This window comes from Gossypium hirsutum, chromosome D01, assembly GCF_007990345.1.
Source record: "Gossypium hirsutum isolate 1008001.06 chromosome D01, Gossypium_hirsutum_v2.1, whole genome shotgun sequence".
Taxonomy (NCBI): Eukaryota; Viridiplantae; Streptophyta; class Magnoliopsida; order Malvales; family Malvaceae; genus Gossypium; species Gossypium hirsutum.
Genome location: NC_053437.1, coordinates 20162176 through 20234264, shown reverse-complemented (window position 1 = coordinate 20234264; position 72089 = coordinate 20162176). Strand labels below are relative to the sequence as shown.

General features: G+C 33.7%; 3 protein-coding genes, 1 long non-coding RNA gene and 1 pseudogene across 4 annotated transcripts; 4 read left to right on the top strand and 1 right to left on the bottom strand.

The window, feature by feature from the left end:
- The first annotated feature begins 599 nt into the window (after positions 1-599).
- LOC107917401 (uncharacterized) lies at positions 600-1111 on the top strand. Its single transcript, XR_005909439.1, has 3 exons — positions 600-625; positions 719-778; positions 985-1111. It is a non-coding gene; the product is annotated as an uncharacterized lncRNA (long non-coding RNA).
- Positions 1112-6062: 4951 nt separating this feature from the next.
- Positions 6063-9171, top strand: LOC107921681 (probable LRR receptor-like serine/threonine-protein kinase At3g47570; annotated as a pseudogene).
- Positions 9172-9890: 719 nt separating this feature from the next.
- Positions 9891-10772, bottom strand: LOC107921682 (uncharacterized). Its single transcript, XM_016851506.1, has 3 exons — positions 10635-10772; positions 10276-10462; positions 9891-10186 (listed from the first exon to the last, which is right to left on the bottom strand). The coding sequence occupies exons 1-3, from the start codon at positions 10770-10772 to the stop codon at positions 9891-9893; spliced, it is 621 nt and encodes a 206-aa protein (XP_016706995.1).
- A 3894-nt stretch (positions 10773-14666) lies between these two features.
- Positions 14667-15887, top strand: LOC107921464 (uncharacterized). Its single transcript, XM_016851313.2, has one exon. The coding sequence runs from the start codon at positions 14828-14830 to the stop codon at positions 15779-15781; it is 954 nt and encodes a 317-aa protein (XP_016706802.1). The 5' UTR covers positions 14667-14827; the 3' UTR covers positions 15782-15887.
- A 16032-nt stretch (positions 15888-31919) lies between these two features.
- On the top strand, positions 31920-33490 carry LOC107921683 (uncharacterized). Its single transcript, XM_016851507.1, has 3 exons — positions 31920-32532; positions 32727-32868; positions 33070-33490. Exons 1-3 carry the CDS (start codon positions 31920-31922, stop codon positions 33488-33490), a joined length of 1176 nt encoding a protein of 391 aa, XP_016706996.1.
- Positions 33491-72089: the final 38599 nt, after the last annotated feature.

The following is a 72089-nucleotide window of genomic DNA, read 5'->3' as shown; positions in this document are numbered from 1 at the left end:
TGTCCTCAAGAAGTTTGCTTCTAAATCTTCTTTGACAGTTTCGACATTACAGCATTCTTTATACTCTCAGAAAAAGGGACAGTTAACCATTCAAGAATATCTTGCGAAGGTTCAAAGTCAGTGTGATTCTCTTCTTACTGCTGGTTATGCTATATCTGAGCAAGAACAGGTTACTGTCATTCTTGCTGGTTTGCCAGTAGAATATGAATCCATACGTATAGTTGCATCAGAAATGAATTTTTCCATAGATCGTCTCACTGAAATGTTGACTGATTATGAGACTAGACAGCAAGATCTTGTTTCGAATATGTCTTTGCAGGCTAATGTCGCTCAACATACTGAATCTGGTGGTAATCGTGTTAAGCGCTTTGAGAACAATTCTCGGTCATCATCTAGAGGGGGTAGTTCTAGAGAGTTTCGAGGCCGAGGTCGAGGAAGGAGATTCACACATGCTAAGCCTCAGTGTCAAATTTGTGGCCGGATTGGACATACTGCCCACAAGTGCTACATCGATTTGATGAGTCCTTTGAGGGCGTGTCTCAGCAGTCCATGCAAGCACATTGTCATCAACTCCAGGAATCTTCTGATTTGTCCAGTATAAATTGTCATTGTTGTAATCATAAAGGTGCTACAGTAACTCCAAGTGGCCTGCAAGCTAATATGGTTTCTACGATTAGGAAGTCGGTTTCCAACAACAATGTCTGGTTTCCTGATTCAGGGGCCACAAATCATATAACTAATGATCTGGATGGTCTATGTGAAGTAGCTACATATACAGGTAAACAAAAGTTGTTTATGGGAAATGGTCTGTCTGTACCAGTGGCTAATACTGGTTCCTCATCTTTTATTCGGTCTAACAGAGTGTTTCACTTGAAGAATGTTCTTCATGTCCCTCAAATATGCAAGAATCTAATGTCTATTGCTCAATTTGCTACTGACAACTCTGTGTATTTTGAATTTCATCCTCTTCATTGTTTTGTGAAGGACATCAAGACAGGGGCCATATTACTGGTGGGGCGCATACATAATGGGTTGTATCAGTTCAACCTTTCAGATACTCAGCATCCTGGCGCATCAAAGAATGTTGGTACCACAGCTGCAGCATATACAGTATAGTTGGGAATTTCTTCTTCTGGTGATGAAATGTTTGAGCTATGGCATAGGCGCCTTGGACATCCTTGTCATAGAACAGTTACTAAAGTTCTTCAAAATTGTAATATTGATTCAAAGAAATGTAAACTGAGCTCCGTTTGCTCTGCTTGTCAACTTGGAAAGTTACATAAATTTCTTTTTTCTCCCTCAAACACTGTGTATTTAGCTCCCTTTCAACTTGTTGTTTCAGATCTCTAGGGACCTGCCCCTGTAGCTTCTAACGGCAGTCTCTATTACATCTCATTTGTTGATGCTTACTCTCGGTATACCTGGTTGTATTTGATCAGGAACAAGTCTGAAGCTTTGGCCAAGTTTCTTCAATTTTAAAAACTTGTTGAGGTGCAATTTGGTGGCAAGATACGAGCTCTTCAAACTGACTGGGGAGGAGAGTATCGTCTGTTTTAGAAAATGCTGTGTCAACTTGGGATTCAACACAGGCTTTCTTGTCCGCATACTTCAGAATAGAATGGGTTAGTGGAGAGGAAGCATCGTCATGTTGTTGACACTGGTTTAACGTTACTTGCTCAGGCGGATATGCCCATGGTTTTTTGGTCTCATGTATTTGTTAGTGCAGTATACCTTATAAATAGACTTCCAACGCCTGTTCTCAAGGGAAGGTCACCTCATGAAGTTTTGCATCAAACTGTTCCCAGTTACCAGCATCTAAAGGTGTTTGGATGTCGATGCTATCCTTATCTCAGGCCGTTTCATGCTCACAAGCTGCAGTTTCGCTCCCAGCCATGTGTATTTCTTGGCTACAGTATGGCTCATAAAGGCTACAAGTGCCTTGACAAAAATCAGAAAGTGTTTATATCTAGACATGTGGTTTTGATGAAGGATGTTTTCCTTTTAAAACTGATTCTGATTTTGCAGGAGTTTTGTTAACTGTACATAACTCTAATATTTTTCAACATCAGAAATCGGTGGTTCCGGTTGTGAGACGCTCACCTTTAGTTGAGGTTTTATCTGCTCAGAGAGTTTCTCATAGTATGCCAAGATGTGATGATGTACGAGTCAGCCCACGTGTGAGTTGTTCTCCTATACAAGAGGGTTCAAATAGTTCCTCTTCAGATGTTCCATGTCAATTAACAGCGTCAGACAACTCTCCATCTGACCATACCCGATGTTTGCCTAGTGAGCCTACTCGAGTTCCTATAGAAAACTCTCATCCTATGCAGACGAGATCTAAAAGCGGCATTTTTAAACCCAGAGCTTTTTCAGCAGAGTTAACAGAAATAGAACCTTCTACAATAGAACAAGCCTTTACTAGCAAAGAATGGACTCTCGCGGCTCAACAAGAGTATGATGCTTTGTTGAAAAATAACACATGGGATTTAGTTACGTTACCTGCCGACAGAAAGGCTGTGGGTTGCAAGTGGATTTTCAAACTCAAAAGAAAATCAGATGGCACCATCGCTCATTACAAAGGTCGTCTAGTTGTCAAAGGCTACCTTCAAGAGGCAGGTATTGATTTTCAAGATACTTTTAGTCCGGTTGTCAAGCCGACAACTATTCGGGTTGTGTTGACATTGGCTGTTGCATTTGGGTGGCAACTTCGACAAGTTGATATTAATAACGCCTTTCTCAATGGGGATTTGGCTGAAGAAATTTACATGACACAACCACCTGGTTTTGTGCAGACCCGTAGTGATGGTGGAGTGTTAGTATGCAGGTTAAAGAAAGCTCTTTACGGCCTTAAGCAGGCTCCAAAAGCATGGTTTTCTAAGCTATGTGAATTTTTTCTTAACTAACAGTTTGTCCCTACTAAGTCGGATGCTTCCCTTTTTGTGAAGAAGGTGGAAGGAGTATTATACGTGTTCGTGTATGTCGATGATATAATAATCACTGGGAATCATTAGCAAAGTATTGATAGCTTTGTGGCAACGTTAAATGCTCAGTTTGCTTTAAAAGATTTGGGGCCTCTTGGTTATTTTCTAGGTGTTGAGGTGACCACTACCACTGATGGTTTATATTTAAGTCAGTCAAAGTATATTTTTGACTTACTAAAGAAAGCCAAGATGGATCAAGCAAACAGTTCTCCCACTCCAATGGTTTCTACTTCGAAATTGTCTCAGTCCAGTGGTTGTGCTATTGAGAATGAAGCTGAATATCGAAGTATCATAGGAGCACTTCAATATGTGGTTATAACCAGGCCAGACATTACCTTTGCCGTAAACAAAGTGTGTCAATTTATGCATCGACCTCTTGATCAACATTTTCAAGCGGTCAAGCGTATTCTTCGGTATCTTCAGGGTACTATTGACTATGGCCTTCGATTCACAAAGGCTTATGCACTGGATGTGGTTGGCTACTCAGACGCGAATTGGGGATCTGATATCGATGACCGAAGGTCTACTACAGGCTTTTGTGTTTTTCTTGGTGGTAATCCAGTTCCATGGGGCTCAAAGAAACAGCCAACTGTCTCCAGGTCCACAGCAGAGGCAGAATATCGGGGGCTAGCTCACACGGTTACAGAAGTGGTTTGGTTAGAGTCGCTTTTGTCTGAACTGCATGTTTCACCCTTGAAGAAACCCACGGTATGGTGTGATAGCTCAGGGGCAGTTGCTGTGTCTGCAAATCCAGTTCTGCATTCAAAATTTAAACATGTAGAATTGGACCTTTACTTTGTTCGAGAGAAGGTAGCAGATGGAAAACTTGTTGTAGGGTACATTCCAGCACATGAACAAATTGCTGATGTGTTTACTAAACCTTTGTCAGCTTCTCTGTTTACTAAGTTCAGGTCTTATCTTAAGGTAGTTCGAAAACATTCTGCTTAGATGGTGTTCTTAGCAGTAGTTGAGGAAGTTGGTGGAATATTAGAGTATTCAGGTAGTTATGATAGTTAGTAGTTAAGGATGGTAGTTATGGTTGTTAATAATTGTATTATAAATAGTGGGGTTTACGTTACTGTAAAAGCATGAAGAAATAACAGTTCTTTCAGTAATAGTGTACTGTTCTTGTTTTGTTAAGCAGTTTCTTAATAAGGATGCACAACAACTAAATAGCGTTTTCAAAATTGTCTGTTTAAACATGTCCCAAGAACGACGAATTAAGTAGCTCATTTTTTAGCAACAGAAGGGATGAAGAACGGAGAACAACTTTACTTGCAAAATGAAATGCCCGATTATGCATTGGTTATGGTGGAAAGAGATCGAAGGTGGGTGAGACCACTTGACTAAGTCGCTTCTGGTGTGGGAGGCTGGAGATGGATGAAGAGGCCGGAGATGGAAATGAGATCGAAAATAGAAGGATTCTTTTAGAGTTTTTTTAGGATCTATTGCCGTTTCAGGTCCGGGTTGTTGCCTTCATATGCTTCTAGATCATGATAGCTCCTTTTGGCTGGGTCATTATTGTATGTTTGTAATCGTTGCATTGCCCAATGGTTTCGTCTTAGGCTTTGGTTTTCTTTATTAATAAAAATCCAACTTATAATTAAAAAAAAAAACAAATTTGTAGATTATTTTACATATTTTCATCAACACTTTAATAAATTCAAAAGTTAAAACTGTTTAAAAAAGTTATTTTAATATTGTAAATATTTTGAACATATTTTTAATTAATATATTTAAAATTTTAAATTAAATTCTTTTTAAAATTTTCATACATTAAATTTTTAATAGAATTTTAAAAATAAAACTTTTTAACAAACATATTTAAAACAACTTTTAAACTTTTTTTTAAATAATTAGAAATTTTACTTAAATATTTAAAAAGTTATTAAAATATGTTAAAAGTATACTACAATTTTTAAATAAAAAATAGTATAGAAATTTAAAACTATTAACTTGATGTTTTTAAATTATTTAAAACTATTTATATTTATATATTTTTTCAATTATATAGTTTTTTAAAACTAATATAAATTTAAAAATCTATATAAAATGTATTTAAAATATTATACAAATAATTATATTTGGAATAAAATTTGAGTGGTTTATATATTATTTGTATAAACACTTCAATTATTTAAAAATTAAATTAATATTTATTTAAAATATTATTATAAAAAATTATAAAATAATTAAATATTATTTTAATTAATACATATAATTAATCATTTATATAATAATTATGATAATTAGAAGTAGAATAGAAATAGTAATCAAGTTTGAGTTTTTTTTACATTATTATTATTATTGCAGCCCGATTGCCATTCAAATTGTCACTCCATTTTGATCTCACCCTTGCTATCAATTAAAAATAATTTGTACATATTTAAAAAATCAAGATTTAAAATGAAGTTATTTATATTTATTTTTGCAAAAAATTTTGTTGAAATTGGTAATAATTAGACATGTTGATGAATTCAAAGTTGACTTGAAATTTAAGAGGGTTTAGATAAAAATATTAGATCTAAAAAAAATTAAGTCTATTTAAAATATGAACTGAGTTCGGACTTCAACACTCAAGGTTTGAGATCGGACCAACCCTTTTTTAAATTTGTAATTTTTTATATTATGTTATTTTTATATATATTGCGTAATTTATAACACATAAAAGTTAAATTTTATAATGTAAATATTAAAATATGTTAAGATGATTATATATAAAATTTTAATAATAAAAATATATAAAAATATTAAATATTAAATTAAAAATAATATAAATTTATTTTTAAAATTTATTTAAAAATAATATAGACAGATCTAAATTTGATTTAGATTAGCAATTTATAAATAGGAACCAATTTAAACAATCCTTTAAGCCTATATTTATAACAGGAACGTATTTGAGCAAATACAAAATATGTTAATATCATATGTAATCCCAAAGTAACCCATAAAAAAAGTAGTAACAATTGATTAATAATGGTCTCGTTTACCATTGGAATTCTATAAATAACATGCATCAATGTTTTTGAACTTCATTTCCTTTGCATACTTGTACACACAAATTGCTTTGACCGAAATATGCCTTCGTCTTCTTCCCAACAACTTGCATTTCTGCTTTTCATTTTATATGTCAAATGCTTATTTCTTTCCATTGAATCAAACACAAGCCTTGTTACAGACGAGGAAGCCTTGCTTTCATTCAAGTCACAAATAAAAACTTCGGGGTTTCCCAATCCTCTTTCACAATGGGACCCAAACTCATCTCCATGTAACTGGGCTGGAGTTGTCTGCAACAAACACAACACCAGAGTGGTTGAACTCAACCTCTCTGGGTTTCATCTTGAAGGCTCCATAAGCCCTCACGTTGGGAACCTTCCGTTCCTTCGTTCCCTTCAACTTCAAGATAATCAATTCTCGGGTCAACTGCCTGATCAAATGTGGAATCTTTTTCGCTTGAGAGATTTAAATATGAGCCAAAACAACTTATATGGTGTGATTCCATCGAATATAAGAAAATTTACTGAGCTCAGATCTCTTGATTTGATGACGAATAAGATACTGGAGCTATTCCCGAAGATCTTGACCAGCTTGTCCAGCTTCAAGTTTTGAACTTGGGACGAAACCTTGTCACAGGTACTATTCCAGCTTCTATAGCAAACATTTCGTCATTCCAGACTTTGAATTTGGGCACCAATAATCTTACTGGAGCAATTCCCACTGAGTTGAGCCATCTTCAAAATTTGAAGGAACTTGACCTCACCATCAATCATCTAACAGGGACTGTTCCTTCTTCCATCTACAACATGTCTTCCCTAGTTGTTTTGGCCTTAGCTTCCAACCATCTTTGGGGCAGGCTTCCCTATGATGTTGGGGTTACACTCCCTAATCTTTTGGTTTTCAACTTTTGCTACAATGAATTCATTGGTGGAATCCCAGGCTTTTTGCACAATCTCACCAATATAAAAATCATTCGTATGGCACACAATCTTCTTCAAGGGATAGTGCCACCGGGTTTGGGTAATCTGCCGTTTCTAGAAATGTATAATATTGGGTTTAATAAGATTGTTACCACAGGTGACGATAGTCTTGAATTCATCATCACTTCTTTGACAAACGATTCTCGTCTAAAGTTTCTTGTTTTAGACGGTAATCTTTTGAAGGGTGAAATTTCAGAATCCATCGGCAATCTTTCCGAAGTGCTCTCGATATTTTACATGGGAGGCAATCGTATTTCTGGCAACATATCATCGTCCATTACCCAACTTAGTGGCTTGACTTTGCTTAATTTGAGTTACAATTCCATCTCTGGCGAAATCCCACCTGAGATGGGTAAATTGGTAGAACTGCAAATGCTGGGTTTGGCTGGAAATCAGATTTTTGGTCGGATTCCAACCAGTTTTGGTGATCTACGAAAGCTAAACCAAATCGATTTATCTAGAAACCAACTGGTGGGTGAAATACCTTCTAGTTTTTAGAACTTTCAGAAACTACTTTCCACGGATTTGTCCAACAACAGGCTCAATGGAAGCATCCCCAAAGAAATTCTCAATATCCCTAGTTTGAGCACTGTGTTGAAGTTTTCCAGGAATTCTCTCAATGGACCTTTACCAGAAGAAATAGGGCTTCTGGAAAGTGTTGTTGCAATTGACCTGTCTGTGAACCATCTCTCTGGTAATATTCCCAGCTCCATTGAAGGTTGCGAGAGCTTGGAGAAATTGTTCATGGCTGAGAATATGCTATCAGGCCCAATTCTAGGAACGATTGGGGAACTGAAAGGCTTGGAAATGTTAGATCTCTCATCAAACCAACTTTCAGGCTCTATTCCTACGGATCTTTAGAAACTACAAAATCTTGAATCATTGAACCTCTCTTTTAATGACTTGGAAGGAAGCTTACCTAGCGGTGGGATTTTCAAGAATCTTTCAAGCGTCCATTTGGAAGGCAACAGAAAGCTTTGCTTGTCCTTGGCTTGTAAAAACACACATGGCCACCATGGAAGATTAGTCAAGATTTATGTTAGTATAGCTGTAATTACGACCTTTGCTTTATGTTTCATCATGGCATCGTTGTTCCACATAAAAAAGGGTAAACTAAAAGCCACAGAAAGTTCTGAACAACTGAAGGAGCAACATCAGATGATCTCTTACCATGAGATTCACAGAGTAACAAGGAATTTCAACCCTGGAAACTTGATTGGAAAAGGGAGCTTTGGCTCAGTTTATAAGGGGCATCTTAATGACGTTCATGTTGCCATCAAGGTCCTTGATGTAGCGAGAACCAAATCCTGGAAGAGCTTTCGAGTCGAATGCGAAGCTCTGAGAAATGTAAGGCACCGCAATCTCATCAAACTAATCACTTCATGCTCTAGTGTGGACATAAAGAATGTGGAATTCCTAGCCTTGGTGTATGAGTTCCTCGCCAATGGAAGCGTCCAAGACTGGCTTAAAGGAACAAAAGGAATGCAGATGGGGATGGACTAAATGTCATGGAAAGATTGGATGTGGCCATTGATGTAGCTTCTGCATTAGATTATCTGCACCATGACTGTGAAGTTCCAGTGGTGCACTGTGATTTAAAGCCCAGCAACATTCTTTTGGACCAAGACATGACTGCCAAGGTCGGAGATTTCGGGTTGGCAAGGTTGCTGATGGACAAATCAAGCAGTCAACCTTCCATTAGCTCCACGAATATCCTTAAAGGTTCTATAGGTTACATACCTCCAGGTTAGTGCCACAAATGGCCTAAAATTTTCTCTCTCTCTATTCAATTCAACTAATGAATGGGTTGTGATACAGAGTATGGATTTGGAGAGAAGCCATCAATAGCAGGGGATGTTTACAGCTATGGAGTGATGTTGCTTGAGTTATTTACAGGAAAGAGTCCAACCGATGAGAGCTTTGTGGGAGAACTTAATCTAATTAAATGGACACAATCGACTTTCCCTTCCAAAGTACAGCAAATTCTGGATCCTGAACTGCTATTGTTGCTACAAAATTTGCAGTATGATAGCAAACCAATAAACCCAGAGACACACCATGATTGTTTAACAAAAGTCATTGGAGTGGGACTCTCTTGTACTTTGGTTTCTCCTAATGGACGGATCACCATGAGAGACGTCCTTTGCAAGCTTAAAAAGGTGAAGATCACTCTAACCAACCCTTCACCTCCTGTAGAAAACGGAGCATGAATCATATATAAAAATCTGTAAAGGTTAAACCATGCTTTCATATATAATAGTACTAAGCGAAGATCATGTTTGGATCCATTATGGTGCTGCCATTATAACTTGTAACTTAATATGCCACTGTAGTAAGTCAATAAAATGAGCTAAGGCTTGTGACCAAAACAAAAGCTCTGACTGTTCGTTTCCAACTGAGCTGAGGTGTATTCAGTTCCATTATTAGACCTTAGGGTCTTGAGCTTGCAGCCTGTTTCAGTCTTTGCAGCAACTTTAAACTTTTAGAACACCGAGGCCACCTCTAATTTATGCTTCAAAAAATAAATCCAACAAAATCTCGAGTGATCATCAATGAATAGAATGAAATACCTACTACCATTCAATGGCTGAGTCTTCATGAGGCCACACACATCAGTGTGCACAAGCTGCAGCCTTTCTGAGGCTCTCTAGGCCTTGTTTGAAGGAAATGTCAGACTGACTTGTTTTTCTAGCTGACATACCTCACAAAATTCCTCCTTTTCAACTGTGTTGATGAAGTTTTTAACCAGATCTTCTTTGGTCAGCTGATCCATCAATCTATAGTTGGCATGACCAAGCCTTTGGTGCCAAAGCTTGGATTCATTTGATGAGGCTATGTAGGCTGAGTCAGAACTATTTGTCCAATCAAGAATAAAGCTTTTATCAGCCATAATGATTGACATAAGCTTGGATCCACTTGGATCACTGATTTAGCGCTTCTTGTCTTTGAACACAACAGAGTAGCATTTCTTCAGCAGCTGAGCTATACTGGGCAGATTTCTGTCAATCTCAGGCACTAACAGCACATTTGAAACAAGCTTGTTACCTGTGGGAGTGCTTATCAGAACATCCCCTTTTCCTTCTACTTTGATGAAGTGGCCATTTCCAACTTTCTCCTTTGTTTTGAAGCTTCTGTTAATTGTCTTGAAGATGGTAGCATCTGGTGTCATATGGTTGGTGTAGCCACTGTCTATGAGCCATCCCTGTGAGGCCTTTTCTTTAGTGGCTGAGCATGAAACTGCAAAAACTTACTCTTCATGGTCATTACTTTCTTCTGCTACTCGAGCTTTAGCCTTTGACTGTTGTGGTTGATACTGCATTGGTCTGTCTTTGCTTCTGCAAACCTTTTCAACATGGCCCATCTTTTTGTAGTGTTGACACTGTACATCTGGTCTAAACTAGCAGTTTCCTTCTGGATGACCTGGTCTTTTGCAATGCCTGTAGGGTTGATCCCTTCTTCTTGCAGCATCTGACTTAGGCTTGTCTTTACAAGCCTTTTTGCCTTTATAGGCAGAGGTGCTCAATACAGGTTTAGTATTTGCTTGGAAGGCACCTTCTTGGTGCTCCTCCAGTCTACTGGCTCTTCTTTGCTCTTGTGCATAAAGAGCATTGATCAGCTCTATCAATGAGATGTTGGTCAGGTCCCTTGAGTCTTCGAGAGATGATATTTTTGCCTCATACCTCTCAGGTAAGGTTGAGATCACTTTCTCCACTATTCTTGCTTCACTGAATTGCTCACCAAAGAGCCTTATGCTGTTTACCACAGCCATAATCCCATCTGAATACTGCTTGACTATTTTTTCCTCCTTCATATTCAAGTTTTCGAAGTCTTTTCTCAAATTCAAAAGCTATTGTTGCCTTGTTCTCTCAGTTCCTTGGAACTCTTCTTTTTAATTTATCCCAGGCCTACTTTGGTTTCGAACTCAAGTTCTCGAACTCATCTTTTGAATCAATACATGGCCTTGTGCCTCTTGGTCCATTCATCAGCATGCTGCTTGATCTGAGCCACAGTTGGATTGATTCTAAATGGCTCTGGTTTGACATCTGAGTTGGCTACTTCCCATAGGTCGAATGCCTACAGGTAGGTCTTCATTTTGACCACTCATATGTGATAACTCTTTCCAATGAAGACTAGTGGTGCAGCTAGTGAGAAGCCTGATGAAGCCATCGTTTTAAATGTTGTATCATAACAGGTCCACTGAGATTACAGCTCTAGATACCAATTGTTGGTGTTAAAAACAAATGCAAGCAAGTATATTTGCTGACTTGAGCAACAAGGCTTGATACTTGCAGAAGAAACAACAGAATTCATAACAAAAATTGAAAGTAAAAGAAAAAATGGAGAGTATTAGATGATGAAACTTTAATGAATTTCATTAAAAATTAACAATGGCTAAAGGCCAATACAAATACCAAACATGAGCTGGTCACCACAAACAAATCATCACCTAAAACATTACCTAACTCCACTAATTACATTGTAACTTACAAAACCTTACTTGCACTCATGGACAAGCTAATTTTTCATCTTATCAGCACCTAAAACATCAAGTACAACTTGTTTTGTTATCAATTAAGCTACAAAACATTAGTTCAAAATCAGCAAAATGAAACAGTAGCTCGATTTGTTACTAGAGCTTCACTTGTTCGGGCTATTCTTGGTCCAACAGGGGCAGCATGCTGGCCAACTTTCAACATAAATCCTCAATTCTTTTTTAAATTGGGATTAAGGCTTGCTTGTTTAGCAATCAATTGTTTGATTTCCTTAAACAAAAATACATGTGGAAGGCAAGGTTATGTAATCAGAAGAAGTTGATTTGTGACAACCAATACCAAATCGCAGTCATATGAAGCAATAATTGAGGTCCTTTTGGTAGGTTGAGCAAAAATGATGAGAAATGTTAAATTTGATTTTTGAAGTGTATTCTGATTATATTTCTTTCCTCATATATAAAATAAGGTTTTCACACAAATAAGGTAATAATTAGGTTTAATTTTTTATTTGATTTGTGACAAGTATCACTATATTATAGTTTTATATTTAACTTAAATTCTGACAATATTTCCTTTTTAGGATTCTCCTCAAATAACATATTAAATTATATATTTTAAAATTAGAATATATATTTAAAATATCACACCCCAAAAATGGGTTTAGAAGAAATAGGATTAAATTTACATTGTTATTTATTTTCTTTAAAAATAAGGTAAGGGGATTAGGATGCCTTGAAAATATTTTATGATAGAATACCATTTAGAATGAGCTTACTAGTTCAATGGTAAGACTTTAGCCTTCTTACAGGTCTCAAGTTTGAACCCATTAGTGAGCATTCAACCAAGGTTTGTTTCCCTTTGTTTTTGCCCCACCAAAAGTGATGAATTTTAAAATAGCCTAACCCAAAAACTATTTTTTTTTAAATTTAGTCGTTGGTTTAAAATTTTTCCCAGTCCTACATGAATTATTAAAATCTATTCCAATTAAAAAAAATAAGTACCATAAATAGCCAATTTCAAAACAAACCCTAGAATCTTATTTAACAAACTTTCAAGAAAACATCCATAAATACTTTCTTTTCCAAATCAAACTTCCAAGCTAAAGGAGTCAAAATCTTCAAAATGATCCCTCAAGTAAATCTTTGATCTCCTTTCCAAAAACTAATGTTTTTAAGTCTTCAAAATAGGTGTCAGATCTAAACCTAAATATTTGTATATAATTGAAAATATTAGGAAGTAAAGAACTAACGTTAGGCAAACCCAGGAAGAACCTCAGTATGTGTGAGCTGTGCGTGCAATCATATGTGAAGCTGTGTGCTAACCGCCTACTGCAAACCCCCATGCATAACCATATATGATTACCTCTACGAACCCTGAATATATTCATACGAGCCCTGTATGAAAACCAAATGAAAACTAGATTATACCTGTGAACCCTAGGCTGCTATGTGTGTACCCTATGCCACGAAACACATATGCATAAAAATATATGAATATTCATAAGAACTCTAGGTTCATACATGCGAACCCTATTATTCCATGCGACCCATCATTTGCGTGTGAACCCCATGTATGATAACCCCCCTTTCCATGTATAAACCCCTGGTAGGCGAGACCCCCCTTTGCATACGAAACCTATGTATGTGAACCCTTTTTTGCATGCGAGCATGTACATGTGAGCCCCTGTTAAGCAACCCCATATGTAAAATCATATAGGATTGGATGTGCGAGCCCTTAGAACATAAATGCGAACCCTAGTTGTTATGACATATGAACCCCTGTTTGTGTGAGCCAACTTGTATAATTGTGATATGCAAACCCTAGGAACATGCGAGCCTATGTGCAAACCCGAGGAACATGTGAGCTTATGTGAGAACCCTAGTAACATGCGAGCCTATGTGAAAACCCTAGAAACTTGAAAGCCTATATAAAATCCCTAGGTGCATGCGAGCCTATATGCCATGTGAGCCTATATGATCAAGTGAACCTGTAAATGTGTTAAATAATTAGACTGATAATTCACATAAATCCTGTGCATGTGACATTGTGTTTTATTTGTTTACTTGCACCAATTATATGTAATTATGTGATAATGCTTAAATACATGCCTTATAATGCCGGTAAGAAATACCGAAGGTAGCATAGAATGATGATAAAAGGCATACAACATGCTAAGTTTATGTGCATAAATACACGAAATCAGGTATGGAAGACGAAGGAGTTCCGTAGGAAATAGTGGCAAATTAAGTGCACACCAAAAGTTAGTATTGCACAAAGTAGATAGAAATGTCATCTGAACTGAACAAGGCAAGATGGTAGATTAAAAACACCATCAAAATCGAGCCAAACCGGGATGATAATTTAAAAAGCCATCAAAACAAGGCAATTGTGATGGTAAGTTATTGTAGTAAAAGTCACTGTCACAGGTAACAAGAGAATGACCATCATTCCCGGAAATCAAATAGAGATGGGCAGTTATTGTAGTTTATTTTTGGAGTGTCGAGCAACGCTCGAGGGCAGATAAGATGGACGAGTGGAAACTTTAAAACACTAATTGCATTATATAAAATTGTTATTCATTGATTTATATGTATTCCATGATGAATGCTTTAATTTCTACTAAACTTTTATATACGTTATTGTAGTCAACTATATGTAATGGTTTAGAATTTAGTCTAACACTGAGCCATTGTAAGTTCACTCCCCCTTTCTTACCCTCTCAAGTAGCATAGGAAAATAGGACTTAGAATAGCATTGCGTAAGGCCGCAAAAATAGGTCTAGTAGTTTCGGATAAGTTTATCGGGTTTCGAGTGAAAATTAGAAATTAATCGGATTAATTAGCGATTTATATTATTAATTAGTTAGCTTAATTTCATCTAAAAATATGTAAATAATATTTCGAAATGTTTTATATATTGTATATATGAAGCATGGACTTTTGATTGGTTGTGATATTTTTCTAAAGAAAACTGGATGCCGGTTATCCAGGGAAACAAATATTTTAAGAAAATGAAATTAGGGCAGGAATGATGATGTAAAAAGAAGACAAATTTTTATATATTAACCTGTTTTATTCAATATACAAATACACGTCGGTCTATGTTCACAGAAAATTCAAACAGCGGTGGGTCACCATAACACTCCTACGCATCGGTCCTTACGTTACCTAATCCTATAATTATAAAATAAACAAGACCTTCAGCATGTGATCGAGGACCGAAGAAGATCGAAATTCAGACGTGAAATTGTTGGCTGTTTGGTCAAACAATCAGAACCTTTTATGGCCGCAACTCTCTCGGTCTCTGCTTCGTAAAGAAATTGAGGAATTTCAGTTCTCAACAACATTTGTGAGCAAGGAAAGAAAGTAAAAAGATGGAAGTGGTGAAACCAAGTTCGCCGATTCCGAGTTTTGATTTCAACAGTGCTCCTCCTTCGCCCAGCCGATTTGGTGAATGTTTCTTCAGTGCACCCACCACTCCGTTACGAATATCTGAGTTTTATAGTGAATTTGATCGTTTGTCGATCATGAGTCATAATCAAACAAGCAGTTCTTCGGCGATTCCTTTTGATTGGGAAGAAAAACCAAAACTAGTAGGAAAAACAAAGATCGATGATGATGATGAAGAAAATTTCGCTTTTGATTTTCGTCAGCCATTATTGGAGAAAACCTATCAGCTTTCAGCTGAAGAACTCTTCGATGGTGGGAAAATCAAGTCCTTCAAACCTCCACAAGTTGTTGATGAATATGATAAGAAAAGCCCATTTTTATCATCACAAGGGAAAAAGATCATCCATGCTTTTTCACCAAGTAAGAAAACGAATACAGAAGATGGACGAGGAAGAGGAAGAGAAAGAGCCCATGATATATTATCAAAGAATTCCAGCCGTAGAGCAACAAGATCACTTTCTCCCTACCGAGTTTCTGATGAAGAAGATGAAAATGATCAAATCAGCAGCAATATTAAGCAATCATCTTCAAAGGGTTCTTCTTCAAGAAAATGGAGATCATTAAGAGATTTGCTGCTGTTTAGAAGCGCATCTGAGGGACATAATAGAGATACATTCAGGAAGTATTCTTCAAGTTTTATCAGAAAATCTGAAGATCATCATCACAATAGTTCAAGTTTTAAATCCGTTGACAGCTCTGGGTCCGCAAGATCTAAGAGAAAAGTATCGGCTCATGAGTTACATTACACAACGAATAAAGCAGCATCCGACAATATGAAGAAGAAAACATTCTTGCCATACAAACAAGGGATTCTAGGAAGATTAGCTTTCATTCCTGCAGTGGGAACACCTGCAAAATCATATAACAATACTATGTGATTTCATCATCTCCATTTTCATTTTTTTTTCGTAAAGATTAATTATCCATTTCATAGTTGTTGCTATAACAGTGTAGACTTCATGCGAAGAATCATAATCATATAAATTTTAAAAATGATCCTTTTTAAGAGTTAACATAAAACTTATGGAAAAATTTTAAAGAATATATAAAGTATTCCTCTATTAGTAGAAAGAAATTTAGATGCCCCCATGGCAATAAAATGGTCAAACATGCAATTTACACATTTTAGATTTTTTTTATATTAGAGACAATAAAATCAATAGTCTTTCAATAAAAAAAGAAATTCCAAAAGAAAAATTAATAGGGTCGTATGCTAATTTGGCCTCCAAAGTTGTTCATTTTTATCATTATGATACTTCAAAAATATGGCATTAAAAAAAAGCTAATTTGTATTAGTTAACCAAGTTTAGTAGAAGCCGCTACGTCTACAAAATGCCATATCAAACCCACATCATCAATTTCAAGTTGTAATAAAGAAGGAAATCATAAAAATTCAAAAAATTAAAAATGAAGAAAAATAAAAAAATTGAAGATATTCAAAAATTATTTTATGAAATTATAATTTCTTTTATAGTTTAAATTTTCTTTTTTATCCCATTATGACATGTGGCAAATAACGTCAAAATTTAAAACAATTAGAGAGAGGTATCATATTAATAGACAAAAATAAAAATTTAGTACCACATTAGGCATTTTGAAAGTAGAGGTATTACATTGAAAATTTTGTTAAGATACAAGAATAAATTTTGTCGTGACCTTTCTATAAATATTGGTGGCATGAGTTCAAATCTCAATATATGTAAATTTTATGTAGGCTTTTATTAATTTCTTTTTTTAAAAAAAAGATAAAATTACCCTCGTAATAATATAACTTATTTCAAATATGTAAGTGTAGTTTAGTAATTATACAATTGAGTTAGTTTTTAGTTGACTTGTGTAACTAACATAGTCAGGGGTTTAAATGATAATATAAATATACAAACAATGTGGGTGAAACATTTTGTCTAATAACATTGAAATGTATTAAAAATAAAAATAAAACTTTGATTGAAGTGGTAAAGAAAATATTTTAAAGATGTTATTCACATTCAAATCTTATCATATATGCAAATTTTACTTATAAATGGAAGGGTATTTTCACAATTCTCTTAATCAAGTTGAGATTTGATTGAGGGTGACATCAACTCAGTCTGAGATTTAAATAATAGTATAGATATACAAACAATGTAAGTGAAACAATTGTGTAATAAAATTAAAAATATATAAAAATATTTAAATAAAGCTTGATTAAAGTGTTAAAAAATGATTTTATAAATGTTGGGGGCATAAGTTTAAATCTTAATTTTTTTAATTTTTATTAGTTTTTAAATAAGAAAAAAAATAAAAGTATGATCATAATAATATAATTTATTTAAAATATATGTAAGGTATTTTAATAATTTCTTTAACTAAATTAATATCATGTTTACTCGTGACATCATTTTAATCACACACTTAAATAATAATATGTACTAGAAAATAATACACCAATGAAAAAAGGTAAAACAATTATTTAAAGAAGTTAATTTATTTTTGAAACTAAAAACATGATATTTTTGTAAAAACCGTTTCAATCAATAGCATTAATTTCAAACAAAAAAAAGTTGACTTTAATTTTTAAATTTTGTTTATAGTTAATTTATATTATATTAGAAATTCTATCACATATATGCTGTGAAAATCATAAATTTAAAACATAAATGTGTGTCTAAAATAACATGTAATAAATAATGGAAAGTAGAAGTCACGTATTAGAACACAAATGTGTGCATAATAAAATTGATGGAGATAATAAAGTGTACATAATAAAATTAAAATGTATAAAAATATTAAATAAAAATGAGTGATAAATTAAAGGTTTTACTAATGCAATTGGTGTGAGTTTAAATCCAACTACATGTATATTTTTTATTTTAATTATGGAATGATAATTCTGTAATTTTCATAATCGAGTTGGTGTCCGATTGATTCCTGACACCAACTCAGCCAAAAGCTTAAATAATAGTATAGATTTACAATTGATTGATGTAACAAAGTGTGTATAATAAAATTGAAATGTATAAAAATATAAAAATAAAATATTATTTGAGTGATAAATTCAATGTTTGACATGGGTCCAAATCCTGCCATTCGTACATTTTTATTGGTCTTTTTTAGATAGAAAGATTGACGTGCCATTGAATAACATAACTTATTTTAATTAAGGAAGGGTATTTTCGCAATTTCTCTAACCGAGTTGGTATCTAATTGACTTGTGACACCAACTCAGTCAAAAAGTATATACAAATGATGGATGTAATTATCTTAAATTTTCTTATAGAATTAAAAACTTTTAGTACTAATGTATCAAATAATTAAAATTAACTTTTAAATCGAAGGATATTAAATATTTCAATATATTCAAATTTATATCTTCCTAATAATATTAATTTAATTAAAACCGTAAAATGAATACAAATATACACGTAACAACACGATTAGTACAACTTTTCTACAGAAGAAAAAAGATAGGGTAAAATTAAAAATGTTGACTTCTTCTACTTCTAGAATCTAGACTTGAATTTATTATCCACATTTATCTAGAAAGGAATGAAAAGGAGTGATTGTAGAACAAAGTTAATTAAGTAAAATTATTTATGGCTAATTCGCTTTCTAATTTATATTTTCAACCAAAAGCAATTAAAATAAGTCCTACCATGACCATTGTGAGTGTGTCATTGTTTATTATAAAATTAAGAATTGTATAGGATTGACACTAGCTAGTTGTAACTTCTAGAAATGAGAATGCATTATTTTATCTGTCTAGTGGCAACTCCCAAATACCTACACTTTTTTTTTATTTTAATTTTGGTATGAATTTGAGAAAAAAAATAAACAAACAAAAAACTCACGTTTGTACTTTGATCATTGGAATAATACAATATATAATAATATTAATAAAACAACGTATTTAGTAGTATGGTAACATGTGGCAGCCTCGCATTTTAAGATGTAAGAAAAATTTTAAATAAATTTTAAATTTTTTCTTTTTGCCATTTGTCAAAATGTGAGGTCGCCACGTGTCACTATGTTATTAGTCGCCAATGCCATGTCAACATATTTTAATCATGTTAGTCAGGTACTTAAATAAAGTATCAAGTTGGCTTACGATTTCTAAGTTTTAAGCACTAGTTAAGTAAAAAAAAAATTCAAGTATCAAACACATACAAGTTGCCTAGTTCAAATATCTCCATATATATTAACCCTATAAAAAATTATCAATAGTAGTGAGAAAAAAATTCTTTAAACAAGTAGCAAACACATAAAACCTATTTGAATTGCACACTTGATTAATGGTTGTTGGGTATTGAAGAAAATTAAGGTATGAAAATGAGAGATGAAGCTCAAATTAACAAATGTTATTGATGCATGCTAAAAACTTACATCTCTTGGTACGTTAGGCATATATTTATATTATAGAGTGAGCCTAACTAAATCTGTTACAGATGGGTATAGTCTGTTTAATATAACTAACTAGCTAACTGATTAGCCGATGGTTAATAAATTAACCAAATTAGGCTGATTCGAAATATTCCTCTAACATTCTTCCTTGATCTTCAACTCAACAGATACTTGTGCATTAGTCCACAAGAAAATAATCCACGTGGATAAATGTTATACCAACAACGTTGATATAGTGATTGTTGACACCATTTTTTTTTGACAAAACGGGGTCGACTTGGATTTTGAAAAATGAAATCGAATACGGGAGTCGCCACCAATCCTTTTTGATAAGTTGTGATCAGATCAACTTGAAAAGTGGTTATTTTAATAAATGATTTAATTTTATTAAAAAAACGATTTTGGTCCACGAAATTCAGAAAAACGGGTTCGGGAGTCGATTACGTACGAGGAAGGATTAGCACCCTCGTAACGCCCAAAAATTGGTACCAAGTTGATTAATTAATGTCTTAATGTTGAAAATTGAAAACCTTGAAGAATTTTAAAAATACGATACTAAAAACTTTCGAACAATATGGGTTGGAATTTAAGATTCTCTTGTTCCGAAAGAATATTACATCCAGTACATTAGGATACGATACTTTAAACTCTCAAAACCAAGATCACCTTATGGTTTCCAAAACCTATACTTTGAAACTTTAAGAGGGTATTTGGCTGTTTGGCTAAATGAAAAATTAAAACCCAGCACATTAGGGCACGTTTTCTCGAATTTCCAAATGCAAATATTGGCTTTATTATTTTGTAAAAAAAATCATCATCTCGAGAAAATAATGTGTCATATCCAATGCATTAGGACAAAACGTATTGAATTCCCAATAATGAGCTTTTATTTATGTTTTTTGATTAAAGAGCATTCTCGATTATTTAGATTCAATAAAGAAAAATTGGAACCCAATATGTTAGGGCTCAATCTTTTCGAAGATCTCAAATACTGAGTATTGCCTTTATTTTCAAAATTTTCTCTTTTTGACGAATTTGAGTAAAAATTATATATGACAGAATAACGATAATGACATGCAAGTAAAAATAATACGAACAACAACAAATAAAAGATAAATAAAAGTCAAATTAATTATACAAGATAATAAGTAGATAAGCTTTTCAAATAAAACGAGCATGAGATAGAAGGCAAATATCGCGTGAAACAACGAAATTATAGAAGAAACAAAAAAGGAACATATAAAAAAAATATGTATATGTATGTATTTGAAATTGTATAAAAATATGAGTATATGTGAATTTGTATATGCATATTTACGAAGATAAAAGTAAATATATATAGACCTATAAATGTGTATGTAAAAATAAATAACTATACATGTATATGTATAAAATGAGTGTATAAAAAAATGAAATAAGACATACTTATAATAGCTTTGAAATGTATGTATACGTATATTTTAAAACTATAAAATATAAAAAAGAATATCCGTATGTATATATATTTTAAGTTATAAAATGTATATATACATAAAAACGTGTATGTATGTATAAATTATAAAATATATATATGTATATTATAGTAGATTTACATAGAAAATATATAAGATGATATATGATGAAATTAAATATTAATATATGAAGAAACTTAAAATATTAATACATAATAAAATTATAATACTGATAATAATATATTATAATTCTAAAACAAAATAATAATAATAATAATAATAATAATAATAATAATAATGAGCTTAAATACTAATATATAATAATAACTTAAAATAATAGTACATATTAAATAATGTATACATATATATAAAAATGAATGAAAATATAAAAAAATATAAAAAAATATATGATTAATAATAAAATAAAAAATGCAAAAGGGATTAAATCAGTAAGGACTAAAGTGAAGCAACCGTAAAAGTACAGGGCGCGATTCAACAAATAAAAAAAATGAATTGTAATATGCACGAAAACTAGAGGGACCAAAGTTGAAAATAGTCCATTGTGACAAAACACGCGGACCCTCATGGTCGGGTCGGGTCATCGCATGGGTCAGAGACCAAAACGACGCCGTTTTTGGTCTCTGAACCCCAAGCCCATTCGGTGTCGTTTAATGAGGCTTTAAAAGCTTAAAAAAACCCTAATTTCATTTGCAGCCACACAAAAAAAAGAGATCCCCCCATCCCTCAAATGGCCGACGGTCTCCCAAGGCCTCCGTCGCATCACCACCATGGCTGGCGACTGGCACTGGAAAATGGGCCCTTTAGCCCCCGCTTCACGACATCCTTGAGAGCCAAAGCTCTCTCAACCCGTGAGAGTCGAAAGCAAAGGAGGTTTTCAGCCCCTTGGGCCCGATTCGGGTGATGAAGGAGAGACCCTCTGATGGCGCAACCACGACCACTTCTTGTGAGTTCCCTTCCTCTTCCCTTTTTTATTATTACTTAATATGTAAAATGAAATAAAATAAAATTAAAAAAAGGATAAAAACGAGAATATAAACAGAAAACAAAAGAAATCACCTCTCAAATCTGTTCTTGTTTTGTTTTTTTTATATTAATGTTCATAAAACATTACAAGCATCTGATTCTTGGCTTTATAGCCGAAATACAAAATTCTTTTTTTTTGTTTTTTTCATTTGTTTATTCTTTATTGTCTGCTTCTGCTTCTTGTTGTTGTTTTCGTCTTTCTTTGTCTGCAGGTACATGGCGAAGTTCACGGTTTTTTGTCGTTTTGGTGTAAGGCTGGCGACATAGGAGGTGTATGGCAGCACATAGGGGGCAAAGGGCTACTGCGCCCTAGGATACTCTGGAGGCTAGGGTTTCCGAAATTTTTAAGGTTTTTGGGCTTATTGGGCCCTGGGGTAGTGGGTTTAGGTCTGCTGGGCTTGTAATGTTTATTTTGTTTAGTACTTGGGCCCAGGCAAAGAAAATTGGGCTTTACAGTTGCCCCTTTTTGCTCGTTGTCATGTAACGATAACAGAGCAAAGACTAAGAAAGACCAATTTTGCCCGGTCTCGCCGAGTCTCGACTTCTTTTGACGCTTCTCCTCTTCAAGTAGCTTTGTCCCAGTCCATTGTGTCTTGTTGCTTCGATCCACTCCACTGCACTTCTGAGAGTTTTGACTTGTAGCTTTAATCTTCTTCGCAGCAACTTCAATGGGATGAAGTTTATGGTTTTAGTCTGCTCCATTGCAATGTCAGGGAGATAAGACTTATTTGTTTCAACCTACTCCACTGCGACTTCAGAGAGTTAAGGTTTGATATGATAAGATCTAATCTGACCCTCTGCAACTTCAAAGGTACAGGATTCATCGTTTTAATCCGCTCCATTGCAACTTTAGGGAGATAGGATTAGTAGCTTCAGTCTGCTCCACTGCGACTTCAGGGAGATAAGACTTGTATCTTTAACCTGCCTCACTGCAACTTTAGGGGGATGAGATTTGTTTTCGATCTGCTTCACTACTAGTACAGGAAGACAAGATCTACAATCTTCAACCTACTCCACTACTGCTCAGGGAGATAGGACTAGTGGCTTAAATCTTCTTCCCTACTACCTTGGGAAGATAAGATTCACCGTCTTTGACCATTTTTTTGATCTGCTTCACTGCCAGTACAGGAAGACAAGATCTGCAATCTTCAACCTACTCCACTACTGCTCAGGGAGATAGGACTAGTTTTTTATCTGCTTCACTGCCAGTACAGGAAGACAAGATCTGCAATCTTCAACCTACTCCACTACTGCTTAGGAAGATAGGACTGGTGGCTTAAATCTGCTTCCTACTTTCTCGGGAATATAAGATTCATCGTCTTCGATCTACTCCACTACTGCTTAGGGAGATAAGATCTGCAATCTTCAACCTACTCCACTGCTGCTCAGGCAGATAAGACTGGTGGCTAAAATCTGCTTTCTACTATCTCGGGAAGATAAAATTCGCCATCTTCGATCTGCTCCACTACTGCTTAGGGAGATAAGATCTAGAATCTTCAACCTACTCCACTGCTACTCAGGGAGATAGGACTAGTGGCTTAAATATGCTTCCTACTATCTCAGGAAGATAAGATTCGCTGTTTTCGATCTTCTCCACTACTGCTTAGGGAGATAAGATCTGCAATCTTCAACCTACTCCGCTGCTGCTCAGGGGGATAAGGCTGGTGGCTTAAATTTGCTTCCCTACTACCTTGGGAAGATAAGATTCACCGTCTTCGATCTGCTCCGCTACTGCTTAGGGAGATAAGATTTGCAATCTTCAACTTACTCCACTGCTGCTCAGGGAGATAAGGCTGGTGGCTTAAATCTGCTTCGCTGCCAATACAGGAAGACATGATTTGCTATCTTCAGTCTACTCCGTTGCAAACTCAGGGAGGCAAGGCTGGATATGATGACTTTAATCCATCCCACTGCAACTTCAGGGGTATGGGTAACTTCATTGATTTGTTCTTTGGGGAACATGACCTGTAGAATCCATTTCATGGACCTATTTATGCCTAATGATTAAAATATTATAATCTGAATGAATCAAAATTTCCTAACCAGGTATGTATGCATGAATGCAAAATGTCATGAAAATGATAACTTAATGTTTGAGTTGTTATTGCTCGTTGTTCATTAAGGCCTCATTACCCATATGTCAGAATGATATCTTGTTCGGCTGGTAATGCTCACATCTTACTTAACCGGATTGCCCTCACTGTAATCTTCAAGGTTCAATCCATTGTACCTTTGGGACATAAAATTCGAACCATCTTCCTTCCACTGAGTATAAGATCTGGCTCTTTCTCAACCCTCTTCCACTACAATTCAAAGATATAGGATCTGAATCTCTTTGGCATTGCACCATTCCCGAGGTGTCGTGCCAAATGTTTATGCACAATTGTAAATTTTTCTTCTCCGAGAAAACCTCTTCTTATCACTTTGGTGATCATTGCTTGTTTGTTTATTGAAGCTTTGTCACCAACACGACATCTTTTCATTTTGTTCAATCAATGTTTGGACAAAAAAATCTGAAAGGATAGTCTTAATTTAGACTTTTCCTTCTTAGACATTTCAACTTTTAAACTTTGTATGTTCTAAACAAAAGTCCTGTTTCAGGTTCCTGTATTATTTAGAAACTTCTAAAGTAATATGCAAAACTTCCCTTCTGAAAGTTTTATTAGTCTATTAATCATTATTCTAATGCAACACGCTTGTGAAAAGAACAAAACGATGGATAACACAGAATTGATTTGAGAGCATAACTCGAAACGAATAAATTATCAAGAATATTAAGAATAAAAGAAGAATTGACTCGTATCTTGAAAAAGAATGAAGCATTCCAAGAACAAGCAATTCAATATAAATAGTATGAAAACTAGGTGCCCTAGATATCGTAGCTTGAACTTCTTTGTACAAACTTCCTGAAGACCATTCTGAGTTTGACATGTTTTTAGGAGATCTATAGTACTCTGTCGATGCCCCAATATGTCGCCTACCCTTTCCTGTTGATTTAGGTATAGCAAGATCACCACATGCCTAAATCTGATCAAAATTTGAGCTGCTTTGATCACCTCATGTCCCATTCTGATCAAAATTTGAACCGTCCTTTTCGGGTTTTCAACTCAAATCCCTTTTGGTCTCAAGGCCCCATTTGCGGGTTTTCGCCTTGGCCTCTCATTTTCTTTTTCTTCTTCTTCTTCTTCTTCTTCTTTTTCTTTCTTTTTGAAATATATTTTTATTGACTCTGAACTCATAGGGTTAGGCAAGTCCTCGTTATCCCTTACGGTCAAAATCAACGCTTTTCCAGATAGGGTCTTTCATGTAAGGCCCTTCCGGTTCGACATCCATTTCTTTCTGAAGTCCCTTTGTATGGGAAGATCTTCTTCAATACCCGATCCCCTTCATAAAATCCTTTAGGGCAAACTCTTCTTTTTCTTCTTCTTCTCTCTTTATTTTTTGTGAGCTCGCATCATTTTCTTTTGGCACATTTGACCATGATGGATAGCTTTGAACATTTCTCTTTAATCAGGATTAGCTTTAAAAACTTAGAGAGAAAGAATCTTGTCTTCAATAGGCAAAACTACGATAAGCCCAAGAGAAAGGTATTGCCCCAACAAAGTTTTTTTTTGCACGACGTTCATTTTGGGGCGACATGGTGTTAATCTTGAACAGACTGCAGACTTTTGATATTATGCTGTTGTTCAAATTTGATACATTGTCAAATATGATCCTTTTTGGCATTCCGTACTGACATATGATTTTTCAAGAACCTGCTGATTGTCGACTTTGTGACAGTGGCATATAAAGCGGCTTATACCTATGAAGATAAATCGATGACCGCTAGAATCTTTTGGCAAGATCAATCCAATGACCTTCATGCCTCACATAGGGAAAATTCATGGATTTCAATGATTCTTTGTCGGATATGATCTGTTTTCCATCTTGTTCTACCATCCTTAATAAGTCCAGAGATAGGCTACAATCTATGTCATCTTCAAAGTCATGAGATCCCTTTAAACACATGTCTCGCTTAAAAGGATATTTTGAGTCTGTAGCAGCGTCACTCATGTCCTTGATGTCTAGGGACCTATTGTAGGTACAAAAAAATATACAAAGAATGTATGGATTTAAGAATAATTATCTATACAGTATGATTATGAATGGATGAAAGATTGATTTGGAAGAAAATCCAAAAGAAAGAATAAAAGATAATATTTCATAAAGAATGAAAGAATATTGGCTCAAAAATGATCGCAAAGATGTATTTCATTGAAATAATGACGTTCAGACATGAGCCCATTTCATAAAAGAGTTCTTATTGCCTCTAGGCTGAAAGAAACAAGTGTGTTCTGAATATTACTCTAAGTAGGTTCTAAAAACTACAGAGATTTCTTTTACAGTTTGATTTATTTAGAACACTTCTAAGTTTATAAGGGTGGATATCTGACAAAGTCCCTTTTCAGTTGCCTTCATGTACGGCATTGATGTGAACGCTTCCCAACACTTCTTCATACATCGCATTCACCCCATTATCAATGTGATTGGGTAGCGGATTTTTTGCACTAGATAAATCATCCAATTTGACAATGCCCATACTGATAAGCCTTTCAACCACTTTTTTAAAGGCAATGCAATCTTCTATGGAATGCCCCGTAATTCCCACATAATAATCGTATTTTGCATTCACATCGTACCATTTGGAGTACAGAGGTTGTGGGGGTTTTGAGTAGAAAGAGGCTACTACATGCGCATCAAACAGATTCTGATATAACTCCTTATACGTCACCGGGATGGGTGTGAACTAGAGTTTTTCTATGTTTGGCCTCGAGTTGGATTCTTGCTTTGAGGGGCCTTGATAGCTAGCTGCTACTATCCTTGGCTGGCCTACAGTGATTGATTTTGAATACCCTTTATTATACAAGCTCAGGTTGCTCACTTCATTTTCTTTGTGCTTTGGGGTTGATCTTTTGGCACTTTCCCCCGCATCTATCTTCCCACTTCTTATGGCATTTTCAATCATCTCGCCAGGCATTATTATATCTGAGAAGCTCATGGTAGCACTTCCCAACATGTGGTTAATGAATGACGTTTTCAGAGTGTTGATGAAAAGCATCGTGGTTTCTTTTTCCAGAAGAGGTGGTTGAACTTGTGTCGCCATTTCTCTCCATCTCTGGGCGTATTGTCTGAAGCTCTCACTTTGTTTCTTTTTCAGGTTCTGCAACGTAATTCTGCCAGGTGCCATGTCTATCACATGACTGTATTGCTTCATAAAAGCTTGCGCCAAGTCTCTCCATGAACTAACTTTAGCACGACTCAGCTGGTTGTACCACTTGGCTACATACCCAATCAAACTGTCCTGAAAGCAGTGGATTAACAATTGATCATTATTAACGTATCCTGTCATCCTTCGACAGAACATAGTGATATGAGCCTTAGGACAACTACTCCCGTTATACTTTTCGAACTTCGGCATCTTGAACTTAGGCGAGAGCATTAAATCAAGGACCAAACTCAGATCCTCGGTGTCAACTCCACAATGGTAGTCGGTCTTCTCCATGGCTCTAATTTTTTCCTCTAGCCATCTACACCGGTCCTCAAGTTGCTTCGGTAGATTCACTCTTGCTTTTTCCACTTCTGCCATGTTGTCAAGATCAGGAACAACGGGGTTGGTTGGATTATCTCCTGGATTAAAACCCGAGCCTGTTTGAAAGTTCATTGGTGCTGAGGCACCTGTCTGATATTGAGGTCTGATAGTGACAGGTATTCTTTGCGGGCACATCTCTAGTTTCACCGGGGTACTCTTCGGGGTGAAACCTGGAGGATAAACAGGGCCCTCATGATCAACCCCAGAATCAACTACAGGGCTTTTTCCTTTATCATTCCCTCCAGCCAATAACTGCGACAATTGACTCATTATAGTTCTTTGAGACTCTTGCATGTCTTGTTGGATTTTATCCAGCCGTTCCTGCATCTGATCTTGCATCTCATTTTGCAATTGTTCCAATCTTTCTAACCTCTGATCCATTGCTTTTGTTGTGCGGCGGGTACCATAGTGATATTTGGTTGGTGGATTCTTGTTGGTTTCCAGATTAACTGAAATAATCTCGTTTAATTAGGGCTCTTTCGTGAAATTTAATGCTCATGATGTAATGTAATGTAATGCAGATGCATGAATGCAAAAAGAGACGTTGATCTTGATTCAATTCCATTAGAACAACTTCACTAGAAAACAGATCTCTTTACATAAAGCAGATATATATATACGACTTTGCCCTTATACTCCAAGCGAAGACATCGATCCTTTTCTTCATCCGGATGTTAAGATAAATCTCACGAATTTTCCAATAAATGCCTCTACTAGCTCCTTTTTGCTTGATCTGGGTCGTAACTCATTACTCGCTCATTCTCGTGATGCTCATTAACTATTTTTTCAAAAGGTCGGGATGTTAGCAACTTTCGAATAATTTTTGTCAACATGAATCCTCGAGCAACGAAGTAAAGTCGTGTATTCCTCCACGAACTTTCAGCCTTCTCTTATTATGCTTGATCAGACCATATTTGGGCAGTCGCATTATATTCCACTTTATCAAGAAATTCGTTTTCCATGACAAGCTTTTCTATTTAGCAATCAAATTTGAATCAACACATCTTTTCTATGATTAAAATGCAATATAATCACAACCAAAATGAAAGAAAGCAGGTTAGTACAAAGCAAAAACAAGCAGGAAAGAAACGAAAAGAGCACCTATTCGGGTGACCACTAGGGTTTGGTGTGGTTCTACCTAGAGCGGGCTTTTAGGGCTCACTATATGCAGTTTAGTTCTAAAGTAAAGGTACCTGAACCAACAGATTCCTCAATCCTCACCCATTATAGGCTCACATAGACCGAGTTCAGTTCAGGGGAATACATTTCCCTATGGCTGCACGGAGATGAAAATCTCACGAAGACATAGGTACGGATGTATCCCGAAAGCGATCCACTATCCTGCACGGAGGTGAAAACCTCACGAAGGACTAGTTTCTCACTCCCACTTAAAGGGGTGTGACCCACGGTCGTGCAATGCAATGTGCAAAAATTAAAAGACTCGAACCAATAAAGCAAACATATCAAAATGATGCAGACCCATAAAAATGCAATGAGAGGATCGTAAATTTAAATCGAATTTTTAACTTTTGACAAAAAGACAAGAAATAATCAACAGGTGGCTTGACTCTCTTATTTTTTTGTCCCCAGTGGAGTCGCCAAGCTGTTGACACCAGTTTTTTTGACAAAACGGGGTCGACTTGGATTTTTTAAAAATGAAATCGAATACGGGAGTCGCTACCAATCCTTTTTGATAAGGTGTGATCGGATCACCTTGAAAAGTGGTTATTTTAATGAATGATTTAATTTTATTAAAACAACTATTTTGGTCCACGAAATTCAGAAAAACGGGTTCGGGAGTCGGTTACGTATGAGGAAGGATTAGCACCCTCGTAACGCCCAAAAATTGGTACCTAGTTGATTAGTTAATGTCTTAATGTCGAAAATTGAAAACCTTGAAAAATTTTAAAAATACGATTCTAAAAACTTTCGAACAATATGGGTTGGAATTTAAGATTCTCTTATTCTGAAAGAATATTACATCTAGTACATTAGGATACGATACTTTAAACTCTCGAAACCAAGATCACCTTATGGTTTCCAAAACCCATACTTTGAAACTTTAATAGGGTATTTGGCTATTTGGCTAAATGAGAAATCGAAACCCAGCACATTAGGGCACGTTTTCTTGAATTTCCAAACGCAAAATATTGCCTTTATTATTTTGTAGAAAAATTCTCATCTCGAGAAAATAATGTGTCATATCCAATGCATTAGGACAAAACGTATTGAATTCCCAATAATGAGTTTTTATTTATGTTTTTTTGATTAAAGAGCATTCTCGATTATATAGATTTAATGAAGAAAAATTGGAACCCAATATGTTAGGGCTCAATCTTTTCGAAGATCTCAAATACCGAGTATTGCCTTTATTTTCAAAATTTTCTCTTTTTTACGAATTTGAGTAAAAATTATATATGACAGAATAACGATTATGACATGCAAGTAAAAATAATGCGAGCACCAGCAAATAAAAGATAAATAAAAGTCAAATTAATTATACAAGGTAATAAGTAGATAAGCTTTTCAAATAAAACGAGCATGAGATAGAAGGCAAATATCGCGTGAAACAACAAAATTATAGAAGAAACAAGGGTTTTTTACTAAAATATTATAAAAAAATTAAAAATAACCAAAATATTATATTTTTTTATTTACCAAAATATACCCAAAAAAATAAAAAATAGAAAAAATGTGCTGCCGATTTGACAATACCCTAGAGGAGGGTATATTATTGGCGGCACCAAAGGTGCCTAACTGATAGGCGGCACCAAAGGTGCCATTGCCACCAATCAGATACCCTCCTCTAGGGTATTGTCAGCACCGATGGTGCCATTCCCATTGGCGGCACTAGTCGTGTTATTTAACACCAGCTCTGTCCAGCTGAAGCAGAAAAATAAGAAAAAAAAGAAGAGAAAGAAGAGTTGCTACGGAAAAAGAGAGAAAAAGAGAGAAAGAGAAGAGAAAAAAAAGGTATTTTTAAAAAAATAATTGATTATCTTGTTATTTTTTTGTATAATTTTTATTATTATTTTTTAGTTTAGTTATTAAAATTAATAAAACTCAAATTGATAGTTTTAGTTAGTATTATTATTATTAATTTTTAGGGTTTAGATGTTACTTAGTATTATTGTTAGTAAAAAACTAGTATTATTATTATGGTTAGTTATTATTTTTATTTACCAAAATAAACTAGTTAGTAAAAAACTAGTATTGTTATTATGGTTAGTTATTATTTTTAGTTAGTATAATTTTGAGTATAAAATTATTAATATTAATATTATTAATATTATTATGGTTTTCATGTACAAAATTGCATATTGAAACATTAATTTTTTTTATTTAAGTAATTTATTTACCGTTCGAGATTTTATTTGAGATTTTGTTTATTTTTTGACATATTAAATATTGAAGATGGATGCTAAGTTTTTTGTATGCGTTTATTTCGATGGAGTGATCTTGACAACAAGTGTTGGATGTGTATTTGAATGTCGGCAACAAATAGCAATGAGATTTAATAGAAATGTCTCGTTCGATAAAATGAAGGCAAGGATTAATGCAAAATTTCTTAGACGTTGTGGGAAAAGGATATCAAAAATTTTCTACAAGTTTTCAGTTTCGACAAATCCGGTCAAATTCGTCGAAATGGAACTTGTAGACGACGAATACATGGAGACAATGGTCGATCTCTACTGTGGGAATGAGAGTGACAAGAATGCACCGATTCACTTATTTGTTGAGTTAGCCGGTATGGAGTAAAATGAAGATGTTAATGCATTTGACGAAGAACACGGAGCTCAAGAACCGTGGATGGTGGCTCCAATATCATACAATGATAGTGAATCGACTATGGGTGGGATCGGTATCGACCTGAATATTACACCCGATGTTGATATGGTTGGTGGTGAAGAAGAAGGTGGTGGCGTTGAAGAAGGTGGTGGCGATCATTGGGATGAAGAGGTCGATAGTGACGGTGATCCCGATGTGGATGATGTACCTGATGATATTGACGATGAAGATGTCAACAACGATGAAGACATTAACGCTTCTTCGATCGGGAAGCAAATGCGGCATATTTTGATACACAATAATCCTGGGCCATACATGTCGCTCATAGACCCCGACGCAACGTATGTAGCTGAGTTCCCTGAGTACCCTGAAATAGTTCATCCTCACGGGTTGGCCGTAACATCTAATGATGAGGAGTGCGTATATGCCATTAAACGGTACAGCATGAACATATCGGTGGATTATAAAGTCGCAGTGTCTACTGTGACAATATATGTTGGGGAGTGTTGGAAGGCAGCAGAAGGCTGCAATTGGCGGGTACGAGCTGCATTCATTAAAAGTTCTCAGATGTGGGAGATACGAAAATTTGTTGGTCCTCATACATGCACATCAACACGTATGACAGAAGATCATGGAAAACTTGATTCGAAAACTATCTGTACGTGTATCATGCCAATGGTAAAGGACATGTCGACCATTAAAGTTTCGGTACTGATTGCCAAAATGCAAGCACGATTCCAGTATCGAGTCTCATATCAGAAGGCATGGATAGCTAAACAGATGGCAATAGAGCAACTGTATGGGGATTACGATTCATCATATAACGAGCTTCAAGGTTGGATAGCTGGTATGAGGGAGTACGTACCGGGGACTGTGATTGAGTTGCAGACAAGGCCATATTACGGCCCGGACGACCAGTTACAGCCGACAAAGAGGATTTTCCATCGGATGTTCTGGACGTTTGATCTATGTGTGCGGGCATTTCCCCACTACAAGCCATTCGTGCAGGTGGATGGGACCTGGCTATATGAAAAATATACACAGATCCTACTTCTTGCGGTTGCTCAAGACGGCAACAGAAACATGCTCCTGATAGCATTTGCTATCGTAGATAAAGAGAACATAGAGTCTTGGGAATTCTTCCTCGCAAACCTGCGGAGGTATGTAATTAGCAACGATAACATTTGCATCATCTTCGATAGAGGGAAATGTTTAATTGCAGCTATTAGGCGTTCTGGTGTGCCGTGGAGATCCGTTTATTGCATCCGTCACATTGCGGCTAACTTCCACAAAGATTATAAGAATGCAGACTGGGAAAAACAAGTCGTGACAATAGGTAAATGATAACCTTATATTTTCAATATAAGTTGTAATGTTTTATGTTATCGAGTTTCTAGAACTTATTTTTTCTTAATACGCATGCAGCGTACGAGTTAGAGCCACATATTTTCCGGCAAAGAATGATCCGACTTGAGAGTGACATGGAGGGGCTGACAAACACATCTTTTTGACAACGATTGGGCACAATAGAGCCGTGGCAATGGGTTCAAAGTTTTGACGAGGGCTTTCATTATGGCCAAATGACCACAAACTTAGTCGAGGGTATCAATGCTGTCTTGTTGAAAACATGTCATCTTCCGATTGCATCTGTCTTTTCTGCTACTTTCTACAGGTTGGCTACCTTGATGCCAAGAATGGGTTAGCAACAAGTCGACCAGATTGAGGCGGGACACGTGTTTGTCGAACATGTCAGGGATGAAATTGTTGCAAACAGTCGGTTGGTAAGGTCAATGAATGTAGAAATATATTCACGACGACCGGAAACGTTTCGAGTTACTGAGACCATCAGTCATTGAATTGGTATACCAACTAGGTCCTACGGAGTTGATCTCCGGAACAGACGGTGCGAGTGCAGGAGGTTCGACACACGTCATTATCCATGTGCGCATGTTGTGGCAGCGTGTGCTAAAGTCAACCTTAATGTTGAACAATATGTCAATGATGTGTGCATGCTCGAGCGCACATTGCGTGTCTGGGAAAATGAGTTCCCTGTCCTGCCTGACCTATCTACATGGGAGGTGCCTCCGACGACTTTTGAGTTTCTCCCAGACAGAGGGCTACGGAGGAATCCAAGAGGTCGTCCGCAATCAAGCAGAATCCATAATGAAATGGACATTAGGGAGAAATCTGACGGAAAACGTTGTGGATTATGTAGGTTAAGTGGTCATAGTCGGAATAAATGCCCTCATTGGAACTTTCATGTTGGACAGTCGTTTGGATCGGGTCGGAATTGACCTAATAATGTAAAATTTTTATGTATAGTGTTATAAAAAGTATAATTCATTTGAAATAATTTTTATTATTCAACCTATGCTTATGCTTAAATCGTATCCAAATTGTATCCAAATTAAGTTATAAAATACCATGTGCGCATTTGGAAATATTAAAATTATATCAAAAATGGAGGCATTTATAATTGGATTCAGCTTTAATATAATGCAAAAATAGAATAATTAAATTTATACAAAAAGTTCAGAAGTAAGAAAAGATTAAATTAGAAATATTAAATTTATACAAAAAGAATTCAAACTTCGTAATGTACAAAAAGTGCATTAAACCTCTAAAATTGATAGTTCGATGGTGTGGTCCTAGGGGTATACCTATTCAAAGGTCGACGATCACGTTCTGGGCGACGACCAACATCATCATTCGGCGCAGGTGGGGGTGTGGCAAATGGGGAGAAAAAATCCTATGGCTCGTTCAGCACCGTAAAGAGTCCCATGATGCTGAGGATACAGGTCAGACGGGCCGGGCATGCCGTACTGCGGCGGGTAGGATCCAAAGAGTTCAAACTTGTAGGCATATTCGCCCCCTGAGAAGCTCGGAAAATAGTCACCGCCCGCTAAATCCGAACGATAGCTATGTGAATCCACATGTGACTGTGATTGTTCGGGATCTGGCTAGGGCTCTTGCTCGGGCTCTGGTGGTTCCCGAGAATAATATGCCACAGGATCCGGATCCATCGGGGCCACTGCGTTCGATCCCTCAGGTTGCTGCACCTGCGAGGGGACTACAGTCGACTGGCTTCCAAGTATATATGGCTTCCCGCAACTGTAGTACCATTGTATATACTTTAATGATGGTTGCGGGTCGGTAGCCATAACCATCTGAGGTCTTCAACGCAATCGATCGTTCCACAGCGCCACAAATTTTTGGTGCTTAATTCCCCAATCCAACATCAGTTTTCCTCTCTTATTCATGTCGTGAACTTCCCCCACCTCGCACGGGGGATCCGGGATAGGTTGGATGAAGCCAAACTGTCGTAGCACCCGATCTCCGTGATACCACTCGACCATGTTGAAATTGATAATTGGTGCGTTAGTGCACCATATGTGGGAATGAACGTATACGGACGAGGGTACCACATTTGTAATTTCCGGCCTACGGTATGACATCCATATAAACTACATGATTAATAACATTTTTATAATTAGGCATAACGTATGAGTAAGATATAGAAAGTAAGATGTCATGAATATTAGAATAGCAGCTTACCTCCTTCCGGGTATACTGTTTGATCATGAGTCGGTATATCGGGATTGTGTGCGACCTCCCGATACCCGGACGAACACTCCACCTACAAAAAACAAATACAGGGTTTAGGGTTTGTAACATTAGTCAATATATTATGACTACAAAAAAGGGGCACAATTTATATTTTATCACCTGTTCACCAGTGGATAAACATATGGTTGGTGACTAACGGATGCCAAAAATGGCATCCGATAGAGCGCCCAGGACTGTAGCAGTGTGAGGCATCCGCCCATGTCTACAACATCCGGGTTTGTCACCCGACAAAGCTCCCGGTACAACACTGCTAGAACGGCGGAGCCCCAGCTATACGAGCTAACACTAGACAAATCAGCTAACAGGGGCAAGTACATCAAATGCACCTTGTTGTTGTTTGCATCGGGCATGAGTACTCCCCCTATGATATGCATGATGTACGCTCGAGCAGCGCATATCAACTCACCTTCAGTGTCGGTCGCTATTAATTGTTTAAATTTGGCTTTTAGCCATGTAAATTTTAAGCCCGAAAAATTCGACTCTTCGTCCTCTGGTGACTCTCCTAAGAGCTGATAACAAAGTGCAGCCAGATTGGTGAATGAAGATACTCCCATTACGGGACTCCCGTCAATTGGGAGCCCAAGCTGCATTGCAACATCCTCCAAAGTCATCGTGCACTCCCCACACGGAAAATGAAAAGTGTGGGTCTTTGGGCGCCACTGCTCCACTAGCGCAGATAATAAATCATAGCGCAAGTCGGAGGTCCGAATCAATGTTGCTGACCCAAACCCGGCTTGCTCCAAGTACAGCCTCAATCGCGCATCCGGAGCTTTCTTTAAACCATTCACACTGCCCCTTATTACTCAGTAGGAGTCCTGATAGTGTTAAATTACAGAAAAAATATTACGATAACATGATTTATTTCTATGTATTACGTATATCCTTTTTAAATAAATAAAACCCGTGATTAACAAATAATAAATTATACCGCTTGATTTGCCGCATCAGATATGTGTCTATCGGGTCGAATCAATCGAGCCATTGCGATGCCTGCATGTTGAAAAAAAAGTTAGTAAAACACTCTTACCTCGGCCATTTCTTCCTATCTTTTTCTCTGCATTTTATTACTTTAAAAAATATCATAATTTCTAATTTTATAAATTTATTAATTTAGTGTGTTTTTTAAATTAATTTAGTGTAAAGAAAACCATTATTCCCTCCATTTGCTAGTATTATTTTCCTGAATTTTATTACTTTCACTAAAATAATTTTATTTTCGTATTTTATTATTTTATATTATTTCAGTACATTTTGTTTCAAATATTTGTATTAATTATTTCTGAATTTTTAAAACATTTTGTAAAACACTCTTACCTCGGCCATTTCTTTGTATTTTTTTCTTCGCATTTTATTACTTTAAAAAATATCATAATTTCTAATTTTATAAATTTATTAATTTAGTGTGTTTTTAAATTAATTTAGTGTAAAAAAACCCTTATTCCTGTCATTTGCTCGTATTATTTTCCCAAATTTTATTACTTTCAATAAAATAATTTTATTTTCGTATTTTATTATTTTATATTATTTCAGTACATTTTGTTTCAAATATTTGTATTAATTATTTCTGAATTTTTAAAAAAATTTGTAAAACACTCTTACCTCGGCTATTTCTTCGTATTTTTTTCTCCGCATTTTATTACTTTAAAAAATATCATAATTTCTAATTTTATAAATTTATTATTTTAGTGTGTTTTTTAAATTAATTTAGTGTAAAAAAAACCCTTATTCCCGCCATTTGCTCATATTATTTTCCCTAATTTTATTACTTTCAATAAAATAATTTTATTTTCGTATTTTATTATTTTATATTATTTCAGTACATTTTGTTTCAAATAATTGTATTAATTATTTCTAAATTTTTTAAAAATTTTGTAAAACACTCTTACCTCGGCCATTTCTTCGGATTTTTTCTCTACATTTTATTACTTTAAAAAATTTCATAATTTCTAATTTTATATTTTTACTTTATTTCAGTGCATTATGTTTAAAATTTATTAAATATACCATTTTTTTCTTGTTTTATTACTTTCCGTGAATATACAAGTTTCGTTTTTTTTCTTTTCGTATTTTTTGTTTTCTTACACATATTTTTTTATCATTTTATTTTTTATGCTATTTTTCTAAAAAAAATAATTACAACATTCTAAATAAATTTCATAAAAAAAAATTCGTAATCAACATACAATGTACATAACATGAATTTTTTCATAAATTTTGTAATGCTAAATAAATTTCATAAAATTTATATGCTTAACATAATAAAACACGTATAATGTACATGACATAATTTTGTTACACACAAATATTACAAAAAATTAAAATTAATAATAAAAAAATACCTTTTTTTCTTTCTTTTCCCTTCCTCCCCTCTTCTTCTTCTTCTTCTTCTTTTTTTCTCTTCTCCTTTCCTTTTCTTTCCTTCTTTTTCTTTCTTTTTTCTTCTTCTCCTTTCGTTTTCTTTCCTTCTTTTTCTTTCTTTCTTTCTTCTTCTTTCCCTCTCCTTCTCTTCCCCCCACCCACCAGCTGAATGGTCCCCATTATAAGGGCAGTGCTGCCCATGGGAATGGCACCATTGGTGCCGCCCATGGGAATGACACCTTTGGTGCCGCCTATCAGTGGCCTGTCAAATCGGCTGCAGCTTTTTTTTCTATTTTTTATTTTTTGGTATATTTTGGTAAATAAAAAAAATATTTTGGTTATTTTTAATTTTTTATAATATTTTAGTAAAAAAGCCAAGAAACAAAAAAGGAACATATAAAAAAACTATGTATATGTATGTATTTGAAATTGTATAAAAATATGAGTATATGTGAATTTGTATATGCATATTAACGAAGATAAAAGTAAATATATATAGACCTTTAAATGTGTATGTAAAAATAAATAAATAAACATGTATATATATAAAATGAGTGTATATAATAATGAAATAAGACATACTTATAATAGCTTTAAAATGTATGTATACGTATATTTTAAAACTATAAAATATAAAAAGAATATTCGTATGTATATACATACATTTTAAAATAATAGTACATATTAAAATAATGTATACATATATATAAAAATGAATGAAAATATAAATAAATATAACAAAAATATATGATTAATAATAAAATAAAAAATGCAAAAGGGATTAAATTAGTAAGAAATAAAGTGAAGCAACCGTAAAAGTACGGGGCGCGATTCAACAAATAAAAAAACGAATTGCAATATGCACGAAAACTGGAGGGACCAAATTCGAAAATAGTCCATTGCGACAAAACACGCGGACCCTCACGGTCGGGTCGGGTCACCGCAAAATGGGTCAGAGACCAAAACGACGCCGTTTTTGGTCTCTGAACCCCAAGCCCATTCGATGTCGTTTAATGAGGCTTTAAAAGCTTAAAAAAACCCTAATTTCATTTACAGCCACAAAAAAGAAGAAGAGAGCCCCTTATCCCTCAAATGGCCGACGGTCTCCCAAGGCCTCCGTCGCATCACCACCATGGCCGGCGACTGGAACTGGAAAATGGGCCCTTTAGCTCCCACTTCATGGCATCCTTGAGAGCCAAAGCTCTCTCAACCCGTGAGAGTCGAAAACAATGGAGGTTTTCGGCCCCTTGGGCCCGATTCGGGCGACGGAGGAGAGACCCTCCGACGGCGCAACCACAGCCACTTCCGGTGAGTTCCCTTCCTCTTCCCTTTTTTATTATTAATTAATATGCAAAATGAAATAAAATAAAAATAAAATAAAAGGATAAAAACGAGAATATAAACAGAAAACAAAAGAAATCACCTCTCAAATCTGTTCTTGTTTTTTTTTTATGTTAATGTTCATAAAAAACATTACAAGCATCTGATTCTTGGCTTTATAGCCGAAATACAAAATTCCTTTTTTGTTTTTTCATTTGTTTTTTCTTTATTATCTGCTTCTGCTTGTTGTTGTTGTTTTCGTCTTTCTCTGTTTGCAGGTACATGGCGAAGTTCACGGCTTTTTGCCATTTTGGTGCAAGGCTGGAGACAGAGGAGGTGTACGGCAGCACATTGGGGGAAAAGGGCTGTTGGAGGCTAGGGTTTCCTGAAATTTTTAAGGTTTTTGGGCTTATCGGGCCTTGGGGTAGTGGGTTTAGGTCTGCTGGGCTTGTAATGCTTATTTTGTTTAGTACTTGGGCCCGGGCAAAGAAAATTGGGCTTTACAGTGGCTAAAGAGACAATTGAGGGGCACTTGGAGAAATCTCATTGGGTGGAGTTAAAACCATTCCAAGAGAAACTATTAACAAATTTTAGATCTTAAAATACTTGAGCAAATCCATAATGTAAAGCTCAAATAAAATAGCATAAGCAGTAGCTAGACTGCAACTCACAGCTCAAAGATTATGATACCCAGCCTCCAGCAATCTAATCTCTAGTAGTGAGTTGAACAACAAAGAAGAGGAAACCAAAATAGAGTAGTAATATCACAAATCAAAGTTGAAACCAAAATCTTATCAAGAAACTCAAAATATATTAAAGGAAATCATGATTCAAGATTAAATTTAAGAAAAGTGGACCAACCATATCCAAATAAATGGCATGGTGCACATTAGGCCCATGAAAAACAAAGACACATATTGTTGGGTATAAATCGGATTTAAGCAACGAACAAGTAAAATAATGAGGAAATTGAAAAAATCAAACTACGAAGAGGATTAAAAAAATCACGGACAAAGATAATTTCACTAAAACGGAAAAAATGAAGAGTACAAAAGATATAAATGAAACTAAACCTCGAATGTGACACCTTATACTCGACCCAGTTGTATGATCTAAATATAAAATGCCACATTCCGTTGTCGAAGCATCTTACTTTTCTATCTTACTTTATCAAAATGGAAACATAGTGGTAAATTTATTTTATAACAATTTCGGCAACATTTCTGCCTAGTTTACGTAAAAACTCCCTACAAAAATTTAGATTTCACAATATATCCACATTCAAATCATCTCCCAAATCAATTCCCAACACTTTGATTTCTCAAAACATACCAATAAACTAGATTTCTACTATTTGGTATTTCATCAAAACATTAGTTATAAAGTACTAGCAAAGAAAATATAACAAACATATTTAAATTTAGTTTACGACACAATATTATATATATACAAGCCTAGGTACATGCAATTTATATAAACTATAAAATAAACTTTTCACCAACATTGTTTGAGCTGATCTTCTGCTCTTTGGATGCTGTTGGAACGACCTACCGAACTTAACCACCTACGCACGGAAAAGTAGACAAACTATACTGGTGCTAATATCATATAAATCATTATATAAGTATTGAATATAAAATAATTGATAGTAATAAATTAAAACATGATTATAAATTGTTGTACACACGTTAGTAAAATAAACATTAATGTAAAATATATATTTAAATCACAAGATCGAACAAGAACAATATAAATATACATATACTTATATAATAAGAAAAGAAAAGAAATAAAGATTAGATTGAAATATTATACTAGTAGGTAGGCAAGAAAAATGGACTGGTATTTGAGGTCTGTTTTCATAGTTTCCTTAAGATAAATTCGGCCGTTCCTATGGTGTTGGAGAAACGTTGGTCGATTGTCTGCCAAGATATAACAACAAGATGAGCACGACAGTAGTTGGGGCATGTTTTCACAGTTTCCTTAAGACAGATTCGGTTGCTCCTATGGTGATGGAGAAATGTTGGTCGACTGTCTCCCAGGATTCAACAACAAGATGAACACGACAGTAGCACGACTGCAGCGATCAACGAACAGTAACCTTGTCTTTGTCTATCACCGAAAACAGTTTGAAAAATATGCAAGGAGAATATTTCTCGAAATTTTAGAAAATCTCAATGTGTATCTTTCCATGTAGATTATTTGGTTTTTAAAATAAATTCAAAGGAATGACTTTTGGAAATCTTTGACTAATGGAGCCAAAAACGTGTTTGTGAATTAAGGAGCCATTTAAACTTAAATTAAACATTTGAATTAAAGGTATTAACTCCTTTTAATTCCAAAAATATAAGCTCTGCTGAGGAAAATTAAGATTACGTAAAATATCTGTAGGCCTAGAAGGCCCGACCGGTCTGGACATTTCTCATCGCCCATGTCGTACGGGTGCGCCCCCAACCTCGACGGGTGTGAATTTGCTCCCCCAGCGCGCGAGGAAGAGTATTAGTTTAGTCATTCAATAACTACCAAGTTGGTTCACATATATAAACATATTCCACACTTGATATCTAACCAATGTGGGACTAAGTTTTCATTTTCCTCAACATAATTCACAAGTGGCCTACTTTGAGCACCAATTTCTCATTCATCACTCAACTATTTTTAGCATATGATATACTATTGTAAAAGTCTCATGGAGTATAATATAAAACCATAATTTTATGATTCAAATCTCCACCTTTACTAATCGAGAATATGCCTCAAAGCTTCCAAAAAATCTATTTTTTCCAACAATCCCCCACATGAATGAAAATTGATAGTTTTAACAAAAAAACATAAACTCGATGTGGTGATAGAATCTACGATCGATAGTTGCATAGGATAGGTAGGCATCAACCCTTGAACCTTCCCCTGTGAAAGTATATTTACTTTACTAGCCAATCAGTAGACGCGATGTCCTTGAACTGTTATGTCGTTTGTGTAAATAATGATATACCTCACACAACTACCTTCCTAGCAAGATTTTAGTTATCATGGGTATGTTCATATGGCCATGAACATCTCCTAGTTCTATAAGAGTTTGAGAGAACTATGCCCCAATAGTCTCTTCAAAGCGGCCCCACTTCACTTTCATATAGGTGACTTATGTTGCTTGGCTTACCGAAACACACAACGGTCATTAAAATCATTATTTAACCTATCCCACTTTTAATCACTCTTTATATCATAAGAACAGACTTGGGATAAGAACCCCCACAATGACCTCACAAGGTCTATGCAAGTAGGCTGTCCCTTTGAACCTAGAACTTGGGGTCTCTAGTAAACTAGGTTGAGCTTTCCTTCATATAGCGCTTTTAATTTTCATGGGCTTTAGTCCCATTCCTTTCTGTGTTTTATCAACTTGATCTCGATTTAAGCCTTTAGTTAGTGGATCCACAATGTTATCTTTTGATTTTCCAAAATCAATAGAGATAACTCCATTTGAGATCAGTTGTCTAAGGATATTGTATCGACAACGCATATGTCTCGACTTACTATTATACATTACGTTATGTGCTCTACCAATTGTTGCTTGGTTATCACAATATATGCATATTGTGGGCACATGCTTTGGCCAGTCAGAAATATCCTCCAAAAAGTTTCGAAGCCATTCAACCTCTTTTTCAGATTTGTCTAGAACTACAAACTCAGATTCCATTGTAGATCTGGTTATAATCGTTTGTCTTGAGGATTTCCATGAAATAGCTCCTCTTCCAATGTAAAAATATATCCACTTATGCTTTTGGTATCTTAAATATCAGATATCCAATTGGCATCGGGGAATCCGTATAAAACAGAAAGATCTTTGGAATAATGCAGTCTGTAGTACCGAGTACATCTGAGATATCTCAGTATCTTCACAATTGCTTTCCTGTGATTTTCCCCTGGATTGCTTGTGAATCTGTTTAAACTGCTCATAGTGAAAGCAATATCTAATCTAGTATAGCTCATAAGATACATAAGACTGCCTATGACTTTTGTATATTCCACTTGGTCAACACTTTTACCTTTTTTTTTTGGACAGATGTTGGCTTATATCTATTGAAGTTCTTGCTATACCAGAATCATCCTTGCTAAATTTCCCAAGAATCTTGTCCACATAGTGTGACTGAGTCAATATGAGACCTTCAGATGACCTCTTGATTTGGATGCCCAAAATCACATTAGCTAGTATATATCTTTCATGTCAAATTTTGAATTTAACATGTCTTTAGTACGTTTTACCATTTCATTGTTACCTTCAACAATGAGTATGTCATCAACATATAAGCATAGGATTATATATCCAATGGTGGTAGTTTTGACATACACACATTTGTCACACCCATTACTCTTAAAGCCATTTGTCATCATGACATTATCGAACTTTTTATGTCATTGCTTTGGTGCTTGCTTAAGTCCATACAAAGACTTCACCAATTTACAATCTTTCTTTTCTTATCCTAGAACTACATGACCCTTAGGTTGTTCCATGTAAATCTCTTCATCAAGATCTCCATTTAGAAAACTTGTTTTAACATCCATTTGATGTATTTTTAGATTCCGCAACGCGGCTATTGCAAGTATCATCCTTATAGAAGTTATCCTGGATACTAGAGAAAAAGTATCAAAGTAGTCAATGCCTTCCTTTTGTCTATAGCCTTTTGTCCATTTGCTTTCATTTTCCATTTGAAAATCCACTTAGAATTTAATGGTTTAATTCCCGAAGGAAAATCCACTAATTCCCACGTATGATTTTGCATGATGGAGTCAATTTCACTTTTAATAACATCTTTCCATGATGTGCTTTCGGATGACCGTATAGCATCATGCTACGTTTGAGGTTCGGCCTCTAGCAAAAAGGTTAGAAAATCTGATCTAAAAGATATAACAGCCCGATTTTCAATGGTGACAGAACAATGGTTTGGGACCACAAATTTTTGTCGTGTCGACTCGTAAATATTATTTTTAAAATATTTATTGAGTCATTAGATTCTTATTAAAATTTGGTTTAGAAATTTTAACATTTAGATAGTTAATTAAGAAGAAATGACTAAATTGTAAAAAGTGCAAAATATGCTAATTATAGCATTTAGGTGATTGAATAACTTAAGTAGTAAATATGGGAGGACCAATAGGGAAATTAATCCCTATTTTGGTTAGTGGACAGTAATGGGTATTAATAATTAAAGAAAAATTAAAAGAAAATAGGTTTAATGGCAATTTTGTAAAATTTTCAAAATTAAAGAAAACAAATTGAAACAAAAGCTTTATTTTTCATTTTTATCTTTTTCTTGGCCGAACCTCACCATTGATGACCTAGGAAGCTTTGTTCATATTTTGTCTTTGCATGGTAAGGAAATTGAATCATTTTCTTGTGATTTTTATGTTTTTGAGATCGTTGTAACTAGGTCCAGCAAGCCCATACCTTCGTTTTTAATTCTATTAAAAATTTTGGAAGTTTCCATTGATGAATATTGAATTTTTTTGATGAATACCCAGTATTTGGAGTTTTTATTATGCTATTTGATGAATTTGTAACGTGATTTTTGTTAGACTTTGATTATATGATTAAATTGTAAAAATATAAAAAATTTTAGGGTTTAATAGTGAATTTGATATTTATTAGGGACTTTTTAAGGGCTTAGTATATTTGGATAAATTATTGATTTGAGAAAATTAGTTAATTTGATGAATTTCGAGTTAAGGGACTAAATGGTAAAAATTGTAAAAGTTTGGGGTAATTATGTAAATACAAAATAAAAGGGTATTAATTGAAAATTGGATTTGAAATGAAATACATGCTAATATTTGAAGAATTTCACATTATAGATAAAAAATTTGTAGATATTCGAGGAAAAGACAAAATAGCGGAATAACCCCTGAACTTCTACAATTCCTATGATTCAGTCCAGGTAAGTCCGTTATATGGTTGCTATTATTCTTATTGAATATTCCATACTATTTCATTATTGGTTGAATTATGAATTTTATTGAGTTGTGCTTATCTTAACAGAAATCCGGTGATTATTCTGGCTATGTGCCTAGCAGGCTGTGTGCTGGTGATTATTCGGGCTATGTGCCTAGCAGGCTGATTATTTAGGCTATATGCCTAGTAGGCTGTCTACTGATGATTATTCAGGCTATGTGCCTAGCAGGCTGTGTACTGGTGATTATTCGGGCTATGTGCCTAGCAGGTTGTGTGCCGGTGTATTAAAAGTTGTATCAATTGGATAGTCTTTGGTTAATTATAAAGAAAACTTATATCGAAATTACTAAGCTTGTTGATGCTTATTAGTTTGATTTATTCTTGTAGGACCTTTAGAATCGTTGCTTTGATTAGATCGACATGGAAGCTCGCACACTACCATTAACATCTCGGTAGTCATTTTGCTTCTTATTTGTTGGTTTAAGTGGCATATTTTAGGAAAGGGTCTATAGTACTTGAATATTTTGTAAGGATGTAAACGTTGAAAGTAACTTGTGATGCTTGTTGCTAGTAAAGATATTTAAACTTGTGTGCTTAATTAGGTAAACCTTTTGGAACATATATAAGAAGAAGTTGTATAAATCTTTTGGTGTCAAATGATGATGATTGAATACTTCAAGTATGCTATGTAAATTAGCTTGGTTATAAGCAGCTATGATGCTTAATCTTGATAAGTGTTTGGCATGTTTTGAAATATGGTGAAATGGTACTTTGTTGTGAATGACATTTATGAAAGTTAATGCTAGTAGTTGAATGGCATGTTTTGCACCTTTTGGTATGTTTTGGTAAGTAAATTCAATGATATGTATTGATGGAATTATGCTTAGAAGTTGGTTGATTATTTTGGCCAAAGTGGGTGTATGGTTATACTTGTTTTCATGTTGTCATTTGAGTTGCCTAAGGGCATATTGGTTGTATGATCTTATACCATGTTTGAATAGCTAAAATATGCATGATATTGGTGCCTTGTTATGGCGTATATATGTGAAATTTTGGTTATAGGTACATGCCAAGATGGGTGAGAAAAATGGCTTGTAAAATGACCTATTTTCGTCTACAAGGATAGAGACACGGACGTGTGTCTCAGCCGTGTGTAACACACGGCTAGGCGACATAGTCATGTGTCCCCTTATCTTTCAAAGGGTTGCAAGTGAGGCTGTTACACGACCTAGCACACGACCTGACACAAGGGCGTGTAGGGTTATTACGAAGGGTACATGGCCTAACACACGGGTGTGTGGCTTGGCCGTGTGACCCAAGTCAGTGAGTTACAAGGGCACGGGCACAGGCTGGGACACGACCGTGTGTCCCTATTTTGAATGCCCACACGGCCGTGTGGCTTGGCCGTGTGACCCAAGTCAGTGAGTTACAAGGGCACGGACACAGGCTAGGACACGGCCGTGTGTCCCTATTTTGAATGCCCACACGGCCATGTGACCCCTGTAGTTTTGAAAATTTTCCTTGTTTTCTGAAAACTTTTCTGAGTTTTCTATTTAGTTCCGACTTATTTCTAACGTATTTTTAGGGCCTTGAAGACTCGTATAAGGGACGATATGTATGATTTGGATTGGATTTAATATGATTAGTGATATGATTTTGTAATGTTTGAAATTTATGTTTGTTTGATTTGAAAACTCTAGTAATGCTCCATAACTCTATTCTAGCGACAGATACGAGTTAGGGGTGTTATAAAAGATTTTTCCACCCTTGCTCGTTTACTTCTTCTTGACTCTATCTCAGTTTAAACCTCTTGTTGAATGTCTTGACTATTTTTATCTATAGTCTCTGAAGTTTGTTTTGTTAAACTTGAATCAACTTCCCTAGCTTTACAAGGAAATATATTTTCAAAGAATGCAGCATTTTTTTATTCCAATATAGTATTCTTGTGAATGTTAGGATTCTTTGATTCATACACAAGAATCCGATATGTATTGCTATGATCTGCATAGCCAATGAAAATACAATCCACCGTTTTAGGACCTATTTTCATTTGCTTTGGTAATAGAGTCATTACCTTTGCAAAACAACCCCATACTTTCAAGTAGTTGTAGGAAGGTTTTCTACCTTTCTATAACTCATATGATGTCTTGTCCCTTTTTTTGCGGGGAACCTTATTTAAAAGGTAATTTGTTGATAGAATAGCTTCCCTCTACATGTTCTGTGATAACCCAGAGCTTTCTAGCAATGCATTCATCATTTCATTTAGAGTTCGATTTTTTCGCTCGGCTACTCTATTTGATTGAGGAGAGTATGGTGGTGTCACTTCACGAATAATACCAGGTTATGCATAATATTCACAAAATGGTTCAACATATTCACCACCACGATCACTTCTCACCATCTTAATCTTTTTATTAAGTTGGTTTCAACTTACTGTTTATAAAGAATAAATTTCTCTATAGCTTCGTTTTTACTCTTAAGCAAATATAGATAACAATATTTTGTGCTATCATCAATGAAGGTAATAAAATATTTATTCCCTCCTCTGGTTTGAACAAACTTTAATTTACAAACATCGCTATGTATTAGATCAAGTGGTTTTGTATTTCTTTCAACAGTTTGAAATGAAGACCTTGTTAGTTTTGCCTCAACACAAGTTTCACATTTATGTTTATAATTAATGTGAAATGAAGAAATGTGCTCTAACTTAATTAATTTACGTAAAGTATCATAATTAACATGTCCGACTCTACCATGCCATAAATTAAATGACTCAAGAATATAAACAGAAGAAGAAGCGACATTCTTATTCATTGTCTTTTCTTTTACAGAGATTGCATTAAGTTTCCACATGTCATTTAATACATATCCCTTTCCCACAAACATTCCCCTTTTAGACAAAACTAGCTTCTGAGATTTAAACACCATCCTAAAGCCATATACACTGAGGAGTGTCCCCAAAACAAGGTTCTTGCATATGTCAGGTACATACAACACATTTTGAAGCATGATTTCTTTGCTAGAAGTCATATTCAAGACCACAGTACCCTTCCTCTTGATGTTGGAAGTCATAGCATTGCCCGTATAGAGCTTCTCCCATTTTTCACAAGGCACCAACTCAGAAAAGGAGTATTTTTCGTAGTAGATATGACGTGTGGAACCAGTATCCATTCTCTTGGATTTGAGTCAACCATGTTGACTTCAGAAATCACAACACATAAATCCCAATCAGACACTTCCTTGAAAATTTCTTCCACAACATTGGCCCTATTATTTCTGACTTTCTTTGGAAGCTTACAATCAGATGACTTGGGCCCCATCTTGTTGCAATTGAAGCATTTCTCTTAAAATTTTTGCTTCTTGGGTACACCACCTTTTAGCCCTAATTTAGACTCATTCTGAGGTTGTTTTTCCTTCTTGAAGTCATTTTTTACTTCTACTACGTTTGCCTTAGCACTATTGACATATGCTGCTTTATTGAAGTTTTTGCCAACACCTCTATTGTCTTCTTCAATTCGAAGTCCGACAATCAAGTCTTCCACTGGTATTTCCTTTCTTTTGTGCTTTAGGTAATTCTTGAAGTCATTCCAAGTAGGGGGTAGCTTCTCAACAATGGCTGCCACCTAGAAGTCTTCACTTATGGCCATCCCTTCAGCATTTCAAAATTCAAGTAGGGGGTAGTTCCTACAATTGATTCACAACTAGTTTAGAATCAACCATTATAAAATTCATGAATTTATCAACTAAAAACTTTTTAGTTCCATCATCTTCGGTTTTGTATTTATGGTCCAATTATGTCTATAATTCCTTAGATATCTTCTTGACATTGTATACTTCATACAATGCATCCGACAACTCATTCAGGTTGTAATTTTAGCACAGGAAATCAGAATGCTCCCAAGCTTCAACAATAGTGAAGGCGGTAACATCATCTACCTTACCCTCTTTAATAGTAGGAGGGTCATCCTTCAAAAATTTGGCCAAGTTCAACATGGTCAAATAGAACAACATCTTCTGCTGCCATGTCTTGAAATTTTTTCCAGAGAATTTCGCAGGCTTCTCGTTGTGGCTTACTACGACCGGCAACATTGAGTTTTGATTCGAAGCCTGAGTTGGAACCAATGCTCCAAATTGCGAATTAGGTAAATTGGTGGAAGTTTCCACTTTTTCTATTAAGATTTTACAAACGGAACCATAATTAGTAAACAGAAAATTTAATTTCCAGTTTATACTACCCTTTGATTCTATTAAACGACAAAATTTGAAATTCTGAAACAAAATCAATAACCAATTTCTGGTAACAACGAAAATTGAATAAAATCTGTTGAATGACAGGAAAAGAATCCTGAAAGAAAATTATTCAGTTGATTTTTGTTTGAAACAAAAAATCAAAAAAATACTGTTAAACGACAGAAATAAAATCCTGAAACAAAATTATTCAATTGATTTTCTGTTCGAAACAAAAATCAAACAAATCATGTTAGACGTCAGAAATAAAATCCTAAAACAAGATTGTTCAATTGATTTTCTGTTTGAACAAAAAATTAAACAAGTCCTGTTAAACGGCAGGAATAAATCTTGAAACAGGATTGTTCAATTGAATTTCTGTTTGAAACAGAATACAATTTGTCATTGGTGTCCTGTTTGTCTCGGATTAGAAAGATTTAAAGAGCTCTATCTTAAGATTATTGCACACACATTAGTAAAATAAACATTAATGTAAAATATATATTTAAATCACAAGATCAAACAAGAACAATATAAAAATACATATATTTATGTAATCAGAAAAGAATAGAAATAAAGACTTGATTGAAATATTATACTAGTAGGTAGGCAAGAAAAATGGACTGGTAGGTGAGGCCTGTTTTCACAATTTCTTTAAAATAGATTCAGCCACTCCTATGGTACTAGAGAAACGTTGGTCAACTATCTCCTAGGATATAATAACAACATGAGCACGACAGTAGCACGACTGCAGCGATCAATGAACAGTATCCTTGCCTTTTTCTATCACCGAGAAAATAGTTTGAAAATATGCAGGGAGAAGATTTCTTAAAATTTTGGAAAATTTCATTGTGTATCTTTCCCTATAGATTGTTTGGTTTTTAAAATAAATTCAAAGGAAGAACTTTTGGAAATGTGTCCGTGAATTAAGGAGCCATTTAAACCTAAATTAACGTTTGAATTAAAGATATTAACTCCTTTTAATTCCAAAAAATAAGCTTTGCTGAGGAAAATTAAGATTACGTATTGGGCTAAAATATTCACAGGCCTAGAAGACTTGACCGGTCCGGACATTTCGTGTTGTCCAAGTCGTGCGAGTGTGCCCCCAACCTTGGCAGGTTTGGATTTGCACCTCTTATGTGCGATGGAGAGCATTAGTTTAGTCATTCAATAATTATTACTTTGGTTCACATATATAAATATATTTCACACTTGATATCTAACCAATGTGGGACTAAGTTTTCATTTTCCTCAACATAATTCACAAGTGGCTTACTTTAAGCATCAAATTCTCATTCATCACCCAACTATTTTGAGCGTATGATATACCGTTGTAAAGGTCTGATGGAGTCAAATATAAAATCATAATTTTTTGATTCAAATCTCCACATTTACTAATTTAGAATATGCCTCAAAGCTTCCAAAAAATCTATTTTTTCCAACATAAATATCATTAATAACATCACAATAAAAGAAAATTCTAATATTAATAAACTTTAACATTATGATATTGACAAATCGAGTAAAAAATAAGTTTTTTTAATCAAATTCAAAATCGTGTAATTAATTTAATTTGCATAATATGAAAATTCAAATAAATTCAACTTTTGTTTTTGCTTTTCTTTTAATTTAGACCCCGTACATGAATTTGTCTCATCGAGTTGTTCGACAACGATGACTATCAGAGTAGTCCACAACACTTTGGTAATTGGGACTGCCCACGACCCTTTGGGAAATGGGCTAACAATAATAAAAACTAACCAATTTGACCTTTCCTCCCTCAACCCTCTGGGAATTGGGGAGATCTAAATCCTCTGATATAAAGACTCCATGGCATGCCAACTATATCTGATTTAGTCTAACATAGTGTAGCGGGGTAAAAACCAAGTTTCATGATCCATTTCAATTCAATTCCATTTTCATATCATTCTCATTTCAGTTTCATTTCATATTCAAATAATATATCACCTAATGTAAAGTTAGGCTTCCAATTCAAAACATATTAAACATTTTCTTGTTCAATCATCTAAAATCATAATACTCAAATTCAAATTATAACCATGAATTTCCTAATTTAATCATTTGAAAAACATAATCTTCATCTCAAAACATAATTTTATAAATATTAACTAAATCATTCAAACTCATCTAAAACTTATAAAAATAAAGTAAAATAAAATAAATATAACTAGTCATAGTAAACTAAATATTCTAAAGCTTTATGTAACGAAAAAAAGATATTAGCACAAACCAAAGTTTCAATCACTTTACTCCTATGCGCCTTTCTCGTTCAAGATGCTCGCTTCGTTTTTAGCTACAATAGGAGCAATTCAATACAAAACAACATCATTTATCCATTCTAATACTAAAACTAATGAAAACAAACTTAAATATGCATGGTTAATCAATTTGACAAATTAAGTTTCCAATTCTGAAATTCGCATATCTTTCGACTTGATTATTTGTTTTCAATTCCGTCTTCACCAGAATACCCACTTCTTCACAAGGTATCGTTTAGCACCAATATTACACAAAGTGACCAAGGTTCTCTACTTCCCTTTCACCATGGCCAAATGTACCAAGTAAACTTTCCATCCATTTTTATTTCTTCTTCGCACTTCTAACAAGCTAGAATTCATCTTCTAATCATTTCCTATCCAAAATTGTACCTTTTTCACTTAAGTTTTCTAAGCTTCCATCAATGTCCTTTAATGGAAACTTTCAATATACTTGATAAAATAAAAACAACTATTGGTATATATATGTAAAACAAGCTTTAAAGATTCAAAATCTATGAAAAATTTGAAGAAAAACCATACCTTATGCTTGAATTTGAAGGAAAACGATGAAAGAATTTTTTTTTCTTCCCCAACTTTCGTGAATAAGAAAGTAAAGAAAAGAAAGATGAACATCTTTCTTTTATCTTTTATTTATATTATAATACTTAATAAAATACTAATATTTTAAATAAAATATTAAATAATAATTTAATTAAAATATCATTTAAAAGCTATAATGAAACCATTGATTTTCTTAAGTAATGGTAAATTTTCCATTAAGTCTTTTCCATCAAAATAAAAATAGGATAATTACACTTTAGTCTCTTTACATTTCTAACTTATTCATTTTAGTCCCTGAACTCAATACCAAAATTTTAACTGAACCAAATGCTCCTACTAATAATTCTCTATATTTTCATGTTTTATAGTTTCCTCTAAAAACGATATTTATTCATAGATCTTATTTAAGGAATTCTACCATAAATACTTTTTTTTAAAGTGGGGGTGTTACATCTAAACCTAAAATAAGAATCCTCAAAACGTGAACACAAAATTCTCTAAAAGCTTGTAAAAGCTAATAAATAAATGTGTAGGACTATCTTTCTAGGGTGGAAAAAAAGGGCCTATTTATAGGGTAAATTTGTGAGTTAAATAATATTAAAATAACCTACACTAATCAAAGTTTAAGTGGGAAACTAATATTAAAATAACCTACCCTAATCAAAGTTTAAGTGAGAAACTAAAAACAGAGTTTAACTGAAAGAATAAAATACGAAAAATATGAGGCATAACTCCACAAATCTCCACCTTGACTTGTATTTCCATAACGCCTTCTTTGCCAAAGCCCACCACGACCTATCTCGAGCTATGCAAGATATTAACTAAGTCGAAGCTATGCTTAGAAGCTAGAAGTCTTCTAGTGTTCGACTTGTGCATTGCCAAATCAAAATTGACTCGAATATGATTTCTATGAACGCAGTGCCTTATCTTTTCAAAACCTACACCCAAACGAGAACCTCTCTTATACGAAACGGTCATGCCTTTTTCCCTCCAATGACCAAATTATTTTTGCTTCAAACAAGTTGACTACGATTACTTAAAAGATGAGAGACGTCCTGTTTCAACGGTCATCGTTGATCCTTCCAGAACAGAAAGACTTCCAATCTTTTTACCTTTCATCAAAATAAGATACATTAATGTTGTTTGACTCGATATTAATTCTACAAGCCTTCGAGTCCAAAATTTCCAATGAGATGAGATTTTTCTTTAAGTCAGACACATGCTTAACACCTGACAATGTCCTAATTGTATCTTCGTACATCCTGACTTGGATAGTACCAATATCAGTTACCTTACTGGGTGAACCAATCCCCATGCACACAACTCCACCTTCAACTGAACTATATGTGGAGAACCAATCCCCGTTGAGACACATGTGGAAAGAATATCCCAAATCCAAGATCCATTCGGACGTAAGCTCGAAATTTTCACTTGTTAACACCAGCAAGAAATCATCACCCTTGTCATTGGCCAAATTAGCATCAGCTAAATATTTCTCGTTGCTCTCAGCAGCCCTTTTATTTCACTGTTTGTAACAATCTGCCTTGATGTGACCTAATTTCTTACAATAACAACATTTCTTGTCTCACTTTCTTGATGCTACCAAAATCGATGGTTGCCTATCTAACTTGCTATTCGAACCAAACTTATTGTCGAGTTTGTTTTTGCTCAACAGATGACCCTTCACATTATCAAATGAGATATTATCTCTACCATAAATTAGGGTTTCCCTGAAAAACGTGTATGAAAGGGGTAAAGAGAACAATAATAGCAGAGCCTGATCTTCATAGTTAATCTAAACCTCAAAATTCTTTAAATCATTCAAAAGAGTAATAAATTGACTGATGTGATCTCTAAGGTGCTCACCTTCATTCATGCGGAATGTGTACAACCGTTGTTTCAACACTAATCAGTTAGCTAGAAACTTTGTCATGTAAAGGGTTTCTAATATTTTCCATTATATGAGTGACATTTTCTCTATCAAAACCTCCTACAACACATTATTTGTTAGACATAATTGAATTTTGGGTAGGGCTTTTTTATCTAACCTATCCCATTCTGATTTATCCATGTATGTAGGCTTCTTCTCTGTAAGGACATTCTCAAGATTGCTCTGAATCAAAATTTGTGATACCATCAAATTTATCAATATCAAAACTTGTTGCTGTCATCTTTGAACAGGTTGATTGCAAAAATTAAACTAGCTCTGATACCAGTTTGTTGATGATAAATCTGATTTAAATAATGAACAAGAAAAAGAGCAAAGAACTTGAAAAGATCGAACACAAATATTTTACATGGAAAACACCTTCGAAGATGATAAAAAAATCACCAACAAAAATAATTTCACTAAAACAGAAAAATCGAAAAGTACAAAAGATGGAGATAAAACTGAACCCCAAAATTCAAAATAAGAACCCTCAAAATGTTAACACAAAATTCTCTGAAAACTTGTAAAAGCTAATACCTAAATGTGTAATTGATTATCTTTCTAGGTGGAAAAATGGGCCTATTTATAGGCTACATTTGTAGGTCAAATAATATTAAAATAACTTATACTAATCAGAGTTTAAGTGAGAAACTAATATTAAAATAGCCTACACTAATCAGAGTTTAAATGGGAAACTAAAAACAGAGTTCCATTGGGAGAATAAAAGCCAAAAAATATGAGGCATAACTCCACACATATTTACTCAATCATTAGTAAATTACATTCAACTAGCAAAAATAATTGAGTGTTAGGTTTTCTTGCCCTTAATGTAGTAGTTTCATCATATTTGATAAATTATTAAATTGATTAAATTGATTATTCATGAAAATAAATACATGATATTTATTATCTCTATGTTAGATTGTCTTTAATGGTTTTTCACATGTAAAGTAAAATTTATAAGCAAATATTGACTCATTGATTACTTAAGTTGCATTATATGGATAGATTTTAATACAAGAAGATAACTTATATTAGTAAGTAATCTCAATTGTCCATAGTCTGCATAATCAGATTAGTAAATTATTTAAATAATAGGAGACATTTATGTCATCTATAAGTCCAATTGGAGAGATAGCTTGTCTTGACTATCATAAAGAGATTAACTCCTAGAAATAGAGACATGGATGTGATTGTCTTGACTGACAGTACATTGAACAAGACCCAAGTTGAATTATCATAGATCTATTTATGAATTTATTCAGTTTTGATGTTCACGGTGTGAGTTACCTAAATCTTAAGTAAGTAAATGATCATATGTGTGTAACTCAAGTGTTTTGGTATATTGAAAATATGAGCTCTCATGGTAGTGCGCCTAAAGTTAGTTTGTTGGGTACATGACTTATACATCATATGGCTTCAGTCACAATAGTGGAATCATATCTTAATAAAAAAAGTAAATAATATTTTCTCGATGACATTGTATGGATTATGAAAATGGAACATGACCATGACTCATTTGAATAGGACAAATGATTTTACCGTTACTAGTATCAATAATGATCATTTTCATTGCATAAGATACAATGGTAGTCATGAGATAAAGTGGATCGAATTAGGCGAATGAATTTAACCTAAAGGGATCATGGATATCTTATGAGGGTAATACACAAATGAAAAGTTCATTGGATTGAAGCTTAAGTAAGTAGCTTTTGTAATGGTATATATAATGGGGAGATCAATCATGGTACGTTTGGTGGATGGACTCCATGACTAAATAAAGTTGTAATTAAGGTCAAATTTTAATTACATGTTACTTTAGTCTTAATTATACATATCCAATTGGTCTCTCCACTAGTTCAACATAACTCTTAATGGATTGTATTTGATATAAACACTTTTAAGGAATTGTAAATGACTAAACAAAGAGAAATGATTAATTGGATTTACTCATTGGAATAATAGGTGTTTTCTCAATTTAATTTAGTCATTATGGGTATCTATTTAATTGAATTATATTATGAATCTAAAGTGGAGCTATATTAAGAGATCATGTTATCTAGTTATTTGTAATGGAGTAAAATTAATTCAATAAATTTACTCATACATTTTAATATGTTAAAGTCGTCATAACTTTAACAAAAATTAAAATAGGGCTTGTTTAAATTATTTAATTGGGCCATTAATTTTAGTTTCATAACTAAAATCATTTAAGAGTCCAAAAAACATATATTGCCCTTAAGGTTACCCAATTAGGGTCAAGAGTTAGCTAACACATATGTGAAATATGCTTTTGGTCTAAGTAAGCAAGTGTGTTGTAAGAGAGTCCTTGTAGGACTAGGTTTGCCACTCACGATAATTAATTCAACTTAGAACTCCATTTTATTGGTAATTCCAAATAATTATCTCTCTATAAATATCTCGCATTGGTTGAAGAGAAAGATGGACAGATTGATGAAAATCTACAAATTGATGAACACCAGAAAACCTTAGTTGTCAATTTATTCATTCGCCTAAAAGAAAGTTTGTTTGAGATCATTTTTTATGAAATTTTTCTTTAGTACATGTGTTTATGTTTGGAAAAAAATGCCCACTACTTGTGTGTTCGTGACTAAGAGAATAGTGGAGAAGATCTAATCAGTTGAAAGCTAGGATTGAAGTTATTTGAGAATCAAAAACCAATCATTGAATTTCGTAAGGTCAACTTCATTTGGAATTTTTAAAATGCTTCAACTAGCTTTTTGTGTGATTATGGTGCCTAAATCATAAAGCTTTCAGTTGTCTTTAAAACAATTTTTTGAATCACTTGATTTCGAGGTCTGCAACTTGACATATGGTCATTTTTGTAAAGCAGTGCAATTTCCAGAAAAAATTCAAAATTAATTGTAGAGGTTCATAAGGGTTACGTTGAGGACTTTTAGAAACTTACTGACCACCTTTTTAGAGGGATTCTTATGCTCAAATCATAGATTTTCAAGTCTTTTTCACAATGATTTTTAAATCACTAGATTTGGAGTTCTACACCCCCAAGACATGTCAATTTTTATATGAAATGTAGTTATTGTAGGCAGTTTGGAATTAAATGCAAATAAAGTTCTCCAAGCTGTGAAAATGAATCGAAACACATCCAAGTTGTAACAGCCCGTTTTTAGTGTAATCGGAATAATGGTTTCAGGACTACAAATCTGATGAGTAAATTATAATTTTACTATTAATTTAATTTCTATGGGATGTTAGTAAGGTTGTATTAAAATTTCATTAAGAAATTTTGATGTTGCATGATTAATTAAGTGAAAAAGACTAAATTGTAAAAAGGGTAAAAGTAAAGCTCCATTAGCTAAACGGGTCAAATGGCTATGAAAATTTAAAGTGAGTGGATTTAGATGGTAATTAGACCATTCATATAGTTGGTGGATATTCATGGCAAGGTTTTATTGAAATTATTAAATTTTTTAAAGGTTAAAATGATAATTAAGTAAATTAAGGTTTAATTAAATAAAACAAAACCACTTCATCTCTTTCATTTTACCATCCACCATTGAAGCTTGCTAGGGTATTCGACCAAGTTGTTTTTCTTGGATGGTATGTATTTCAACTTCGTTTTTAAATATTTCTATGTTTTTAAGGTCGTTTTAGCTTAATTTAGCTAGCCCAGGGATTAATTTGCAAAATTTTTAAAGATTGAGGGTTATTCCATGAATGTTCTTGTATGATTCTTGATGTTTAGTGATAGATTATGAGTCATTGTTGGATAAATAAAAAAGTTCTGTAAAATGATTTTTGATGAAATCTATATATAGGGATGAATTTGTAAAAATAGTAAAAGTTCATGTTAAATTTATGAAATGATGATTGGTATGGGTTGATATAAGTCCCTTGTAAATTTGGTTAGCCTGAATGGGGGACTAAAATGCTTAGATTGCAATTTATGAGCTTAAGGACTAAATTGTAAAAAAGTTGAAATGTTAGGGGAAATAGTAATTTTGCATAAATATGAAATGTGGATTGAATTGAATAATATAAGTATTAAATGGATTGAAATTGTCTATTTAGATTAAGATAGACCACGTACGGACTTAGATCGAGGCAAAGCTAAAACTTCGGAATAACTCGTTTATCTTCACGTCCCTAGTTGTTGAGGTAAGTTCGTATGAACGGTTATTATTATGCTATTTTTATTCAAATTTATGTTATTATGTATTCGTAATGTAATTGAATAATGTATATTCAAATAAATGCGATGACAGTTATTGAGTCCCGGTTGAAGCTTAGGAATTCACAGGATACAAATGAAATGACATTAGGGATTTTATGTCTCGAGTGTTGGTCTTAAATGTCCTACCGATGGCTGAGGTTCTGCATTTGTTGCAGATACTCCATAGCTCATGTAAGCAGCATCATGTAGCTTACATTCTGACCCACAGCTCATGTGAGCAAGCCAATTTCACAGCTCATGTAAGCAATGATGTAAAGGAAATGTTACGGTTATATGTTTAAGCACACTTCGTATGACCTTTCCCAAGTATCCAATGATATTCTAGATGGTTCAACGGGCAAGAAAAGGGATTGAAATGGAAAGTTTCCAAATGGAATTATGCATATGCTTATGAAAGAATGAATGAATCAAATGATGTATGTTCATATATGTTCATATGGAAATGACTTATCATATGTTTAACCCAAGTGAATTATGTATAAATGCACTAACTTGTGTATTGATAATGATGCATAGGCTTGTGCTAAGCTTGTGGTTTGGGTTATATTATGCTTACACTTAATGTTATATAAATGAAATGGTAAGTTATGTTGAATGTTCTACGAACTTACTAAGCATTTTGTGCTTACGTTGCTTCTTTTCTATGTTTTATAGATTATCGAAAGCTCAATCAGTTTGGAAGCTCGTCAGAGGATTTATCACACTATCCAGCATAAATATCAGTAGTTTTTGAATTTTTTTCCAAGGTTTTAATGGCATGTATAGTTAGACTTATAATGATGTTTAGTTGAATGTTTAATGGATGATGTGGTATGTATAACTTGTGCAAGTTGTCTTGGTTGGTATCATTTGATACCTTATTGAATTGTGTCATTTTGATTAACTTAAGATGCATGATTTGAATGGATCAAATGGTATGTTTGAGGTGATGTGTTAATGTTTATGTTTGTGGCATGTTTTGGTAAAAGATGAACTATAATTGATGATGGAAATGTGACCAAATATGTATGTTTAGTTAAATCTTGATGATTGCATTTGAGGCACCTTGATTGGAATATCAGTTAGTTCATTTTAGGACACTTGAATTGGCCATTATATTTATGTTTTGATAGGGCTTTGATGTCTTGATTATTTGCACAAATGGTCTAAAGTTTTATGCATGATGTGGTGTTGGAAATGGCTTGTTTTAGGTGAAATTTTATGTCCACGCGGCCTGAGACATGGGCGTGTGACTCAGCAGTGTGTGACACACAGCTTTGAGATACAGCTGTGCGTCTCCTTATGGGTCATTTGCATGCAAGTCAGAGAGTTACACGGCCATGTGACCCTACTTAGAGAGTTATACGGGTAAGGACACAGGCTGGGACACGGCCTGGGGCACATGCTCGTGTGACCCCTGTATACCAAAATTTGTAACATTTTCATAAAATTTCCAAATGATTTCAAGTTGGTCCCAAATTGTTTCTAAAGTATTTCTAGGGCCTCGAGAGCTCAATTTAGGGGCAATGTATATGTGAATGATTGGTTTACAATATGTTTATGCTATTGTACGAAATGTATGTTTAAATGTTTTGTTTGTACGGTAATGCTCCATAACCCTAATCCGGTGACAGATATAGGTTAGGGGTGTTACATAATAGATTATCAATGATTTATTGTTCTTAACTAACCAAGATGATCTTGGATGTATTAAAATTTTAAAATTTCACTACACACACCTTCCATTTTTTCAACAATTGGTATTAGAACTAAAGCTAAGCAAAAAAAATTGTGAAAAAAAACTTATTCGAACCAAAGCATTCAATTTCAATTTTGTATTATTCGATTCAATTTCAGTTTGATGTTATAAGTCAAACATCACAATTCAGTTTAAGTTCAATTTTTTCATATAGAACCATTTTACCCACATTAAATCGAATGAAAACAAAATCATATTTAAAATAAATGGGCCAAATAGATGGACTTATTTTAAAAGTAATTCCCAATTCATTTAACCTAATTATTATATTATTAAAATAAAAAATCCTAAACTAAAATTCATAAAACATCTTTATAGTACTTCTCTAGCCACATCTCTTAATCTCAAACCTTCTTCTTCTCATTCTCTTTCAAGCTTCAAACTTTGTCTATCACCCTCACCAAATCACACTTCTCAGTTACCATACCAGAGTTCATGGACTAAGATACATTTTGTTAAATAGTCAACTTATCAATATCTAGTAAGTTATAATAATCTTATGCTCTCTTTTTTTTCTCTATTGTCATTTTTTTTCATGTGATCTTGTTGGCTCGTTGGTTTGCCCTGTGGCACAGTAGAAAAAAAAACTCTAACGGTCTCAACTATGGATCCATGTACGAGGAACAAACCTAAGTTGAGAAAGGTTGAAAATATACCTTAAAATAATCTGGAAGAAAGCAACACTGGTATGAATGTGAAACTATTGTCGAGATGTCAAATCTCAACTATAACAAAACGTCTCGACCTTTACATGATCCACCCAGAAAAGAACAATACTCTCCAAACTATTCAAAAAGAAAAAAGACTAGAAATATTTTGCTGCTACTTAAAGTGATATATCAAGCAACCTAAAAATTGGGATCCTAGCTGCCTTTTATTCAAAATCCTACGTGGAATAAAATCTTTCCACATATGGATTTAATGAAACAACCATAAAGCATGATGTCCTTACCATAAGATTATCATTTTCCATAATCCATTAAAACGTATCTTTGATCGAAAAATATTAAATTATCATTTAATAATTTCTTTAAAAATATTCCCAATTAAAATTTATATGAATCCAGTTCATATTTTATTTTAACTATATCTTCTATGCGTGTACATCAAGTATGCACATATATTGCATTTAATATTTAACTTTGTCAATTTAAATTAATCATACGAACATTTCTATAGTTAATTTAATCCATGTGAAATTTAAATATAATCCCAACTTTCTTTGGATTCTAATTGCATCAACCATAGGGTGTGACCCTATGGACTCCTACAATATTGGAAATAATATTAGAAAACTTCTAATGTTACAAACAATGAGTGACATCTAGAAATGCATCATTGTTATACAAGTTATAAGGTGTGGTTCGACGTAGCCTTTCCATGATAATGCTAGTATGTAGTATATCTTTTTGTCCTCGATATCTAGATCGAACACAAGTCATGGAATCAGTCACACTTGTATAGTCCAATCTCTTATTTCTTGATATCTCGAGTAGGCTACGATAAACAAATAAGTGTGATATATCATATCAACTCATTTGAGTATGACCATGCATTTCTAGTCTCACACAATCAAGAGACCTAAGATATTGCTCCTATTATGTAAGAGGGACAACTCCTATATTGACCACTCACATCCCACTACACAGATTAAGGCGTACCCAACATCAGTATTTATAGTACAACCATTTACGAAAGACGTTTGATTGTGTCAAAGCATATGACTTACAGTGTTGGAATAATGGTGATCTCAAGTCTAAGTATTATACATACATTCATCACTATGAGAAATGCCATGACTATTAGATAATAATCCAAGAAGCATTCTCATGGTGGGTCAGTCCGGTATATTTTTCTCTAACATATACTTACGTGTTGACTTGATACCACATATCCATAACAACACTTGTCATCTGTAACAACCCAATTTCTAGTGGTGCCAAAAAATGTGATTTTGGAACTCCATCTCCGTAAACCAAGTCTTTAAATGTAAATAAAGAATATCTATGTAGTTAATATTAAAATATATTAAAATTCAGTTAAGTAATTTAACCAAAAAAATAATTAATTAATGCTTAAGAACTAAATTGTAAAAGTCCAATTGCTATATAGTTTTAATTAGGAAAAAGCTTGGGGGACCTATATATCAATTATTCAAAAGACTAAAATGAATATTTATCCAATTTTAAATAGATGTTAGTGGAATGTGATGATTGATTTCACTTAAACTAATTTAATAATTAATAATGAATTAATTATAGAAATATGTATAGTTAATTAAGGTTAATTAATCATTAATGATGATATATAAACCAAAATAAATTAGTTCATTATTAGTTTCAACGTCAATTAGAAAAATAAAATAAGAAAGGAAAAACACCATTTTTTAGTTAAGCTTTCAGCAAACAAATTCATAAGGTAACAAAGCCCTTATAATTTTTATAGATTTATGATCATGGGAGGTTAATTTAGCTAGCTCATGTATCAATTTATTCAATTTTTGAATTTTTAGCAAGTTATCATTGTTGAGAAATTGATGAATTAGACTTGAAATTGATATATATTAAGCTTAGATTATGAAAAAGACTAAATTGTAAAGCTTAATAATATTGGATGTTAACTTTGTAACATTAGGGAACAAATTGAATAAAGTGAAAAAGCTGCCATGAAATTATGCTATGAATAGAAATTATAGGGTTCATAATGAGTGAATGTGAAATTGGATTTTAATCCAAAGCTATATATCAAAAGATATGCTTATCTTGAGTTAAGGGCTAAATTGAATGAAATGAAAAATATACTTGACTTTCTATTTAAATGTGAATTGGATGAAAATTGATATTGTTTATTTGTTGTATTATATTATAGTGTTATCTGGTGTGTTGGATGGTATTGACTCTTATGAGCATCTAGTGTGCTGGATGATACTAGCTCTTATGTAAATCTGGTATGTTGGATGGTTAACCGTGTACTCGCATCCACTTATCGTTCATCGGGCTATGTTTATTGATCTCTGAAAATTATTGAAATGAGGAACTGATTTATACTATTGTACAGAGCATTACTCACCTGTTGTGACCTGTGATTGACAAGATTTTTTAGAATAACTTTATTGACATGAACTCTGTTTAGTAATCACGTTATTTGATTTTTTATGTTTATTCGGTAAGCTTTACTGTTTTAATCGACGAACTTACTAAGCTATATGAAAGCTTACTCATGTTATTGTTTTGTTTCCTTGTAGATACTATTTGGAGAAGTCGAAGATCGGATCAACCTAAAGAAATCACACTATCGAGGATCTTAATAGATTTTAAATTCGAACTTGGCTTATATGGCATGTAATGGGGGGATTTGAGTTTTTTTTATAATAGTCCATAAGTACTCATGTTATATAGCTTGGCGTGCTTATTATGTTGTTTAGTTAAATGGCTATTGATATGTGCATGCATGATGCAAGTTATGGTTTATTAGAAATAGGAAAGTGTAAGTCTTAACATTCAATATGGTATGATATTTGTGTGACTGCTAATCACTAGGTTATATACTTGTGAATTGAATTCTAATTTAAATTATTTGAATAACTAATGGTTATATGCAAGCCAAATTCTAAGTTTAAGCATAAGAGGGTGAGCATGAAATGGTAAGTTGGCATGAGTTAGGTATGGTATTTTTGGGTATAAATGTAAGTCAATTTGAGTGTGTTGTGGCTTTTTCATTTTAAATAAGATAATTAAATGTATGCATTTGAATTATGGTATCAATAATGGCATATTGGCTAGGTACATAAGTTGATCATTTTGTCATACTTTGAATGCTTTTGAATGTATTTTGTGGGCTTGTATGCAGTACTTTTGATGTGTTTAGGTACCTAAGCACTTGGATGTGAAATGAACATGTTTTGGGTCACTTTTGGGCACACACAGGCAACCCACACGGGCGTGTGTCTCAAGCGTGTTAGGTGCATGGTTCACACAGACTGGCACACAGCCTGCTACATGACCGTGTGACTAAAGTAAATTAGTTACACGAGTGGACACACGGGTGTGCACACGGGCTTGTGGAGTAGCCACACGGCCATGTTTGGAGCCACACGATCTAGGCTCTGTTACACAGCCTAGACACACGGCTGTGTGACCCCTATTTTTGAAAATTTTCATTTTTATCCCAAATCTCCTATTTTGTTTCGAATTGGTCCCAAATTGTTCCTAAACTATTTTTGAGGCCTCGTAGGCTCGATTTAAGGTTTTTGAATGTATGTTTTGTTTCATTTTGAATTATATATGTATTTGTTAAATTAATTTGATAATTGGATGCTACTTGTTATGAAATGTTCTGAATTGTACGGTAATACTCCATAACACTATTTCGGTGACGGAAACGGGTTATGGGTGTTACAAAACTTGTGTGAATTATCATTCGCACTTGTGGACATTCATATTTGGAACTTGCGTGCATTATTGGCATGTTAGGGGCAGTTTTGTTTTACTTGCATTGGTCCTTATTTGTTAATTTGGTACTTGTGCGCAACTATTTGGAGTGTTAATGTATTAATTTGTGTATTTGTTCTTTATTCTATAATTAGTTAATAGGGGTAAAATAATTAATATGATTTACTATTGTTGAACTAAAATATTGATAACCTGAGCGATTTGAGTTTTCATGTCTTAAGTATGTTTCTATGTGGTTTTTTAGGGGACTTTTGAACACTTTTGGATTTGGGTTGTGATGCAAAATTGCATGGTCTATGCATGCCTCTAAGTGATACAATTTACTTACCTTGTGAATTTTTTATCCATTATGTTAATAACCATGTTTTAGACTTGTTTAAGTATATCAAATATGTTTACAATGGATTGATTGCATGTTGGATGTGTTTAGGTACATTTAGAGACTCTAATGCATGACTTGTAATGCTTAATTTTTGCATATCTATGCATGTTTCTCAAGACATCAAGCACATGCCTCAAGACCTCAAGAATAATTTCATGAGATTCATGCATTTCTAGGTACAAGTCTCGAGATATTACAAGTTTGTCTTCAGACATAATGTGTCAAGTCGAGAAACATGGTTACATTGTCTCAAGACATAAAACAATAAAGTTAAATTCTTAAAATTGAGGTAGAAGTCTAGAGACATGGTGTCATTATCTCGAGAAATGACTTTGTTGTCTCAAGACCTGGAACTTCAAAGCTAAAATATAGAAATAGTGGAGGCATATCTCAAGAAATGGCTTCACTGTCTCAAGACATAATCTTACATTTTGCTTGTTTGACCTAGGACTCATAACCTAACTCTATGTTTGACTATCTTTGACCCTAGTTTGTTATCTGTAGCCTCGTTTGAGTTCTTTTAAGTTTATTTATCACTTGTAATATCTTTTAATTGTATTAGCCACACTTGACTCATAAATGCTCAAAATCCATGCTTCAATGATTATTTTAATGTTTGTTTGAGTTTTTTCGTCAATGGATATGTCGTCTTGCACCCAATCGACTTTCAGGTCGGTGTAAGGTATTGCAGTTGTTTTAGGGTGAGTTGGACTCTCTTAAATTTGAAATGAAGAAGATGGGTGTGAAGAAGGTTAGGTTGGCTGAACTTATTTGCAAGCTTGAGAAAACACCATGATAGGGGGGAACCTTTTGTGAATTTGACAAAAAAATAGAGTAAATGATAATGTCGTTGGACTAATGTTGTTGTTATAACTTTTTTTATTTTTTTAAGAAGGTAGAATAAGTTGCTCATGTTGAGCATTTTTTGCACTTGTAATGTGTCTGTTCTGAATTTTTTATTACTTTTTTTGGCTTTTTGTTGAAGATCTCTTTCATATATGCAAGCTTTGCTTTTGGAGTATATGTCTCATACTTGTGTCCCTTTGAAATTCTTGTTAATAATTTGTTGCATGTTAAAAAGGTGAGTTCTAGCACGATATTGTGTGATAGAGGGAGACTCATTTTGATATATGCTATCTAATCATTTGCTAAATTTTTTTGTCAAAATACCTAAGGGGGATGAAATAACACAGTTGTATGCTAAGAATTAATCTACACAACTGAAGTGGTGCCTGAGATGTTGGGCACTCCTTCAAGCACTAAATGAAAACCATAAAGCAAACAAGACACAAGAAGTTATTTACGTAGTTCAATTTTCCAACGTCTGGAGAGCCTAACTAAGTGAGAAATATGTACTATATTCAACAATTACAAAGTGAACTTATTCAATCACACACAACGTGATAATTTCCCTCACCCTTGTACTTTAAAGATACAATACCCTCACCACTGTTTCACCCATTATGAACATAGCAAGCAAAACCATAATACAAAATTTTTACTATCAATATAGCACTCTTACAAAATTATTCTCACAAAAAACAAGTTAAGTGTCTAACTCTCAGTACAATTTACCTAAGCAAGTCTTTCAAATATATAGACTTTCATTTTTGAGACTTGCTTACAAAAGATCTTATTCAACCCATTAAAACAACAATACCATAAGAATAATTCTTAATATTAATAACATATCAAGTAAATATGGACTCTTGGAAACTCATTCAATAGAATCACAATCCAATCCAAAGTCAATGGTCTAAGGGACTCTTTTGGGAATTTCTGATTCAATCCAATCACCAAATATAATGTTCCCAAGTAATATGATCTTCCAATATGGGCTAGATGAAAACTGGATAAACTACATAGCCCAAATATAACATTCAATAAATTGCCAACACCTTAATATGGAAACTGTCTCCACGCAAATTTGATTGGTAGAGGAGTGGGCACTCCCTCTAGCACCAAATTGCCAGTTTCATATTTTTCAACAAGAGATATTGTTGGGATTTTAACTGTATTTCTTTTAGCTGTTGCATGAAATGTTCAAACATCACTTGGGGAAACAAGTTAGGATAATTAAAGTGTAGTGAGTTTTTTTGGAATTTATGACTTGTTTGATCTTGGTTGGCTTCCTATAATCAAATGATAATTGGTTCATGCTTAATATGATTTTATTTTTTCTGAAAGGTTTTTTCATTAGCTAAATGTGAGAAGGAAGAGGAGTATTTTTTATAAGAAACAAACTTTAACCTTATCCTTTAAAGCCTTTGACTTACTCTTACTTGGTGCTAAATTTAATTTCAAATTGCTTGGGGTTGAAGGCTAACATTCAGAACTCAGATTTGGTGCTAAATCTTTTGTCTAGGTATTTCTTGGAGAGTAAACATTATTTGTAAATGAAATGTTTGGGTGAGTGATTGTAACAATTAGAGTTCAATATTGGGGCTACAATTATCATGCGTTCTAAGTAGACCTGTGGCCCGACCTGAAGCTTGCCCGAAAAGTGAGAGGGTTTGGGAAAAAATATAGGCCCAAAAAATGGGCTTGGGAAAAAATAAGGCCCGTTTAAAAATGGATTGGGCCTCAGGTAAGGCTTTTTGGCTCGGGCTTGGCTAGAATTAGCAAAAAAAAATGTTATTTTCTAGTTGTTTTCTCACTGTTTTGCTACCATTTCACTATTATGTTACTACTATTATTTGAATATCGTATAACTCTTGTTTTATTGTTAATTTTGTTACTATTTTAAAGGCATTTGCTTATTAAGTTACACCTATCTTATTGTTATTTATGTATAAATATTTTTTAATTTATTGAAAAACATTTGTTTTAATGTTTTTAGTATTTTCGATGTATTATATTTTAAAAATATATATAATGAATTCTGACTGGTCGGACCCTAGTTTTAGCATTTTTATCTGGGCTAGGCTTGGGCAAAATTTTAGACACATTTTTCGGGTCAAGTCGAGCTCAGACCTAGCAAACGGACCTAAAATTTTAGTAAAGCTCGGCCCGACCCAACCTATGGGCAAGTCTAATTCTAAGGGTTGATTGAGTTTTAGTAAATAAAGTTTTAGATAAATTGTTGAATAAAATCATTCACTAAATAAAGCTCCTATATGAAAAGCATCAACAAATGTTGTATGTAATTTTATTCCGGTTGGAACACTAGATGAGAGAAATAATTGAAACTTACGACAAACCAAGAGCTTTTTCTATTAAAAGGTAACTTTAGCTTGGGTACTTAACTTATTTGTTAAGTGAGAAATTAAATAGGAGACGTTGAGTTTGATGAACTCTTTCATTCTATATGAAGTTTTTACATGAAATTTTAGAAAGTTCAGGCGGCCATAAATACCATACTTCAACCAATTTTATCTCTAAGGTGGTTTTGATATGTTGAAAGTTTTACGGACATACAAATTCCTTATTTATTATAAACTCTTGGTATTTTTTATCATGGAGATAAAACTTTCAAATAAATTCAATCTAATTTTTACACACTGGATCAATTACTAGTTTGATTATTTTTATTTCTTTGACTTAATGTCAAATTTAATCTCTACATTTATATTTTTTTTTGTCAATTTGGTCATTATTCTTTTTTTAAGTAAAATTTAGCCATTAACCTTTTAAAAGGTATAATCGTTTTTTTTAACAAAAATGCAGACTAAAAGACTATTTTTTTTAACGATGTTGGCGAGGTAGTCCACTTGAACTTTATGCTGACATGATATTATTTGTCTTATATGCCATATCAAAAAATTATGTGAAAAAAATACATGTATTCAGAAAATACAAATTAAAAAGTTCATAATTTTTTTTAAATAGCATGAAGTACATGTGTATTGTCATGTTTAAAATTTTGAAGTTTTTGTCAATATTTCAATTAGAATTTTTTTTTAAAAGTTGATGGTCAAAATTGACTCTTTCTAAAAAGTTAATGGTCAAATTTAGCTCAAAAAAATTAAGAGAGGCAAATTGAAAAAATAAATGTGAACGTTTACAGCTAAATTTGACATTATGCATAATCATTCTCATTCTATGATCCTCTTTTATCTTATTCGCAAGCTCTAATTTATTGTTTATTTAACACTAAAAATTATTCTTATGTTAATATTTACATAGAATAAATTTTAAATGAAACAATTTTAATTGTTGAATTAGATGTGGCAAACGGATGGGTTCTCGGGTGAGCTTGGATCGGGCAATCTTCAAATTCAGATTACTTTGAATTGAGATCAACTTGGGCTCGAATATTCTCGAGCTTAGACTTTCTCGGGTTCAGATTTTTTCAAGCTCAAATTTTCTCAAATTTGGATCGATTTAGGTTGAGCAGGCTTAAATAGATTCAAACAATTTTAATAGATATAATATTCCTAAAAAGTGCTTATTTTATGTAATGTTTATAATTATATAATATATAAGAATTTTATAAACATAATCTATATTATTATATGAATTTGTATGTACTCTTTTTTTTGTTTATTTGTATGTAATATTTATGGTTATAAGATATGTATATAAAATTTATTTATTTGAATTATTATCTAGAATATATATAAGACACGAGTTTGGAAAAAAATTAAATTGACAAAAATATAATATTTATTATTTATTATATTACTAAATTTACATTTGAATCATTTTATTTTATTATTAAATTTTGAATGTTGAAAAATATTTATTATATTTAGATTTAAAGGGTAAAAAAAATTCTTAGTAGAAAAAATCAATATAAAAAAAATCAATTAAGCAATTAAAAGAATGCACTCAATTGAGTTCTCAATGACAAAAAAAAAATTAACTAAGTCCTTTCAATAATGAAAACCATCATTGACCTATTTGAATGTTAATAGGCGCTTACGTAATTAGAAAAATCAATGAGAAGCTAACACGTGGCATGTCACGTACCATATATATTAAAAAAAAACTAAAATCCTAAAATTATTAAAAAAATTAAAAATACACATATAGACTGAACTTGGACAAATGAATGTTCAAGTTTATTTGAATCTAAACATCCATTTATCCGGTTCATTCTAGATATAATTAAAAATGTTATAAAAATTATAAAATTATTAAAAGTTGTAAAAATATAAAAAAATAGAATTATAAACAATTATTAGAAAATAATAATTATAATAATTATCCATAATTAATAAAAAAATCTAACAAACTACAAAAAAAATCATAAAATGTTATAACATGTTAAAATATAAATAAAATATAATAAAAATTGTCGAAATTTTGTCAAATTTTCAAACCTACTAAAAATGAATACAACAACCATGTTATTTGATCAGTTTCGTAATTCAAGCAATTTAGTATCCATGAAGATGTATCAAATTAACAAGAATATTATTTAAAGAGGTTTTCATGTTCATTTTTCATACGATTTATGGGACAATGACTACACACAATTTGATTTTTCATCAACAGAAAGTTTAATAACTTCGATAGGGGAGTTCTATCTCGTATTTGAGCTTGAATTGATTGAACCTGAGCCTCGACTTGGATCGGTTTATTTCGAGTTTAGTCTTTGTTGAGCTTGGATCAATTTAAACTCAAATTTTTTTTATTCAGAATATTAAACTTATTGTTTTTAAATTCGAATCGTTACGAGCTTAAATAGATATAAATAAGATATGTTTTTGAGTTTTTATCCAACGATAATTTTATATCAAGTAGATGAATTGATGTCGCTAATTTTTTGTCCAAAAACTTATCTCCAACAAGTATTCCGACCTTAAAGTATGCTAGACGTGTTAGATATTGCAAATATAAAGAAAGAAAGTGGGGAAGTGGAAAAAGTGGCATTGACTTACCTTAACCATCCATAGCCATTTGCCTCTTTGCTGTCGGTCGGTCACTCTGTCTGTCCACAACCATCCTTCATTCCTTTGCAATTCCACATGCCCATGTTCCCCCCCCCCTTTTTTTTTGATCCATTTGCTGTCACCACAACACGTTTGAGGGCCCAAATTTGCCTAATTTTCTTGCCTCCAATGTTTCCCCTACTTGTTTTTCTACCAAAATACACACAATTTTAATTTTTTTCAGTACATTGAAAAGCATCTTACTTAGTTTGAGGTCCCCAAGTTAATAATACATCAAACCCATAGCTTAGGCAGACCTAACAATTTCACATTGGTGCTTTTAAATATTATATAAATAACTCAATTTTTCCGCTGGAAAAGTAGAGTAACATCATTTCCTTTGTTTGGATAGTTTTTTTATTTAATCAAGAGAAAGTAAATTGAATTGATTTTCTCTTACTTTCTCTTGAGTTCTTTAATTTTCAATTACCCCAATTTGGGAAAAATAATGAGAGATTACTTCTAAGATGTAAAATTAGATTTTAATCTTATTAATTTTTTACATAAGTTATTTGACAAAAGGATATAATTGGAAAAATCATTATGACCAACCATTTTCTTTACTTTCCACAATTTAATCAAACAATGATTGTAAATATTTCTTTCCTTTATTGATTTTATTTATCCAAACAAAATATATATACATAATATTATTTTTTAACATTCCATTCTTTTTTTTGAGTAAATAATCTAAAAATGTCGAAAATTAAAAAAAATCAAATTAAGTAATTTTTTTCGAAAAATTACAGAATTAGGTCGATTTTACAAAAACACTTCCATCAGCTGATTTGCAGAAAACTGTTTCCAGCTAAAAGCATTTCCCCCCAACGGTCACTTCACCCCCAACGACTATTTTTCCCAACGACTAATTAAATAGCCGTTGGGACTAATAGTTCCCCCTGTAACGGTCAACTTTTCTTTTCTATATAACCACCCATTTCATTTTTTTATTCAATTCAGTCTCAACTATCTCTCAAATTTCCCTCAATTCCCTCTTCATTTCTCACTTAGAATTTATTTCTCTCTCAACTCTCTTTTATTTTTTATTAATATTTTTCTATTACAATTTATTTTGTGTTTTCCGAAATTAACAATGGCACAATCTCTAATCCGTTTAGATGGCAAGCACATTTTTGTCGATCAATTGCAAATGGTAAGAATTTTTTATATTATATTTAGTGTAATTCAATTTAAATGTTTTATTGTTATATTGGTATTTAATATTTGTATTTATATATATATAGGTGGAAGTTCGAATTCTGGAGACGTACATTCGTAATTTATCAACTCCTCCATCACCCTTAATCAAACCCTACTTGAGAGATGCTTGATTTTTACACGTGGCCCTTATTGGTTTGGGTGTAAATTAGACCCCACACTTGTAAGCGCATTGGTGGAAAGGTGGAGACCCGATATGCACATATTTCATCTTCCATGCAGCGAGTGTACTATCACTCTGGAGGACATGCAATTACAACTCGTGTTACCGATGGATAAGCAAGTAGTGACTAGGTCAGTTAAAGCAGTCGATTGGAAATATATGCGAGCAAATTCTGGGGAGGGTTTCGAAAATAATTTATGGAGCCCGGATAGATGTGAATTGGTTAAAAAGAAATTTTGGTGGGCTCAATGAGGATTCGACTTAAGTCCAAAGAGAACAACACGCTCGATTATACATCCTTATGATTATCGGGGGTCTCCTAATGTGGCTTCTAAAACTCGTTGACTTTAGAGAAGCGAGTGAACTCAGTTGGGGGTCAATCGTGTTGGCGGCGTTGTATCGAAAGATGTGTCGACACTACAAAAAATCAAAAATAGTGGTTACATGCTACTACTAAAATCTCGAGCGGACTACCCTTATACATTCCCACTTGTAACAAGGTAAAATTCATTAGATAATATATTTAAAAAAATAAAATTATTTGAATTTTAAGCTATTTTGTTGACATATTATTTCAATAGGTGGAACCATGGGCTGAGTCAT

Excerpts from the sequence above, each read along its gene's own strand:
- LOC107921682 (XM_016851506.1), bottom strand. The coding sequence starts at position 10,772 with ATGAAGGAGGAAAAAATAGTCAAGCAGTATTCAGATGGGATTATGGCT. Across the intron at positions 10,463-10,634 it reads CCTTACCTGAGAGGTATGAG|GCAAAAAGGCTTGTAAAGAC; the intron begins GCAAAAATATCA and ends CTGCCTATAAAG. Across the intron at positions 10,187-10,275 it reads AGCAAAGACAGACCAATGCA|CCACTAAAGAAAAGGCCTCA; the intron begins GTATCAACCACA and ends TTTCATGCTCAG.
- LOC107921464 (XM_016851313.2), top strand. The coding sequence starts at position 14,828 with ATGGAAGTGGTGAAACCAAGTTCGCCGATTCCGAGTTTTGATTTCAAC.
- LOC107921683 (XM_016851507.1), top strand. The coding sequence starts at position 31,920 with ATGCAAGCACGATTCCAGTATCGAGTCTCATATCAGAAGGCATGGATA. Across the intron at positions 32,533-32,726 it reads AAAACAAGTCGTGACAATAG|AGCCGTGGCAATGGGTTCAA; the intron begins GTAAATGATAAC and ends TGGGCACAATAG. Across the intron at positions 32,869-33,069 it reads TTTTCTGCTACTTTCTACAG|GTCCTACGGAGTTGATCTCC; the intron begins GTTGGCTACCTT and ends TATACCAACTAG.